The following is a 57,188-nucleotide window of genomic DNA, read 5'->3' on the forward strand; positions in this document are numbered from 1 at the left end:
TGAACCGTATCAGTTACTACTAAGGTTTCCCCATCATTTCCAATTTGCAGGTCCTATTTTCAGTTGTGTATAATATTTCTGAATGCTTCATTTGGACAAATTTTTCCATGTCTAGTGTCTGCTTTAGGCTGCTTTGTTTGTGGAAAAATTCAGCCAAAATGATTCATTGGTTTCCAAGTAAGAGGTTAGTTAAAAATACATTGTTTTTCACACAGTAAAAATGTTCTGATCCCTTTTCCCTGAAGTCACTGAAGTATCCCTCTTGTTTGAAACCTGGGATTGGGTTTAACAAGAAGGCTGAAAGGAAAGGGATGCTCAGGTAGGACAGGTGGGCCTAGAGCATATTCTAATGTATAGGTACTAAATCAGCAAGCCTGACAGTCTCTCCTCACTGGGGTCCTGACAGCAGATGTCTGACAAATCTGCTGCTGGGTCATTCATCCTTTTCCCCTCTTCCATATCGGTCACTTCTGGGCGAGTGTTGTTCAGCTGTCTGCAAGAACCAGGGAGCTTTGGACTGTGTGCTTGGAATGCTCCCTGGCTGACCAAAAATTGCAGATGCTCCTCTCTCCTTGTCCAGGAGAAACTGAATTGTGGACATTTGGCTGCTGAATTGTCAACACCTGGGAAAAGCAGCTGGTATTTTCATGGGCAGCACCTAGAGGCTTTTGTCTGATTTTCTTGTCTTGCTATTTTTAAGGATGAAATTGCAGGAAAAAAAAAATTAAGAACATCTCCCAGGTTGCAGAGTCAGGCCTTTTCATCTATGGTTTTTACAAGATGTCTGCCTTATCAGTTGTAGAGAATAAATACAGGGAAATATGAACAGCGCTGAGAATGGTCTGGCAGGTTTTAAGAAATTCAGCAGCTGCTTATTCGGAATAGGAAAATATATATTGTTGTTGTCTCATCTCTTTGCACAGAGGGAGTACAGAGCTGTGGTGCTGGTGGGGAATCCTCATAATCCATCAAAGAAATGGGGCACTTCTGGGACACTGCTGGTCTATGCGCTTGTGTGGGCATGCCCTGCACTGCATCAGCACATCCTGTCCTGGCTTCTCACTCAGCTCCATTTCTAATTATTTCCTTCTGCACATGTGTAGGTAGGGGGGTATAAGTGTCAGGAGCTGGAGCAGGACCATGGGTCGTGTCCAGGTACCAGCACCCAGATTGGGAGAGGGTGTGTGTGTCAGCGTGTCACTATCCGACAGTATCACGCTGGTTTAGCTGGTGCACAGGACAAGGGGCTTGCTTGGGAGTTGAGGAGGGTGTGTGTGTGTGTGTGTGTGTGTGTGTGTGTGTGTGTGTGTGTGTGTGTGTGTGTGTGTGTGTGTGTGTGTGTGTGTATTTAAACACCAGCAAATGGAGCAGGGTAGTGGGACTTTGGGGCTTGTCAGTCCGGGGGACAGCAATCAGAGGGATTCACATTACATACATGGAAATATTTCCCATTGATGGGTCTTCATCACGAACTGCTGGAGGAGGGAACAGGGCTAGGCTGTTTTTGCTGTCTGTGCATGTGTAAGTGTCACTGTTGGTGTTGCCTTTTGGGGTCAATCTGTGTATTTGCATGTGTGCATGCCTCATGTTTGTGCATGGGTGCCTGTTGGGGATACACGCTCAGTCTTGCCACTGGCTAGATCTGGGGACATGCAGCAGCAGCAGCTTCACCCCTCTTGGGATGCCAGATACAGCAAACCCAAATAGTTATGGTATTTTTAAATGTAGAGTAAGCACCCTGTGTGCTAATGGGAAGGTGAAATGGACAAATAAAATAGGCAGATAAAGCTGATAAAAGTATTTTAGTAGTTCCCATTAGGTGACAACTGAAATGTTACAGTATTTTAACCCCTCCCTCTCCCACAGCCCATCAGTTTTTTAAACAGTGATGGGTGTTTGGGGCGCTGCTGGCTGCCAGGGAAGCAAGACCAGGATGGCTGCAGAACTCGAGTAATTCTCCCTTGGTACCACAAGATGGCAGGACCTTAGTTTTAAATATTTCTGCCTTATTGATTCTTCTTTCTTCTTTTTAAAATTTTATTTATTTATTTTTTTAATTTCCTGTCATTTTTGGGTCGCCTGATACTCTAAGATACTGATATTTACATTATTAAACTTAGAAACTGATTATAAATGATGCTTTCTTAGTTATGAGGTTTTGTCTGCATAGTAGCTTTTCTTTAGCTCTGGAGGGGTTTAAACACTTTAAAAAATGGTAAAGTAAGTATAGCTTGTTGTAGGTTAGTGCACCTGTCTGATTCTGGATTTGTACCATTTTTTCCCTTTTTGGGAGTAGGCACATATCTTTATACTGGTAGAAATTACAGATGTAACAGTTTGCACATAAAATGCCCCAGCTTTTTTCCCTGGGCAACACCTTAGTTAAATGACTTGTTTGACGAAGGCAGATGCTTAGCTGTTGTTGGGGGGTTTTCTACTTTTGTAAAGGTATTTTCTGAAGTACACTGGTACTGCCTGAGTTCAGCTCTTCCCCTCTCACCTCTGCACCTGCACATGATGCTACCTCAGCAGGCAATAAGCCAGATGGGGGCTGAGGATGGGGTTCTAATGCCTGAGTGTACATTGGGCCTTCCCTCATTCCTTCACTGCCAGTGAGTTCTTCCCCTTGCCTGGGAGGGCAAACAGCAGCCTTTAGGGCTGGCATAAAAGACTGCTTAACACCAGCTCTTTGTTTTTTCCATGGTATGAAGTGTCCCTTTTATTGAAAAGCTTTGAGCTGATACCATGTGCAGATCTCTCAGAGGACAGCAGAGAGTGCTGTTCAATAAGCAGTTATTTTTTCTATCTGGTTCGCTCTTTTTCAAGTTTTAAAGCAAAATTGAATAGGAAACCATGAAAGGAGGGGAAAGAAGTATTTTATTCCTTCTGCTTATAGGAAAGAGCCCTCCCTCCTCCATAAATTAAGCAGTGTACTAAATATAAGCTGGATGTGATCAAAAAAAGACATGAAGAGCCTCACAAGTTTGGCAAGTCCATTTCTCCTGCCTGGGTACCTCAGCTGTCCATTGCTTCAAGGCTAGCAGGTGGGCAGGGAGGTAGGTCCACAGCATATTGTGGGGAAACTGGCAATTACCTGCTACCATTCCAGAAGTCAACACTTTAAAATTCCTCCTCTGTTGTTATCCCACTCTGCAGGCAGGAGCAGCAGAGAATACTTCAAGTATTCATCAGGGCCAAAGAAGCAAGATAACAATTTCCTTGTGCCAGACAGAGTAAAATATGTGGCCTTCTTTTTTTTTTTTTTTTAAGACAAAAGAAAAATTAAAACCTTAGTAGTAACACCGTGATTAGCAGAGATGTTGTATTACATGTTTTAAGGTAGCAGAGGAACAGAAAAATTCTAGATAGGTTTGGAATAGGAATAGTGGGAGAGAAGCCAGAGAAAGGAAATTATAGTGGTAAACCAGCTGGGAACTGAATCCAAAGAAATGAAGATAACCCCTAGTCCAGCAACTACTAACGGAAAGAGAACAGCCCTACTTTTCCTGTTGTTGCAATATTTGAAAACTGAGAGTTTTCACTGAAAATTAAACCGTGACGAGGATGCTGTATAGATGGATCTATTTTACTCACTTTGTTGGGGTTGAGGCTGACTAGAGAATCTAGTATGAATATTTTTCTAATATGAAATCTTCTCCTCACCTTGCAATTTCCAAAATTTTTAGCGTGTTGGAATGTCATACAAGCAACTTTTACAACAAAATAGAGACACACTCTTAAAAAACCTGGTCTCGTTTAAAAAAACCCTACCAAACAAACAACCCAGAAAAGAACCATTTCTAAGAATCAGTTTTGGCAGACAGATATTAGGCCTTTAACACAGACATTTACAGAAAGAAGAAGTCCTTGGAAAAGGTGAATTTTATCTTTCTATTTACAAGGGAAAGCTCTTGTCTGGTTACCAGACTATCTACTGCTGATTCAGGAATGTCCTTCAAAGTGGAGAGTTTCTGCCATATCTAAGATTACCTGTCCCAGATAAAAAATTGCTAGGACTTCAGATAGGAGATGAACAACAAGATGGACAGATTTCATAACCTGAAAGTCTTGGCTAACTGTCTTTTCCAGCCTTCTATAATTTCAGTTTGCCTAATTGTCCCCAAAAAATTCCCTTTAATAATTTCTTCACTTCTGCACCAATATACTCTCTGTATATTTCTGGCAGTTCTCTGTCTCCCTGTGGTATCCATTTTCACAGACTTATCCATCATCACCCTTTCTTGAGTGGTTTGGAGGCATATTTCTTGTGATGGCATGGATAGACTACTGAACTTGGGACTCCTAAGCTTGGTTCCAGACATTAGCTATGAACTCAATTGTTCTTTCCATCCATCATGCTTTTCAAAAATACCTGCAGGTTTCATATTTAGGGATCTTTTCTCTCCTCGCTTTAGCTCAGTTCTTCCACACCCTAGCTAAAAAGCACTAACCTTTGGGGGTATGTTCAGTTGGACACATCTATCTTTAATTTTTTTCCCCATGGTCTGATTCCTGAGATGCCTTTCTCAACTTTCTGACCTACTTTTCTCTGTCTTGCTGGCCTTGGAAGACTAACTCCTCTACTGCTGAAGGAGGTTCCTATAGCTCTATAATGGATTTGTTTCACCTTACACCAGCAGCAAATCTAACCTGTCAAATCTAAAAATGCATCCAGGTTCAGTATTTCACTTATAGTCTCCCAGAGAGGCACAATCCAGGAATAGCTTCTCTCAGATTTATTACATGATGCCACAAATAATGGCCAACACTTGAGCAGCTTCTGAGCTTTGCTCAGAATGGTGCAGACTTGTTACTTGTTACTTGTTACTTATTACTCGTTACTTATCTAAAATACATAGATATATATACATTTACTGTATTCCCCAGAAATGCTTTGCAAGGTTTTGCACAGGTTATGAAGAGGTTTTCAAACCTTATCCCCTTAAACATCTTGAGATATCTTCTAAAGACAAGCTAGTCATGCAGTCTTAAGACAACCTGTGAGAAAGAAAAATATACTGCACAACATCCTCTTTGAGACCTAAGGGCATAAACTCTCCATGAAACCAACAGGAGACCCACACAAATGCTATTTGTCTTAACAAAGTAGGCGTTTTTAACATATTTTCTCTCGTACTGATAATGTGTGCTTAAAGGCATTTGAGATTTTCACATTATTTTTATTCCTTCATAATTCAAAGTGTTTCATAGGGTCGTACCAAGCCGTAAGAAACTTTTATTCTCTAGTCCACAGGTTAGAGCAGGGGAAGGAGTTATCAGCTTGGATTTTGCCAAGTTTTCTCTCAAGAGATTAGAATTTTTTTAGTGAAAAAATACTGTTATGTTTCTTAAAAATCGCTGCAAAGAGGGAAGTTTAAATCATGATTAAATAATGGCAATGTGCTCAGGAAACACTTGCTCAAGCCTCTCAAACTAAAAGACACAGTAATTTTTCTTTTTTTTTTTGGTATTTCCCAACAGAGTTATAAACTACAACTGGTCTGGTCTGGTGTCTCTAGTGAGAGAACCACATTCAGATCCCAGATGGTTTCTTGCTTGCTAGGATGCAAGGAGCTTGGAAGCATTTACAAGGTGATGTATATGCAACCCATGGGAGGCATCCATAGGAAAGGAAAGAGCAGTCTCACAGAAAGCAATTTACTTTGCCAATAACTCTCTGAGTCCCCAGGAGTATTTACACAATCTGTTTGTGTTTCTCAAGAAGAGCTTTCTGTCCCTCAGAGCTCACCTCCACACCACAGTGTTAGCTGCCATTGGTAGTGAAATTGCAATATGTTGTCCTTGAGCAAATGTGAAGCCCCAGACTTCCTGTTACATGAGTCTGTTGCATGCAGAGTAAAAAGACATGTGCTTAAAGTAAATATTTTGGTAGTATGCTCAGAAGCAGACTGTAAGTCACATTTTTAGTCATAAATTTTCTAATGTTTACCTGGTATCTTACGGTTTTCCTGTGAAATAGAGTCACCACAAAACTAAAAATTCAGTCTCAGTAAATAGTCTACTTTGCTTGATTTGATGTACCAACATTAAATGCTCTCATACCTTTTGCCTAGGTGAGTACCCTAAGCACCAGGCCTTAGGTTTTGCTAGATGGGGCAACTGCACCTGCACCATCAGCAGTTTGCAGGGGTTGAAGTAGGGAAACTTCATGGCTGTTCCCTTTGTTCAGCCTGTGTCTGCCTCAGTGCACCTGCAGAACACTGCTGTGGGGATGGCAAATGCTCCTGGGGGCACCTATGACCTATGGAAACCTCTTTGGGGGTGGAGGAAGCAGGCTGGAGGAGCTCTCTGTGTCACAGCTGTCATTTTCTTCTCCCAGCTTTTCCCTCTGCTAAAAGGTTGAGGATAAGTTTTCTCTCTCTCTCTTTCACCCTTATGGAAGACATAGATGTACCAAAAATGAGAAATAAGAGGCAAAGGGCAGAAGGAATAAAAATTCTTAAACATCCCAATAGTAATAATTGGTCTAAAAATAGTCACTTTCTTCTTGATGGGAGGAAAGAGGAGAATGAGGCCAGTATTTCTGCTGGATTTTATTTATTACATTTGTGCCCCTCTAGCATCTGAGATAATACAGCCAAAAAGCCTCTTTTAAACAAGCCAGACCTCCTCAGTGAAAGGAATTAAGCCCAATACAGTTGCACTCCCACCAGCTGGGGCTGTGCCTCTCACCCTTGTGCTGGTCCACACTTGCACCCAGCCTAGATGTCACTGTATTCAGCCATGGATGGGCTGACATGGGATTGTATGATGGGCCTCCAGGATGGGATATGAGATCAGAGAATGACATCCTCCTCTACAGGGACAAATATCAGAGCTACATAAACTCCAATGCTCCCTTCTCAGACTTCCTGTGTCCTGTTTTTACCACACCGGCAAAATCCCAAAAGGTTGTTGATTTAGGTAAGAGGAATATTTGAGGAGAGCCACATGTTCATTAAATGGAAGCTCTGTAATGGATAAATAATAGACCCAAAAGGGATTAAATACTATAAATTGTGTATCTATAAACAGTCTGCAGGTGACAGGCAGCTGGACCATTTTGTGGGGGAAATGATTAAATCAGAGTGGGATTTTCAGCATTTATTCCAGAATGCAACCCACTAAGTATTTAATCCCACTAAAATATTTATGTATTTAGATTCTCACTAGAAACTTTTAACACATTTCTTCACAGAGAGAAAATAATGAATAATTGTTAAAAAAGGTATTATGCTTAGTAATTTTTGTGCTCATCATCTACAAGTCATAGATTTTCCAGTATATACACATCTTCTCCTGCACCATGGTTTGCTTGATAATAGTATTTACTGTATATGCTTTTAACTATAATTATTCTGAATGCCTTGGGTAGAAACACAAAGCAAGAACATATGTTTTACTAGAACTCAATAATGAGAGAAAACCACAGAGATCTGTGTCTGAGAGCTTTTTCATGTGCAGTGTGACTAGGTGTGTGCTTTCTACATGTTTTTTCTTCAGTGACATAGAGTTAGCTCATGGCATGTCTCACTTTTATCCTTTGAATTTTCAACAATTTCAGACTGGTTTTTTTATTTGTTTTCTGGTTTTAAGTTTCTTTAATAATGTGCTCACATCTGTCTTGGATCCTTTTATTTGGAAATATCCCAAAACTCTATAACCAGTTTCTCTTTTTATTTACCTGTGAAGCAGAATTTTCCTTTCCATTCCTCCAGAAGCCATAAAACACTTGTGGATTAAACAAAAATGAGTATTTAGTGTATATGACAGGTCTTCCTGATATGCTGTCAGCTATGTCTCACAGACATCCTTTCTGAGCTGGCTTTGCTTTACATCATCTTGTGGCATACTGCATGGCAAAAACAAACACCCATCTGTTCACATGTTCTTAGGATCGGTGCCCACAGAAAGGAAATCCCTGTAGATAAGAAACTGCATCAAATCAGAGAACAGACAGAATGGAAAATAACCCTAGATCTGCTTTATATTTGTTGCAAACCAAGTCAACCTAGGATGGATGCCAGTGGTAGCAAATGAGACATAACACTGCATGTGAAAGGGCTCCCCTGTCCGACACAAAAGCTCTTCTCTCATTTCATTCCCTGTTATTTTTCCCCTTGCTTCCTGAAGAAAAGCTGTTCAAACATGCCCATCTTAGAAATGGGTTTAAGCATAAGAAAGGCTGAGGTCCCTGCCGACTGCTGTTACAATAAGATGCATCCTAGGCTCCATGATATCTTAGATGGAGGATACCCTTCACTTTTCACATTCAGAACAGATCTGTACAAACAATCACTCAGAAGATGTTTTTGCCTATATTTCACCAAGACTGCTCTTTGTTTTTTGTGTTTCTCAACCAGTTGTATTTGGGAACACAAAACAGAAGAGCATAGTTCTTCTGCTGGCAGGAAGAAGACACCTACATAGATATATTTCTTTATTGAAACATAAAAGAGTTTTGAATTGAATATTATATTGAATATTTCAGGAGTTTAATCCCAAAAAATCCATCTGCTGTTTGGCATACGCCTTCTCCTTACCTTATCCAGGACCAAAGGGAAGAATGACAGAATATATCACTGTCCAGGTATATTTAGAGCAAGCAGCTGCCCAACAATGGTAAAGAAATTTCCCACATGGGAGTTTTTCCTAGCCAAGTACGGATACAGCATCAGAAGGATAAAGCAGGCCCTGTGAACTTTTACCTTCATGGCTCATTTTAAACTCCCTTTATGCATAAGTTCTGTAATGAGATTGTTATAGCTCCTAGAAAATTAATCTATCCTTGATTAATTCTCTCATCTCTGCTTGAGGCATTAGCTGCTTCAGTGCCTCTCTCCTGTCAATTATCATATGCATTGTCATTTTGGCTACATGCAGAGGTGCCCTATCAGCTGTGTGATGTTTTCCTTTTCACTTCTCAAATTCAGCGAAGACGGTTCCCAAATCCTCTCCTCGTCTTCCTTCTTATGTGATTTTTTTTTCACAAAACAGCCTGCCCTCCTTTAGAGGAAGAACTTTACAGAGAGCTGGTATAAGTTAGCAGTCAATGAACAAAAATGGGCAGAAAACCATTTTATCTCAGCTCAGGTTCTCGATCTGCTCTGGACTCACCACAGTGCACAGGAGTGCTCAATGACATAAAATGTACATAACAAAGCCTGCGTGTAACTAAGTCTACAGAGGTTAACTGTAGAGCAGGTGTTGCAGCGAACAGGGAAGCACTCTCAGCATCCAGACTAACTTATTTTTACAGCCACATTCCAGAAAAGTTTATGCATTACTGAAAAAGTTATAGCTTACTGTAACTGCAGCATGGCTACAAAAATGAATTTTTTTTTTAAATGTTCAAAGCCCTTTTCTACCGTGTGCCATAATTTCACTGGGGAGCAATAAACTGTGTCTCTTTCAGGAATCTTCCCTACCCAACACCATCTAAATCAAAAAGTTGTGATTTCCAAATATAAAAAAAAACATTGTACAGAAAAACTACTTCTTAATCAGCTATTTGGCCAGTTGTGCTGCTCAGTGTGTGCTAACAATAGCTCCTGGCAGGCTTGGTTCTCTGTGCATGCCAGAGCCTAAATGTGAGATAGATATATATTGCTCCTGCTGTCCAGATCAAATCTAGAAAGGGAGTGCCTACTTCTCACCAAAGATTTACTCACTGAGCAAGTATCTTAAGAGAGAAGAAACACCCTGAATTGCCTGGGATCAGGAAAAAGAAATGCCAACCAAGCCAAAGGATTTGTACAGGATTCACTATGGGGAGACTTGAAGTTCTGCCTGTCTTTTCATCCCTTTAACACCCATAGCTCCCAAGTCTCAGGAGCAGAGATGCTTTTGCAGTGTGTTGCTCCCAGGAATGTCCTCCCTGAATGAATCCTTCCCGTAGCTTTATGGCATGTGTCAGTCAGACATACCCAAATATATGTTTGCAAGACCTGTCCATACGGCAGTAATTTCATTACCTGCAGATGTCAAGAACCAAGGCAAAATAATACAGCACGGACCAGGCTGAATGTGGTTAACTAGGTTGCTTTTAGTTTATTAATTTTACCCATATACATAGATGACTTTGAAAGCACCACGTGAAAGAGTCAGAACAAAATATAAGAAAACGGTACAGGAAAAGATTTCACTATTCAATGTGTCAGTGTACCTACTGTATTTCATACATATTTTACATTGAAAACCAAAAACCCCACAGTTTCCAGAGGATGTATACATTTTGTTTTGATCCGGCAAATTTAGTTTATTAATACGTAAAAAAATAAATCTACAATAGCAACAGTGCAAACACATCAGAACTTGCATGGCATACAGAACACAGATGAATAAAAATTATTATACAGAGGGCCCAGTGTTTCCTATGGTACTGGCTGTGATGTGTACAACAAACAACAGGGTGAGGAATAAACTGCAACTTAAGCAGGAAGATGAGCTGCATATTACTGGCTCTGTCTTGTATGGTCTCTCTATTTCAGGAGGTAAAGCTGTCATGCCTTGGATCTGAAATTAAAATAACAAAAAATTATCAGAGTTTTGTCACATAAGATCAGTAAACTCTTTTCGTTCTCAAGATAATTGGCAGCTTGCCTGAGAATCTATTGATAGTTTTGTACTTGGACTGTGACTCTCACTGTGGAAACATCAAGCTCAGTAAAAATATGAATATATTGCATGCCAAATGATCAACCAGTGTGCATATTCAACGTCCTCATCTCGAGAGCAGCAGTACACACTGGCATCCTCTCCAGTAAAGCAAGGTTACACTTTGGTTTGTTGGTTTGAATGACCTTATTTTGCTTTGTGGGATTGTTTGGATGGTTTGGTTGTTGTTTTCATCCTTCTGTCAAATAAAAATGAAAGCTGGCAGTGGCAGTGTCACTCTGCTATAGGGATACAGGATGATATTTGAATGCATTCATTTCTGCATGAAAGGCTCACACTTGCACGTCCAAAGCAGTTGTGTACACATTATTCCACGGAATCACAGAATGGTTGGAAGGGATCTCTGGAGGTCATCTGGTCCCATGTCCTTGCTGAAGCAAGGTCACATGCAGCAGTGTCATATTGCTATATATATTGAGTATTTTTCACTCTTCCCATAGAACTCAGTGCAATTTTATGGAATTGGATGTAACTACATGTTTGTTATTGTTTTGCCATGAAATTAGAGACATTTGTGTACACTGCTCAGCTTGCTGTTCCTAAACTTACTCCTCACGCGTCAAAGAAAATAAGCTCTGCAGAAAGTAAGCTCCTGGGCACATTTTTGAAAGTTTGAATGCCCACCTGTACAGCATATGCTTGTTTTGGGGATTTTATCTATGTTGCTGTTATTCTGTACTGTGGAAAGAAACCCCAACTAAATATTGACTTAATCTTAGCAAACACAACACAAAAGTAAAACTGAAATAGGGACCAACTCTATAGAAGGATGATGGTATTTTCAACTCAGTTGTCTGCTTCAATTCTTTTCAGTCTTGTAACAACTCAGGGATTGTTTGACCATTCAGGTTAAATCTGTTCTTGATTTTGATGAGGATGATTGTTTAAGTGTAATATCACTAATACTGGAAGGGAAAGGAAAGAGTTCTAATCTTAGCTTTGATGAATATGTCCATGTCATTTGAAAAAGGAAACTGTGATTAAGGAAGAACTAAGAACTCCCAGTTCCAGTGAGCTCATTCTTTGACTACATTCTTTAAGTTGTAAGTATTGTTCCTTCATCCTGTAAGATAAAGAGGAACGGCATTTTCCAGAAAGTATACCATTAAATAAACCCGGCCTATCCTCTTGATAAAATTTCTGTGTGCTTTTCATCATCTTAACTTGTCCTCTGACAAATAATCAGTGAAAGAGTGACTATGCAACTGCTACTGGCCAGCAGCTGTAAAGGTCAAGAAGTTTAACCAAAACTGGTGAACAGTGACAGGTACTGTCTGTCTACAACCACTTTTCACAGGAGGTCTACCATGGGACAAATACTAGAAAAACCCAGAAGCTCTTTGATTACTTACAGCACACAGTATTTCTTTGACATCCAATGGGCAGAACAGTCTGACCTATGTTGGAAAAACCCAAGAACGCTGCTGTAGGAGGGGCAATTTCTTCACTACCTGAAAGGACTTGTGTGACATGCTATGAGGCAGCATGGGCTATCTTCCAGGGTGAGGAGAATGAGGCAAAAGTCTTTTACTAGGAAGTACTTAATCAATAGTATCTCATAGCAGCTCTGCTATACTGGACTGAAATCACAATAGGAAATAAGCCAGTACAATGAGACTGTCACCCCTTCTGAGCAGAAAATCTCAAAAAAGTAAGAGCCTTGAATGTGGAGTCTGTAAAGGAGTTCAAAGAGCAATAAATATTTTTAAGTATTCCCTTCAGGGATGATACTACCTGCACTAGCCATTCTCTATAAACACACATCAACATTAAAGACGACAACTTTTCTCAACAGTCCTGGTAAAATACCAGTAGATATTTAGAAAAAATAATAATTTACTGGGGTGTTATTTTTTATCTTATAAGGTTTTTTCATCAAGACAACAAGGAAAGTAAAACTACAGAAGATAAAATCTAACAAAGGTGCACAAAGGAAACAGACTATCCAAATGTATTTTTATGGTCCAATACTATAGACAATTCTAGGACCAATAAAAAAAAGACTTACCGGAAGGTTGTTCATACAACTTTAGGTTGTCTAGATGACCAAGTTAAGAAGGTAGATTCTTTGTTATACAGTCAATAAGCTTTCCCTTAGAAGGTGACTCAGAAATGCAACCTGATTTAGGGGTTTGAATCATCCATTGCAAGACACTAACATAAGTCCCTGACCATGGCAACAGTGAGGTAGAACAGCTTCCTGGCTTGGCCAATTAGTCCGGACACACATGTTTGCTCTCTGATCAGCTCCAGATCCACTGAAGGACCCCATCCTCCCATTACTGATCCCAAGTACTGATTAAAGCTCCAACTTTTCTATTCTTTTTAAGTGCTGCTAAAACTCAAGTTGGGTGAAAACACTGCTAAAACATTCTCATCATTTGTTATTGTATGTAAATGCAATATAGCTGTGTAAATATCCTGAAGAAGTATAACCAGATATTTATTCATATGCAATGAAACACAGTAAATCAAATTAGTTTTATAGCATTCTTGCCTCCTTTTCAACACACGGACTTACCGACCATTCTGCATTATCTGTTTTTGAACATCTCACATTGACAGGTAGTTTAAGCACAAGTTGATTATAGGACAGACCCTCTGATCTGGACCATTTGAATTTATTCATTGCATCCATAAAAGACAGGTTTTTATATTGCTTAGGACTCTTGATAATGAAAGGCCAAGTCCTAAAGAAAAATAAACAATTAGATTTAAAAAAAGATAGATACATACATACTATCAAGTTGAAACTGACGAGGAAAAGCTTTTGGAGAATCTCCTTAGAAAAATAAATGCACTACTACTATGTATATTATGCCTAGTTCACATTCTCAGCTAAGTTCTCTTCTACTGAAAACTGATGCAGTTTCATTGATTTTGACAGACTTATGAAAGGCTGTCAGCATGTTAGTACTTGCTGCCAGATGCTTTTAGAAATGAAGGACTTCAAGAGTTACATTGTTGTTCTCTGATCTACAAACTGAATGCACAGGCAATATAAAACAGATCTTCTGCTGTAACTTCTCAAAATAACAAAGCCAAAAGAAAACCACACCCTCTTCTAGGCTTGGCAGGCCAGGCTGCCAAGAAACATTTGCCATCAGAAAGCTGCTTCCAGATGGTTTTGCTGAGCTCAGGTCAAAGCTGAGCCTAGCACAGGAATTGCTCTGATTTGCACTAGTTGGCAGCAGATAATACCTGGTGTTGTGGACATTGCCTTGGCATGTTCCTGCGGGCTGGCTGCAAGGGCTCATTTTGGAGGGGTGGTTTAGAGACCTGCTGCTCTTCTCTGAAAAACCTATTTGCCCAAGTGTGGGAATCATCCCCATGAACAAATGGGGGCTATCTCATTTCCCACCAGCCAAAGACATGGAAAGGGAAGGAATGAGATTCCATTTAGTAAAGAAAACTAAAGAATAGTAACAAAGGAAAACTAAAACAAAAAAACAAAAAAAAAACAAAAAAAACCAAAAAACCAAACCCAAACCTTTTCCACTGTTTCTGCTTTCTCCTTGTTTGACTTTGCTGGGATGAATGGAAACAACATGGTGGAGGGATCAAGCTTTTATGGACACAAAGTCAATACAGCTTGCAGAAGAATAAAAGTATCTAAAACTTTATCAAGCAACCTAATTAATACTGCGTTTGGAGCATGAGTTATCTTCTCAAAATAGTTTTGACAGATCTGCGTTATCTTGCAGTAGGCTGTCTCCCACTTGCTTTGGGTAAATTGCCTGTGCCAGAGTTCTGCTCCCCTCAGCATCTAGGCATAGAGGACGTCATTTTAATCAACTACCTATTTTGGTACTTGGGCCACTACTGTGGCCCAATCACTTTCATCTCTGCTCCTCATGATTTAAGCCATTGTCTCTGTTACCAGACAGAGGAAAAATATTTTAAAGTGAGCCACAATGCCTTGATCCTGCTCCTAGTTTGCCTTCATGTGTAAGTCAAGAGAGACTTTGCTAGAGTCAGTGAAGCAATTCCAGTGTTAGACTGACACAAGAGAAATGTGTATCAGGTCACATATCCTTAGGCTGACAGAGCTTAAAGAATTGTGGATTAGGTCATAAATACTAGAGGCATTATTAATCTCCTCTTCTAATTACTATTCCATTTGCGGCAGACAGTCTGCATACTTACTCTATTCAGAACATCATTATTTCCCCAGGCCAAATGTGCATTTTTTCCTTAAGTACAGTTATCATGAATGAACACTCAAGAGAGCATACATTTGTTAGAATATTTTCTTTCTAAGCTCAGAAAGACTCTTTTAGACAGGACTAATTTAGAAATTCTGTTCTCCCTGTATTAAAAGAGGTTGTAAATGGAAATAGTGTGGAAAATTATGTAGACATTGATTGCACTGTGACTTCCTTCAAATTCTTCTTTGAATATAAATTTCAGAACTAAGACCTCTAAGCCTGTACGTCAAATTATTTTCCAACAATAGTTTATAGGGTTTGTTAATATAAACTCTTTAACCAAAGACAACTTTTAAATTTTGTGGTGACACAATATCAGTCTATCAATTTGATTTTAAAATCTTACTATTACTTTAGTTTTGTGTAACAAACAAAGAAGTGTAATTCTTTCACACAAAAAGTGCAGTCTGCTTTTTATTGTTTGATTATTTTTCTGCACTTCATTTATTTGGGAACTTTGCTCTTTTGACTGTTCTCTCTCTTTACAATCTGCTGTTGAGACACTTTAATTTTAAGCACTATAAGGAGCGTATTTTTGTTAAAAGAATTGCTGACAACAAATCTACCCAGGGAAATTCAATAACCATGCTCACAAACCCCTTTTCAAAATTATCTCTTTATATATGAAACATTGACATGTTTTAATAAATTGATAGATTTAGAACAGTGGTACATAGACTTTTTACAGATGATTGTGGTGAAAAAAAAAAAAAACCCATGTGAACAATATTTTTTCCTTAAAAGAAAAACTGCAAAAAAAGAGATGTGAAATAATTTGGCAAGAGAAATACATAGCAGCAGAGCATATTGACCAAAAAAAAAGTGGCATGAGTGGCCATTTTGCACTTCCAGAAAGAAAGAAAAGTTGTATAAAAATGATCCAAGAATCCCACAGACAGAAACAGAGGTGATACACATATTCATAAACGTTTTACATACCTGACTGGTCTATAGATTTCCTTAACGCCAATGAACTGGAGCTGTTCCATTATATCTGGAATACTTGCACAGCGGGTCAGGTTGATTCTTGGGTAATAGAGCAGATATGACAGGCACATTTCATTCCTGGTGCTCAGACCACCCTGAAAATCAGATTTTTCTTTAATCAGGTAGCACTGGAAGCCCACACATTAAATCACTGATTAGCATTTATATGCTAATGAAAGGTGTATCAGGAGGTCCAATTCAACAAGTTTATCTTTTACAGGAGGTTATCAAGTAGCAAGAGTTTATTACATGATTAATTACAATACGCTGGAAGCTCAAGCAATGGCTTCCAAGTTAAAAGACATCAGAAAGAACAACAGTGAATAAAATAAGGCTCATATTATATTGAAGTGTACTGTCTGAGAAGTTCGGGTTTGCTTTCAGTTGTCCCCAAGGTACTTAGATCTACCACATTTCAGAAAAGGGCTTCAAAGTGGAACAGAAGAAGAAAAATCCTTGTAGGATAATTAATCTGTTTAATAAGAAATTAAGTGAGCTTTACCTAGTAAAATGGAGGCTGGGATGGAATATGAATCTATCTGGACTCTGCTTGTAAGTACATATGCAGATAAAGAGTGAAAAGGAAAATAATTATTTATGTTAACAGGTAATGTTGACTCAAGAAAAAATGAGCATGCATTATAAAATCACTAATTAGAATATAATTTCTAGCTAGCAGAAGAAATAGACTCTTAGACAGTCTTCCATTGAGAACTGTGGGGCAAACAACTAACTTAAAATTACTCTTGGTAAACATGGACAAGATTATAAACTGCATGTTCCTAAATCCTGTGTGGGGAAAGTTCCACAAGTCTCACAGAACCACAGGAATAGGCATGGAGAAAACAAAACACATGAGCCAAAAGTTAGTGTGGTCACCACACAGGAAAACAGGACAAAAACTCAAAAGCCCTCATTCTTGGTCTTTTGCTTTTCATTGTATAACTACTGCATGTGCCTAGATTCAGGAAGAGGTATCCCTGTGCTCTCTGGATGCCAGGAACTGCAAAACAGAAACCCCTCAGGTCTCACTTCCCAGAGCTCTGGATTCAGCCCCTCCCCAGGAAGTGGGATCAGACCCTGGCACTGGCAGCTATATCCCTCCCACAGACATAGTGGGTTTGGCATCACTCTATGTGTTCCTAGCCAACTGGCACAGTCCAGCTCATGCCCGAGTAACCAAATTTACTTCACCTCCAAAACCCAGTGGCTGCATTGTAATGGCCAGTGCCTGGCCTCTGTTAACCTATCCCAGCTGCTTCTGGGACACTGTGCACTGCCGTGTGCCAAACCAGAGCAGGGCACCCTTGATAGGGAGGGGTGGTTTCTCAACACCTCTTCCCAACCCAAAGGACTTCATTCTGCCTGGATTCTATGTTAGGCACAAAACTAAATAGTGGAGAAACATCCTGGTCACAGCTTATCTAAAAATCAAAACATAAGAACTGGCAATTACAACTTTGGGGAAAAATGCGTAACAAGATCATAAAAATAATTCATTAGAGTACACAGAATTTGCATGTTAATACCTGTTGTGAAGAAAACACTCCTTATACTAGAAAAGCTTGACTTTTGAGGAGTTTTTATGAGCTGACTTACTTATTTTTATAAACTAGTCATATGAAAGCTTTATGCAAGAGATCAAACTAAGATCACAGTAGTTCAGATGACTTTAAAACCTAAGAATCTGTGAAAGGAAAGACAATAAATAATTATATGCACACAGGCATTAGCAAGTAAATTCACTCATTTTTAATAGTGTTCTATGAAAAAGATTTTAGTCCCCAATATTATCTGTGTATTTGTTTTGATCCACTAAAATATTGCTTACCCATGTCATGCGAATTCGGTCCACAGTACTGTAGTGGCATTCTGTGATTAAATTATCCCCCTGAAACACAAAATTTAGAAAGTTCACGGTTCTGAAGTTTATCAACACCAGCTTCAGGTAACCACAGATGACAGCAAGCACTTAAGAAATAAATATCAGAGCAGTGGATATGACTTTTTGAAAGAGTGAAGGATTAGGTAATTGCCATATGTTCAGGCCTTGGCAGTTAGCATTCATATTACACCAGATCCTCAGGGATCCCCCATGGATTTAAAACAGAGTCTTGTTAAGAGTGTTGTCTGGCTTTCATTTAAAATAGCAATGAAGGTACCCAGTTATCATCCCATTTTCTGGAAAATTATGTAGTAGACAATGTATACAAATGATTCTTGCTCCAAAACTCCTCCAGTGCTACTTTACCCAGGCTAATTTACCCTGCCAACTTCAACAGAAATATTTGGCAAACGAGGAAAAGAAGGCTTTCCACATCACAAAAACAACTATTTCTCTGCCAAGCCTGGGAGTAGAGGAGTGGCAGGCAAAGACTTCACTACATTGACAGATATGTATGGGAAAGGCTGAATACTTCCCTTCTCAAGTACATACAATTAACTTTTTGGTGTCTTGAGAAACTGATCTACCTATTTGGTAATACTTTCACTCCCTGTACCTAATCAAGTACAAATCCGAAAATCACCAGATAATCAAGTGGAATTTTTTTTGTATCATCATCTTCCCTTATCAACCACTGTACTTCCCTAAAAAAAAACAGATCACCCTTCAAAGGCTGAGAATTTCTCCTTTCCTACAGGCTGTTTCTCCAGCCCAATGCTAGCACAATCTGTACTCCAGACTGCTGGAAGAAGGTGCGTCAGCCTCATGTCAGCCAAGTGGAGACAGAGGTTTCTGAAGTAGCATGAACTGGCACACTGTCACTGCTTCCAGTGGGAATATGCTGTTCCCACCACTGAGGTCTCCAGCTCTGTCTTACAGACTGGATAACATTCACTAAAATTGTTCCTTCCGTGAGACTAGATCTGTTGCTTCCAAATGGAGGAGAGAGTGCTACTGTGTGAAGAAAGAAAGTAACCTGACTCCACAAGCTGAAAGAAGGATATAACCTTGGGAGAGCTTATAGAAACAGAGAATAACAAGAACTTATATGAGAAATTATACTATTAGTTAATTGATTAAACTGTTCTCTGAATTACACCAGATGATGACTGTAAAGCTGCACTGGTAATTTTGCATAAGATGAAAACAATGAAAGGCATAAAAAACTGTTCTCTTCTGAGAAAGAATTCCATCTTCTAATTGAGCTGGCTCTTTTTTCAAGTTTCTGTTACTATCAAATACTGTTTATAGTTTTTCTGTTGTCTATTTCCTTGTGTTCTTGAATTTCAAGAGGCCTTTTTGCTATAACCTGCATGGATTTTCCTAAAAATATTACAGGCTTTCTCTGCAAACCTGTCATCTTCTGCCAGCCCTCTTCCTAAACCCTTCAACCTTCTTTCCTGAAGGAGGTAACACCGGTTTGTCTTTGAAGTCCCTAGACTACAAGCAATTTGACTTCAAAGAGTAAATTCTGCACTTGAACATCCAGATTTTGCTATAGAAATTAAACTATAAAGTTAGCATTTTAGCTTCTTGTCTTTAAAGTACAAATATCAAAGTCTCACAGTGTGGGAGAAGAGATATAAGAGAGAAAGGGGCTTGAAGAAAGCCCCTGAAGTTTAAACCATGGGGCTCCTGACCCTACTTGAAGTTCAGTCATTTCAATGGTCTTTTCAGATCCCTCTCCCTTAGTGGTTCCAATTATGAACAAATCCCATTTTTCAACATTTTGCATCTGGCAATTAAATAACATGCTTCTTTACATGCACCAGGACAAGCTGCTCTGCTGGCCAGATCTGGAGCACCCAGACTTTGCAGCACTAAAATTTCTGTCATCATGCCAGAACTTAAAAAAGATGCTGGATGGAACTAACAAAAGAAGAGTGAATAATTTTTAAATGAGTGACTCACACAAAATAATACAGACTCATTTCATGCAATACCTATGCATAGCTACTGTTTTATAATATAATTGTAGCTGGAATATTCCTACAAGTTATGTTACATTATTTTCAGGAATACTGTAGGATGTTGTATGATACAGAATTTTATGATTTCTTCTTTCAAAGGGTTTTGGTTACTAGTGAAACATCAGGTGGAATGTGATCATGGAGTTTTACTTCCAACAACAAAAAGTGTGAAACAAACAGAAGACTTGGCAGATTTTTAAACGTTTGTAAGGCTGGGTACTTGCTGTGTGCAAATACTGAAGATCTGCTACTTGGTTCCCACAGCCCTGTAAAACCACGAGGTGGCATTTCCATTACTCTTCTTGCTGGATGCACCAAGATGGTACAGCCAGGCACATATGGGATTTTCTAATCTGCTTTGTTCAAACCTTTGTGGTAGTAAAGTTCAAATCAAGTTATTGTGGATATCAAACATACCCAAAGAATAGCTTGATTTGATGGACCAAGCCAGTTCATGTGGACACTCCTGAGACACATTAGTGACTCTGAGATAAGTGGAAAAATTAATAGAACATCCAAGAATTCTATGATGCTATACCAAGAAATTATGTAGCAATTTAATCCTAAAGATGAGAAAACGCTGGGCACATGATCTCTTAAACACTTTCAGGAAAAGAATTAAGAGTGTCGTACTGGCAAGATGGTTCTTTCTTCTTTCAGGTACTGAAACTCCTGGAAGTTGAAGTCAAACTCGTCATCATAAGCAAGCAGCTTCTGCTCCTCGCCGTTGTGGAAGTGGCGCATCCTGATGGCTCTGCCAGCAAGGTGAGCATGGAGAAGTACCGCAAACACTTGAATCCCAGCAGGTCTCTCAGCACCTAGAGCCTGGCCAAGAGAAACCAACACCATCAGTGTTCCCAAATGCAAAGTAATGTAATGTAATGCCATGTGCAAACAGAGTGCAAGTACATTAATTAATGTAGTTTGCATTCACTCAGTTTACTGAAAAATGCAGTCTGGGGCAAAACCAAAACTGTAACTGAAATTCAGGGTTTATGTACAAAAAAGGCTAGGTTTTTTCTGTGGTTATTTTTTATAACAAAAACATGTTTTTACTCCTAATGCACACATTTTTTAAAATGAAAATCAACTGGACTGCAAATAATTCTCAATAGTTTTAAGACTTTCAAGGGAATCGTACTAAAACTTGCACATTAATTTACTGCTAATGGCTGGTAACTAATGAATGGGGGTGTTTGTTGTGAAAAGGAATTTCTATGCAGTTATGAATGATGCCATCATCAATATTGTGCTGAAAGATGCACTTAAAATTGAGAGGCTGTAGTTGTAACATCCTCTACTTTCCATCTTTAAGTGAACTGGTAGTGAAATACTGAAAGTTTATATTTAAAACTTTTTCCAGGTCAAAAATATTTGCAAATTAACTTTTCCAAATTGACACAAATCTGACATCATTCCCATTCTAGCTGAGATCTACTGTTCTAAACTTTGAGTATGCTCAAATTTTATTCTTGTTCAGTGCTCTAGGTAGAAATAATCCGTTATTACAATACCTTTTAAGAGCAGCCCTAGGGTCAGAAACCTCATGATAATAGGTTACTCAAGTGTTTTAAGGATGAAAAATGCCAGGACAATACACAATATTTAACACCACCAAGAACAAATCTAAATTCTGTATCTAATGTAGCCTTCATTGTAAACCATGTTATTAATTCAACCTTTATAAATGACAAAGTATATGAAGATCTCCCATGATGCAGTCACCACAGATTTTAGACAATGCTTCCATTACCTGCAGAGATATTTAAGTTATTTTAATGAAACCAAGTACTTAATAAATGCATAATTTTGTACCATGGACCATTCAACAAAACTTATTCAGGTCTTCAGTTTCTGTGGTTGGTCTACTATCACCTTTCAGGCTTTCACTTCATCATTAGGAGCCTTTCACACATCCAGGTCTGAATTAGTCTCAACTTTTTTTTCTGGGCTAGCTATTCCAAGTTATTAATAGCTTTGCCATGGAAAGTAATGTATGCTTACATATTGAACACAAAATTAAAACATTGCAAGTCCTGTGTCATTTGTTATTACTCAAATAATTAAAACAGCCTGAGTAGTGAGCATGCCAAATACCCAGTTCAAAACCACAACACTTTGGAGGACAACATGGACCACCAGACTCCTTTGCTCACATCTTTTAACTGTAGCTCTCAATCTTCCCAAGAAGTTCAAGTGACTCTCCCAATTATTTCTATGAATGAAAACCAATGGATTCAGTCAAGGGACATACCTCTTCCAGACATTCCAGTGTGCAGTGACCCTCTGACACAAATTCAGGCATGCCTGGTGGGATATTGTGGAAGAGGCTGACCCAAAGACCAGCTTCAATAACCCCAGCATCATATTTCCTTAAAACTGGAGTGTAAATCAGCCTCAAACCAGAGTTATCTATCATGCCTGCAACAAAAGAACACAGTCAGCCATGGCTGAAAATCAGTGTTTAAAAGAAGAAAAAAACCCAAACCTAATTGCTTCGTGTTTTTCATGCTATGTCCTAAGTTTTCTGAAGGAAAATCAAGGAATCAACCTCAATAACCTTGAAATGAGTCAAGCCATATGCAGGAAGTGGTTTTTTCTCTTTAAAGTTTTCAAGCCACGTGCTGTCTTCTAGTTGAAAATTTTATCTATTTCTTCATCTTGAGTCCTACCATTAATTATATTTTTCCTTTGTTTTGGATTGCCTGCTACATTACAGTGTATCTGAGATGACGCATCCCTTTTAAAATCTCTCCAATTAAGAAGGCATCAATTAAACATGAAAATTGCCCTGCTAAATCCCAGAACTGTAGACAATACCCCCACTTTGAGGGAAGTAGACAAGAGAATTGCAGAGTACTTTAATGTTGCTCTGACTCAAGCACTTCTCTTGATTTCAAAAATTAGTTTAAATAACCAAAGCCTGCTGTTTGGAGGCTGTGTTTTTAAGAGTCAAAATAATACAAATCTATTTTGTTCACCCACATATGTTTAGCCATATGTGTTTGTTTACGTATCTATTAATAATTTCTGTTGCCTTTATCATCTAAATGCTTAGAATTACTTGTCTTGTATTAGTCATTTTTATTAGTCAAGATATACAGAAAAAAAGGATTAATTTGTGTTTGTACAAGAACTACATTTTGTTAGTTTTCTGTTTATTTCTTTGTATTTTGGCATAGTAACTGAAATAATTTCAATTTTGAAAATTAAAAATGCAAAAACCATATCAAATATCTCAGAGAAGGTAATATGCTTCCTAGTGACCTATATTAGTCTTCTGAAAAACAAAACAGACATAGCAGTGCCTGAAGCCAAATTTTATATCAATATGATATCAGCAGTCTATTTTAAGATAAGCAAATTGCAGAGGGACACTACCCAGTCACTAAAATACCTAAGATGGAGTAGTGCATATGATTTTTAAGGAACAAAGGATAAGAACTGTGCCTAGTCAGTTAAGAATGGTAATCAGCTATGAGACGTTCTGCAACATACAAATCACATTTAAGGTGATATATCCTGTTCCACAACATCCCAACTTTAGCATTTGGGAATCCACACTCATTCCCTTCCTGGAGGTATTTGTACAACCTCATCAACTTGAATTTTTCCTTTGTGGTATTCCTGCTTCAAGCTTGTTGCTAGCATCTAAATGTCAGACACTCTTATGGTATGTCAGTTTCTGGTAAACAATCCCAAAAGAGGCCAACTTTCAAATGAGAAATGAATGTTAAGGACTACAAAACCAGAAAAAGTGAAAACCATCCATGTTAAACTAAAAAATGTTTGAACTCTTCCTAGCTGGGAGCCAAGGCTCACTACCAACCTGAGTCACTTAGGAAAACATTAGCCCAGGTCACGATGTGAGGGAAACAGTGCAGCCTTTCACCACAAGACCCAAACTGGGAAAATGCAGGTGCCAAAACACACAGATGAAGGTGACCCAGTGGCAGGTTTGCTGTTGTGTCAGAACTCATTTTTCCCCACCTGAAGCAGATGGAGAACCCAGGTCTACTCTCTCACACTCCTGGCACAATCCTATACTGTGTGTTTTGCCAGGAAGGGGGAGAAGTATGACCTGGATTACAAACACCCTGCTCTGCCTATGCTGTCTGAATTTTCCCAGGTCTTTTGGGAAGACTATCATACAGCACAGTCAATTCAAACAAAATGATGAATTTAGGGACACAGCCAAATCAGACACAGTTTTTCAGCATGTGACTTCTTGGGCTTTCATGCAACATTTTATGAAAAAGCATACAATATCAAGGATGCAAATGAAGTTTATTGCATCCCATGCAAATCTGCATGCTGAAAGGACAGAGTCTGCCACTAAATAAAAAAGAAATTAAGATAGTTCATTTAAAAGATGAAAATGGGAAATGACAGTAGGGCAGAGCACCATAACCCACACAGCAAATTTTATTTTAACACATGGGGATGTAAAGAAAGGCCAGTATACTATGCTGCATTGGATTTTACTCAGTTCATATATAGCAATCACTACAATATTCTCAGGTACAGTAGCTTAATAAACTTCTGTTTCAGAACAAAATATATCTTTCCCAAAGGCATCTTCAAAGTTCTCCTGATTTTCCTGGGATCCTTGGTTTCTTCCTTTTATTTCTTCTAAATATAAATTAAATTCAGAAAGAACAATTTTAAAACACAATTATAAATGAAAAGCCTATCTTTGAAGATAAACTGACTTTACCCAGTGAATGGTCTAGAAACCTGAGTCTATACTTCTACTTCAGAAACTGCCCACAGTTCAGGTAGACCTTTTTTTAAAAAAATACTAAAAAAAAAAATTGAAAGGGCAATGAGAAAAACACTGTGAACCAGGAACTATTGATCAGGGAAAAATAACCCTCAGCTTTTTATTTGCTCTGTTTGCCATGCAGTGCAGGGATGAGGACTTGTGTGTAGTGCATTTTCCAGCCCAGCATGTTTTAAAGTGTGTGAGGCTACAAACCTTCTGTGTATGATGGATTGTCATAATGCACCTCCATGAGGACAAACAGAGGGTCAGCTGCTGTGCCAATGGATAAGCCAACATGAGGAGGGTAGGTGAAGCCCTGGAAATCAATACACAGGGAAATCATTACAGAGTTAACGTATTTTTTGCCACAGTTAGGAGTTAGTTTCTCTTTATAAGTACATTGACTCCTTTTTCAATGATATGATCATATTAATGAAAAAATTTACAAATATAACTTCTTTTACAGCTTTCTGAACTTGGCATTGTGATAAAATATACTTATTATATACTCAATAAACTTAAAAACTATGTCAATATAAAATAGTAGATCCCATGTTTCCCAGAGGACAAGGCTCTGAGCAAAAGAGTATAATCTCACCTCTGACCTTACTTCTACTACTTCTGAGTAGGAAGCTGGATTAGAGACTTCCTGAGGTCCCTTCCAACCAGCATTATCCTGTGATCTTATGATTATTTATTCTGTATTTATTGTTTGAGCAGAAAAGGAAAATTCAATTTTAAACGTATAAACATAACATCATCAAGCATTTAGTCTGACAATAAAACCCTTATGAAGAAGTGAATCAACATTTTAAATGTTCCCAGTTTCTAAAAGCAGTAATTTCCAGGGAATACTGTGGTTGCATGTAGTTAACTTGCTTTTTGTGCACAAATAACTGTATTCTAAGTAAAATGGTTTGACCAATAAAGCTGATCTTCATGGCTACATTTCCATTAGCAAGCCAATAGTGCAAAAGAAGTAGCTCTGCACAGTGAAACAGCTTGTGCTGGACCCACCCAGATGCTGCTCCTTTGGACAAGTTCTGGTCAGGTCCCATGCACTGAACCCCATTTATTGCTAAAGGTGCTGGGTTCACCCCTGCACATTTAGTTTAACTCCATCCCAGAAAGGCTTGTGCAAGTTCTCAAACCACTCATGATGATAAACAAAGCTTTGCAAGTGGTGATAACTGGGAGATTTACTTCAAAAGCTCACTCATGATTTAAACCAAAACACCAGTATCTCGTAAGTGAACTCATTTACCAAATTCACTTTAATTGGAATGAATGTGCACCATTTTATAGTATATAGCTAATATTTTAATATGCAGTTTGACATTCTAACTTTCTGAAATGTGCAATTCGTGATTCCAGCTTCCTGATGCTTGATGGACGCTAATGAATTAATTGTAGTATATGGCCAAAAATATTATCACCTTCATTCTACACAAGGGTAAACTGAAGTTAGTGAACTGGGTACTTGGGCAAACCTGGATGTAACCCAGATCTGTCAGATTCCTCTGCACAGATCTTTAACAGCAGGATCACCCTTGCAAAAGCCTCCATGAGGCTTGTCAAATCATAACTTATTTATACAAGTTTTTAATTTCACTTAGATTAAGACAGTTGAAAGTACAAATACTAGGTCAGAGCATAGCTGACGGCAAAAATGCACAAAGCATACACCAGGGAAAGTATTCATAGTGGATTAAACTTCTTTTCATGGGTCCGTGTAACAACTCTTGCTTCCTCACACTGCAGCGTTTACAGATGGTTTTGGACTGCAGCTGGCAAGCGAAGGTTCCAGAAACTATCATCACCCCAGTCCCTCTCTGTGCCCAAACCATCATTTGGGTGGTCACACAGTGAATCAAGGGTGTAAAGAGCTGGGATTCTTTTGGCAGTCATGCTGTGTTATGTCAGCTGAAAGCATTAACTGCTGCCTAAATTAACATGAAATAAACTGAAAACACATCCTGGGGTGAGCATGGCATCACAGCCTATATTTTCTGTAGATATGACCCACTGCCATCAGCAAAGTGGTCCTTATGTTGGCTCTGCACTGACACAGGATCTCTCCTACACTGAAATGATGTTTCTTTGGACTGGGCAGGAACCTGAATGGGGCAACACTGAAACCAGGTCCTGGTGAGGCACAAAATTAGTGAAATTTATGTATAACTTCATTTGGAGAGTCATGCCTCTGTGTCTTGTATGAAGTCACCTAGAGACACTGCTTTTCTTTCTGTCATCCTCCAGGTAGCAGATACTGGTCATTGCTGAAGGTATTTCCACAGATGGGACAAGCTGATACAGGGACAGATTTCCATGCTCCAAAGCTATCTTTCTCCCCTAAGGCATCAACTCCACTCCCCCTATATTATTTTCATTACTTTTGGCTTGGCACTCAGGATGATCATTTTATTGCATTCTTGAAAGGCCAATAGGAGGTTCAGGATTTACTGGTGAGGCATTCAGGGATTGTAATCCCATACCCGTAAAAACAGACAGATTAAGTAATCAGTAATATACTAGGAAGAAATTTCATGGTGATACATCACCCCATTGATGAACCATGCTAGACAGACGTTCATCCTACCTCTCCTCCAATGGCCCAAGCAAAAATGACAGTCTCACATGTGAGGAAAGAGTCTGGCATGTTGGGGTGGTAACACTCATGCCCATAGTCCAGCACACTGTCATTCAAATTGCTGCTGCACTGGTAGAGCAGGATATGGTGCACCAGGTTCTCGTGGCCTTTCTGGATCAATGGCTCAACCTATCAATGGTAAAATGAAAAGAAAAAAGAAAACATATCTCAACGTGACTATTTCAATGCAGGTATGAAGATAGGACTAAAAGTTCTATGGTATTTTTATTTTAAAAGAGGAGACTCAATGTTAGATTGTAGTTGAGATGTAACTTCAGCGCTCTGCAAACTGAAGGAATGAAGTTTCCAAAATTTTCATTTTGCCCAAGTGCATCAATGTGGGGCAGGAAAAAAATTCTGCATCTGGGCAAAACCTCTGTTACAATCTTGCTTGCTCTCTCTTCTCCCATCCTAGCCTTGCATGGTCACTTGTCTTTCTCACTGCCCAATCTTGTTTAGCCACATTCCAAGGAATGGATATATCTAAGGAAGGGGATATAAACCAGCTGAAAGTCTGTTCAGCTGAACCAGCTTGGTGCCTGAACTACTCAGAGTTTTTCATCCCTGCTTCTGCCTCTTTTGTGCTATTTCAAATTACAGCTGCCCATAGATTCTATAAATCTAGGGTGAGCCTAGAGGTATACCTCACATTCCTCAGCAGCTCAAAACGGACTTCCAAATTTTTTTGACATCTAGAAGAAATTAGAATTATTTTTTTTTTTAATCTGCTCAGTTGTAAAGACTTTATTAAGATGAAGTCATCCTTGAGAGATTGGGTGCTCCAGCCTTTTTATGGCAGTGATGAGCTGGAGGGCTCTCAGTGGTGCTCCAGTGCCCCCAGTATAATTAGACCACAGAACTTAAGAGTAGGCTAAAATTATTTAATTCCCATGTAAGTGTTTGCCCTCTGTTTGGATGGATGATGTTAAATCATCTCTGTCAGAGATTATGTCCCTGGGGCAAACATGAATACTTCTGAAAAGAATTATTTTGCATTTCAGAAAGATCATATTTCACAAAATATCATCATATAGAAGACATTATTAAAATTAAGAGAGTTTTTCCCTTGCTTTTTCTCTCAAAAATTTCATCCCATTCTATCATATCTACCTTCAAGTTCAATAGGATAAAGATTAATATTTTCACGAGAAAATTAAAGCTTTGGCAATGTAACTCTTAAGACACAGGGTGCCATGCAGTATTGCCTTTCAGCATTAGGAAAGAGGTTACTTTAAATAGGAAAAGAATGTATATACATCCTAAATTTGCATCCATTTTCTTTTGCAAGCACATTCATGTGCTACCAGAGGATCAGAACAGGGTAAGCAGGAGCAGTTTATTACATTATTAAAGTACTGTCAACACAATATCTCTCTCTGCATTTCGTTCACACCGCTAAATCAATTACAAAAGAAGGGCAGGAGAAAGCTGCCAGACCTGTGCACATCAAGGCCACCTCTGTTGACATGAATCTGCCAAGTACATTTAAGTTGGGCTCTCGGGGAGTCCAGATGCTGCTGAGTAGCTGCATGTGCACCAAGAAGTGCTCAACCCACTTCACAGCACTTAGAAATCAGTGGAAGGATGCCAATTTGATCAGATGCACCAAAGTTTTGTTCTGGAGGCAAGACTGAAGAGTCCATAGGGGATGTTCCCTATAGTTCTCAGTAACCCCTGTTTCAGTTAGCATTACCATTATTGTGAATTACTGCACTACAGAAGTAAAAGGTATTTTTGAAGAAGACGAGTCAGTTTTCCCATGAAATAAGAATTTATTCCCAAATATATCACACTGAATGACAAAGATTCAGAAATTCGTTTCACCTTGATGTTGCTTCTTCCCTCTGCTCCATCATATATCTGCATATTTACCCAAGTGCTGCAGAACCCAAACACACTCATAACATGGCAGCTTATACATTAAATACCAGGATAGACCTCAAGAATTTTGAAGCTCCACATACTGTATGGTTAGTCAAGGAAATGCTTATGGGAATATTATCCCTATATCTACCAAGAAAGAAGAGAACTTTTATCCCAACACGTGATAGTTCTGCCTGCTGCTACAAGATCCCAGCACCTGCTGTGCTTACAGTCACTACTTCAAAACCAGCTTCCCCTCAAAACAATGGGACATCACCAAAATTAGAAACTCACATCCTGTCACTGGTTTTTAGCATCAGTTACCTAAACAGTTACAGCACTTGAAAGAGCAGTTTTGTTCAGCTTTCTTAAGTGAAGAAAAGAAAAACAAAACCTAGAACAAATCCATAAACATCTTTCCAATGCATCTTGTAGGAAAACTTACATTTTTCAGATGCAGAAAAAAATAATGAAGAGCAGATGTGAAGTTATGCTTTTCACACATTTTTACTACAACTTGGCTAAAGAAAAATTTCTCTTCCTCCTTTTAAACAGCATATAAATAAAAAAAGAAAGAAAATATTAGAGTGGTCAAAATTCTATTTAAAAAATCTTAGGAAAATCTCATTAATCCTGAATTGTTCATAAAGGTATGGAAATATTTTAACGGCCAGCTCCCTAAAGCTCACAGCATTATTTCTAAATGAAGCAAGAGAAGGAAGAGTGACACTGAACCATGCCGAAAATCAAATCCCTCCTGGTGGGAGAGGGAATTTTAAAAGCCCTTGCAAGGAGTTCGTGAGAACAAACAGAGACTCTTCCTGGATTTTCACTGCTGCCAGATAGTTGTTTATTAAGACTTATGAGAGGAGCAGAGCCACTAGCATGACCCAGGCATAACATAGAGCACAGAAAGCAGGAGAGAAGTGTGTGTTTATCAAGATTTACACAGCCTTTTAAAGATAATTTAACCAATGGTTACTAGAAACATATATTATTTTTACTTTCCTACCAATTAATCAGTAACACGGGCAGGAACTGCAGAATTCTTTGTCCAGTCATCCCAAATTACTTTTATTGCAGAATATGGAGTAGTAGAAGAAGAAGAAGAAGGTTTGGAGAACAACAATCCTCCATTTTGATGTTTTTTGCTCTTATCTATTTACGACAAAGAGAAGCCTAAAACCTCTAAATTTTTCACCCTGTGACAATCTTACATAGTAGTCTATCACCTAATTCACACCACTGTATTTTCTAGTTCTTGTCTGATTGTAGGCAGTTTTTTCCAAGGTTGGAGGTTAAAACAGTGTTGTTCAGGGGGGTAAGAACCCTTCAAAACAGGCAGAGAAATATCCTCAGCACTCTGGGTTCCTACAGAAGAGGATCAGAGCCCTTAGACACTACTCTGATCTGAAGAATAATTAACTGTTCTTACTTAGCAGAATAACTTTGGCAGAAAAGAAAATTTTAAAATATGGTCCCATACTCTACTCTGTTGTAATGATTGACTGGAGCAGGGGTTTAAATCTGCCATTCTACATCCCAGGTGAGTGCTGCCCTATTTACTCAGCTATTAGTTATTTTAGCTTATAGAATAGATTGGTTATTTAGGCTGCCTCACACTTCATCTCTCACTTTCCACAAAGAACAACTGTACAGATTACCTTGCTTCAAGCCAAAAAGAAATTCCCAAACTTCATTTTTTCCTCAAATAAACAAAAATCTTTTTTTCTGGCCATCCTTACAGGTGATGATGAACAACAACCGAGTTTCTCAAATGAGGGGCCAGATTCAGAAAATCATTATTGCGTTTAGAAGTGCACAAGAGTAGGTGTAAAATTAGCTGTTAAAGCAAGTATCTGTAATTGTCTAGATCAGGGTGGCCTGATTACTAGAGTACTTGCAGCCTCAATGAATGATGACATAATTTTCAGAGCTCTACTCTTCCTGGTCTCCAGTCACAATGACAGTGGACCAGCCCTGAGGAGTCACCACGACCATTTTATTAATTTGTGCTACTTTTAGGATACTTATGGAAAGAAAATAATTTGAAGTGGCACACTAGAGCAAAGGAGTGAAATACACAAAAAAAAAGTGATAAAAACGGGCATGGTACGTAATAGTCATTAAACTCTACAGATTTAATTGAACAGCTAATTTTTGTTTAGATTCTCTCATACACAGCATTTTTTGCTCTGGTCTCTTATTACAAGGGGACTCTAAAATGACATTTTGAACCAAGCAATAAGATAAGCAATAATTGAGTAATTTAGATGGGTTGCAGTGAACATGGGAATCTACATTTTATTTTCAATAATTATGAAGAAACCTGTGACTTCGAAATGCATTTCCTTTCTTTGTCCTCACCAATTCCTACCAACCTCTTGTTAGCCGAAGAAGTCAAGAAAGAAGCTGAAAGGAGACTAAAAAGGAATATGCATATAACTACCTATTTTCCCCATTTCTCATTCTTTGAGGCTCATCTGTGGAATTTTCACTGTTGCTGACATGCAAGGAAGACCCAGATGTCACGGTTCATCTCTTTGCCATGTTGTGAATAAGCCTGCAGAGATACTGCACCACCAGGCACCTCGGTGACTTCTTCCCCTGCAGGCAAAGTGCATTTTCTGCTTGACATTTCCTAACTGCCAGAGGCGTGGAGAACAAAAGCCCTACATCCACCCTACATCAAAATGCCCAAGGTGTTTGGGATTGCAAAACATAAGTGCATGCAACAAGGCACAACCTCTCTGTTTTTCATGAGATCTGCAGGAAGAACATCAAGGTTTATTATTCATGATCATTTGCTTTATGCATCCTCCTCTCCACCCTTCTTGATAGCTTGGCCAAAAAGTCTTTCAAACTGAGCAAACTGACATACATGAACCTATCTGGCTCCTACTAACAGAGGTAAAAAGTAATAGATGTACTATAAACCCCCAGCACTTCAAACCAGGGCTCTCAAGGAAGGAGATATTTAAAATACACTGCATTCAAATGTAAATGAAGGCACTGCCTTCTGCAACCAAAAGTATGGGTTACAGTCATGGTGCTTGGTTGGTACTCATCAGGCAGGCTGAGAGGTTTTGCAGAGCTCCTTTCATGGTACAGAATCTCTTAGGACTTGTGAAAATGCTGGCTTTCAAAAAACACAAAATATAACATTTTCTAGTCATTATAATGTTAAACCAGATAAGATGTATGCTGTTCAACTCTCATTTTAACAGAAGCCCTATTTTAGTCAACAGGCTGACATCACACGAACAAGGAAAATGTTTATATCTGCCAGGGCTGGCTTACTCATCGTCAATTTTTATTCCTCTCTTCTTTGTTTCTTTACCTATTGCACAAACCGAACATTGTCACATGCTTTGGGTTTTCTTTCCTTAAAAAAACAAGCCAAAATTTTAACATAACAGTGTCTTGCATCTCAAGCTGATGATAAGCAGGGTTAAGATACTGATGTGTGATGTATTAAACAGGAGGAAAATGCAAACAGCTCGAGTGGTCCAAGAAGTTAGATTTCCTAGTAGTTAAAAACACCTCCAGAAACCTGGAAGTCTTTCTTTCTTATTCCTGTTTTTCTACCTTTTTATTTGCTCTGATTTCTTTGATGTTAATAATCATGTTTTGTTCTTTATGCCTGCTTGTGCAAATTATGAAAGTTAGTCAAATATATCCATAGTCCATCATAGTGTCCCTGTTTAGAAAATGTGGTCCACCAAATGTCAGACAACAAAAACCTGACTTTATTTTTATGCATGGAAATGCCAACAGTTTCTGATCTGTTTGCAGCGATGTTTCTACACTAAAATGTAAATCATGATTTTGTTTTCTGGCTCAAACAGGTAGTTCCGACTTAATCTTGCATTTCAAACACACGGTGGCATGGTGGTATATTGCCATGTAAATGCTTCTGAATAAGGCCACAGCCTTACACAACACTTCATGTTGGTAGACAGTGGTGACACAGGGAAGAAAACATAATTCCAAAGTCTCAAAATGGAGAGTAAAAAATTTGATTTTTATACTAGCACTGCTGCATGTAGGAGAGTTTCTAGTCTGCGGTTGGTTAATTCATTTATATGAGCTTGCCATGTCTCTGATTAACTCAGAGCAAAAAGTGATGGCTGTGAAGCTGAGTACTGGCTGAGTTCACTTGAGAATTTTTGCAGCAGAAGACCAAGTTATAGGGTCTCTGCTTTCTGTACTCCTCATCAGGAAGAACCTTTACATTTTTACAGATTACTTTGGCCTTTGAACTTCTTTTGAAAATGTGTACCATGCACACATATTAAAAATTTATCTAACTTAGAAAACTTTTTCGAAGGTTGACGTGATTTCTTCTCATTAGGATTCATCAAGATGTTTTTTGAGTTTTTGTAAAGTGTAATTGTGAAATGATCAAATATTTATCTAAAACATCTCCTTTAGGATTTTAGATTTTTCTTCAGAAAAGCAAATACTTAGAATATTTGGCTTTATAAAGTTGGGTCTTTTTCAGAAAAAAAATCCATCTATTTCAGAAAAAACTCTCAGTAATATGGTTTTATTTTCTTAAAAATATTCTGAAAGAAAACCACCAGTCATTTGCTGCCTAACACTGCTTCTTGCACACAACCCAGAGCTGTGCTGAGCATAAACTCAAGAGCTGGAAACATGCCTCTAAGCTGGGGTAGATGTTGAAGTCCACGACACCAGCGCAGACCAGGATTTTAACACTAACAGCCTAACAGCTATCTCATGTTAGTAGAGTAGCCTGCCCACACCAGTGTCACATCTGGGATGCTAATCTGCTGCAGACTTTCAGCCCAGAGTTAAGGCATTCTGGGGTCAGGCAGGGACCACCCTCCCCATGCCTCCACCCTTACCCTGTCTGTCAGAAAGCATTAAATTAATGCCACAGAATAGTTAGAGCTGAAAGAGACACTTCCAGTGCTCAACTGGCTGCAGTCTAGCACGGACTAGCTGCTGTATTCTTTCCTCCGATCATTTGCACGTACACAGCTAAGTGCCTGTTTTCCTCACTGCGCAATCCTACATTCAGTCATCACCTCTAACAAATCCCTTTAAATCATTCTCTATTCCAAATGCCTCTGAGTTTATACTGTGCTACTTACAAAGGTGTATATTTTGGTGAGTTAATTGCAGGAAGCAGAGCAAAGTCACTGCTTCTGGCTCCCTCATGGTCATCAGGGATGATTACATCTGAGATACAACAGGGAGCATTACTGCCTAACTTGAATAGTCCTTCAAATGTAAAAATGTTAACCCAAATTATTCTCATACACATTTTTCACATCTTCCAGCTGGAGAAAAATATAACCTGAGCATTTAGCAACAGTGCTTGATTTTTGTATTTAAATAAAAAAAGAGATGTTGACAAGAAAAAGGGCCAGGCTACAGAAACCATCCCCAGCCCTAATCTCATAATGGGATTAGGTAAGGTTTCCTTAGAGGATGGAAATTTTCCAGACTGAACCTTCCATCCAGTTTAAGGCATTGAAGTTCACATGATTTGTACCTAATATGTGTGGAGGGTTTGTTTTGGGTTTTTTTTCCCAAAGTCATATTCAAATACTGGACATAATTTTAATTTGAAAAAACAGTGTTGTCTGATTGATTGATTGATTGATTGAAACCTTATTGTTGGCATTTGGTCTTAACTGGTTTTGGGTATACTTTCAAATGCGGAACAAAAATTCTAACATCACTGAGGAGGAAAGGTCCTTACCGTGTGAACGGAAAATCTTATTCAAAGAACAGATACTTCCTGCTCTTGGTGTAAAGAAAGGATTGGTTTACTCTGTGACTGCATTGTTCAATGAAGGCTCTTATTTAGGTTTTATTAGTATACAGCATTAAGAAGGAATTACCAGACCTCTGTTTTAAGCTGCAGAATTTTTATTGGAAAAGAATATGTACTTTCAGGTAAAAGTTAACTGTTGCTGTGCTTTTAGCTTGGAGAAGGCTATATATCTAAATTTACATAAATCCTTCTGTCCCCATATAGTCCTACTAATAAGTAAACTGTATATCCAGAATTTCTGCAGGTCACTCTGCTGAACAACTTAAATATTCTAATTAAGGAAGAGGAATCAAAAAACATAATAATCAATATGCCCAAACATTTAAAAATGAGAATTAGAGATGGGTTAAGGACTTCTTGTCCTCTCTGCCATCAAGTCCATTTTTAAGTTCTTATTCCTAATTAATTACCTGGAACTCTGCCACTCATAAGGAGTTTCAGACTTTAAAGACTTACAGTAATTTAGACTAAATCCAAAAGAAGTATACCTCAAAGAAACACCCATAAAACAAGAAGTATACCTCAAAGAAATACCAATAAAACATTGTTTCTGCCTGACGTATGCCTGAAGATTTAAGATAATGCATTTAGCAACAGCTAAAAAGTATAACCCTGAGGAGCAATCTCATAAAAAGCTCAGGTCAAGCAAAAACATGTTTCACTTGGTTAGGCTTCCTGGCAATACACTTATTGTACTCCTAAGCAGCAGAGCCACTGGCAAAGTGGTTGCGGTCTTCAGGATGGCCACAGTCTCTCAGCACGGTTGACACACTTCAAGCAGAATTAATTGGCAATTAATCATGAGCATCATTACTTCCTTGTGGAAACAATATCATAATATAGTAATATGTAACCAAGTATGTTTCAGGTCTAAGGCCAAAATGGGTAGCCAATAAAGAGTTTATATTTATTCAAGAGGGACATATAATTTGAATTGTATAAATAATACAGTCGGTGAAGGTACCCCCATTTGTCCATGGAATCACCATTCTTGCACAGCAATGTATATTTCTTTGAGGCAGCAATGGAAGAGGTTTTAATTCTATTGTAGAACTGCAAAACAATCCCCTTGATCATGCAGATAAATAACATTACACTTTTTCTCCTGCTTCGGAGTGAAGACACCACTTTGCCTGAAGACAGAACACGTGAGAATTGACAGTGTGTCCCTTTCTTGTTTTACACATGCAGAAGTACAGTATCAGGAAACATGTTTTCTGAAAATGACATGCCGACTTCTGTGAAGGGCTACCAAAGTGGAACACACATGGGAAAGACCTCAGGCATTTGGATGCCGAGCTCCTAGAGGAGCCACCAACCTGCACAACTTGGCACCTACAGTTTGAAGGAAAAGCAGGGGGTAAAATAAGCACAAGGCTCATGATTTTGACATGACAGCCTCCAGAGCAACTCTCTGGAATTATTGCTCATAATCCTCTAAAAAATTTATATTTACAAGGTTAACATACAAACATAAGAGAGCTTACAAAATAAGTGCAGTTAAGTAACGATCACATTAATACTATTTCCACCTTTTCTCACACAGAGTCAGATTCTGGTACCCTTCTGTAGGACTTCAACACCCATCAATACATACAGGAAGTCACACAACAAGAGCTATTTTCAGATTACAGGGTTCTTTTAAAGTCTGCATTAAAATTATACTATAGCAATTCTATAGAAACCAAAACCATGATTGGCACTCATAAAACAGAAAGACAGTTTCAGTCCCAGCAGCTAAAGACATAGTAATGGAGAGGTCACTGTAATGAGGGGTTGCAGAAAGCAGACCAAAGAGCATTAACTTGTAGTTTATAAAAATTTGGTTAAATATTTAGCTTTTCTTAGGTAGGGGTTTTGGGTTTGGGGCTGTATTTCATTCCAAGATGTAAATTATTTCCACGCCAGCTAAAACATCAGTCTTGGTGAAAAGAGAAATTATTCACTATCTACCTGTGGTTCATTTGTCATCTGTGTGGATTTTAATGTCATGTATGTGTAGTTGGTTGGTCCTGGCTAGATGCCAGGCATCCACTAAAAGCCAGTCTATCACTTCTCTGCACAAGCGGGCAGGGGAGAGAAAATATAACAAAGATTCATGAGTTAAGGACTGGGAGAGATCACTCACTGAATACCACTGCAGGCAAAACAGACTCAGTTTGGGGATCTGAACTGAATTTATTACTAACAAAATCAGAGCAGTATACCACCTTTTCCCTGCCCCTCCCTCTTTCCCAAGCTCTATGTCCTACCCCAGCAATGGAGGAAGATGGGAAATGGGGGTTATTGTCTGCTCATCACACCTTGTTTCTCCCACTGCTCAGGGAGAGGAATCTTTCCCCTGCTCCATTGTGGGGTCCCTCCCATGAGAGACAGTTTTCCATGAGCTTCTCCAATGTGGGTCCATCCCATGGACAACAGCTCTCCACAAACTGCTCCAAAGTGGGTCACTCTTCCACAGGGTGCAGTCCTTCAGGCACAGCCTGCTCCAATGTGGGTCCCCCACAGGGTCATAAGTCCTGCCAGGAAACCTGCTTCAGAATGGGCTCCTCTTTGCATGGGCCTGCAGGTCCCTGCCAGGACCCTGCTCCAGCACAGACATCCCATGGGTTCACAGACTCTTCTCAGGCATCCACCTGCTCCAGCATGGGCTCCTCCACAGGCTGTGGGTGGATCTCTACCTCCTTGTGATCCTCCATGGGATGCAGGGGCACAGCTGCTTCACATTGGCTGCAGGGGAACCTCCGGTGCCTGGAGCAGGTCCTCCCCCTCCTTCTCCACTGACCTTGGGGTCTGAATAGTTGTTCCTCTTGCATGTTCTCACTCTGCTCTTCACTGGCCACAGTTACATCTGCACAACAACTCTTTTATTTCTCGTTTTTAAATCTGTTATCACAGAGGCATTGCCACCATTTCTGATTGGCCCAGCCTTGGCCAGTGGCACATCCATCCTGTAGCCACCTGGGATTGGCTCTGCCAGACACGGGGAAGCTTCTGGCAGCTTCTCACAGAAGCCACCCCTGTAGCCCCCTGCCACCAAAACATAGCCATGCAAACCCAATGCAGTCTGCTATGTGTGGACATGGCAGAGAGGCCTTGTCTGACCATTGTCTGTCTATTTTTCCACTGTTATTAGTGTGGAGTTGACAAATCTGTGCTCTGTTCATAGCTGTGACTACTGTGCATTGCAAGTGGAAGCAAAGATGAAGAGAGACAGAATATAATTTTCTGAAAACTACCCCCAGCAGCTGTGGTTGCAGAGTAAAAGACTGGTACTGAAGGGAAATACTTCAATTAGATCAGAGTAGAAATTTCTGCTCCATTTACAGACCATTGGAGCAATTAAGTTTGCCCTATAAAAAATTTGCTTAAGATGCTGCTACAATGTGATTTGTCTGAATTAGAAGGTTGATCTTCAGAAACAATGCCAAGATGCTAGTAGGCCCAAGCTAGGTTTGTTCTGTGACCCATCTACACAAGACCCATCAAGACAGAGTTTGCTACTGACGAGCCTGCTGTTCTGGTATTTGCACAAAGGATGCTTTACAATTGCTCATCTAAGGCCCAGTGCTGCTCTGAAGTGTTTTGCTGCCTGCTACGATAAGAAGTGTTGGATGTTTGGCTGTGGCCAATTTTCTTATCTTTTCAGTGCATCACCTAGTCATGGGCTTACTTTAAAATCATATACAAAACTAAGGATGAGGAAGAAAAAAATAAAGACATGGCACCAGACAAAATGGGGCTAATGAATAACAATTATCACCCCACAAATCCTCTCAGAATTGGGAAGTAAAACTCAGAGATCTTCAAAAAACTGTGCTTTCCCCTGTTCCATGCTTACTTTTAGTTACATTTTAAGTTAAGGCTCTTGTCATCTTACTTTTATTTAACCAGAAAATCACACAGCACACGTTTTCCTACCACATGCTGGCATGGTCAATACATTGCCATAATGGATAGATGTTGCTTCTATTTAGAAAGCAAAAATCGAAGAAAATGGATCAAATTAGCTACACATCCAACTTTGCTGATGACAGAAATGAAGTAGGTTATTTTTGCATACAAAGTATGAAATAAATAATGCAGCAATAACTGCATAAATTAAGAATTCTTATAGTTAAGATACACAAGTGAAATGAAAGAAAACTACTGCAAAATAAAAGTGTGTAAGAAATATAAAGTTGGGTAGGACAGTAAAATCTGTGGTCATGTATAATTTAATCTTTGATCACAGAATGAAATATTATCTTAAGCAATTTTTCATATGCAATAATCTAGCAGAATATGAGAGAATAATATTTTTCTGTTATTTCTTCAGACAGCACTTGGGAAACTTTTAATTTTCAGCCTGTTCAGTTCCATGAATCTTTAGCACTGCAAAGCCTAATGGGCCAATTCAGGCTTGCACTGAAGAGCCAGCCCTGCAGATCAAAGGGCAGATAGCTTACAAGCTCTGCAGCATAAGATGATTGTTTGGCTGCCAGTCTAATTTACTGAGGCTGAAATTGCTTTGTAGGGGAATGCACGGGAAAATATAGAACATTTGTTTATGTCAGGCTGCATGATGCAATTTGCTAGAGTTATCAAATTAAGCAAAATGTAAAAGTTCAGGCCAGGGAGTAACAAGAAGTTACTGTCTGGTATCACTCAAGTTAAAAATTGGTGCCCTCATTTAGGTACTGCAGGCTACAAGCTGCCCTTCTGGCTTCCAATCAATCAGTCTCTTAAACTGGAGTCTCTTTGTATTTTCACACTGGGGTCTTTGGTATTACTAAAGCATTCCACTGTCAAAAAGCAGAGTTACCCTTGGCAACAAGTTTTTTGGAGTTTTTACTTCCTTATCAGTTTGCCCTGAAACAGAACATGAAGATTAACTGGCAGCTGCTGGTGTGTTCTCATACAGGCGTTTCTTTAATTGAAAAGAGGCTCCCTCTTCTAAGGAGATAAGCAATGGAAAACTTTAGTGCTGATACAAAAATATGCCTAATGTAACATGCCTTCTCAGCTAATGCTAAATAATTAAGTTTTTTTATGGTTATATGGTTGGCCTGTTTCACTAGTCACATCGTAAGCTTAGTGCCAAAAAAATTACACAGAGCTGTGCTTGAGAAAAGATCATTTTTCCTAAAGGCAAACTGAAAAAAAAATATTATTTTGCAATTTTTGCTTTTATCACAATCTCTTCTCTCCCGTGACCTTTTTGGTTGGGGTATATCTCCCCTGATTCATTCATCTGAGAGTTATTTATCTAATACAGGCTGGTGGTCTGGGTTCTCTCATCCATCAGTGGAGAGAGAAATTGAACCATACATGGGATGCTTGAGCTCATACATTTCTGACAACTCCTTTGGGATGATACAAACAGCTAGTTTTGCCACTGTGAAGTCAATTAAGCAGCTGGCTCAGACCCATAGATAAGTCAAGTTAGATGAGAGGAAGCCCATCTCTATGGCTGAAAATTTACTGTCTTTAATATGTTGCCTGAGTATCTATGAGTTGTACTGAAGAGATACTGAATTTTGACCACACAGCATCCCCAGCATGGGATTTCTTCCACATTTCAGCAGAGCTAAACCTTCTCACTTCATTCTCATAAGCAGGTTCAAATAATGCACATGGAAGGATTGCTTTATACAAGAACCAAACTTCTAAGAGCTTACAAAATGCAGCTGCTATCCTCCTTTCCAATTCCAAATGCCCTCTAAAACTGGATGTCCTATTTAAAAAGTTCTCTTACAGAATTAGAAGTATTTTATGTTCTTGGGCACAGCCACATCACAGCATTTCTGCTGGTATTTTTCTGTCTATACTAGTTTTGAAACAACCTATAAAGTCTAGAACTAAGGAAAAATGAGTAGTTCTTAGAGAAAAGACACGCAGATACAGCTAAGTGATCCTACTACACAGTTTTGGGGTTTATTTTACATAAAATGTTTTTTCTACTCTTGGAGTAAAATTCAATATTTGGCATGTTTTTGACTAGGGAATTATTACTAATGAAGCCTGGGGAAATACTTTTCTTGAGGAAAACACAGTGTATTTAAAAGAAATTAAGAAAACATAGAGGGAAAATTTACAGCGTTGGAACTAGCACAGGCATGCTATACACTGAAGCCGAAAAGCTTCACACAAATAGATTATGGCATGTCTGGCATGTAGGATATACATACCAGGCTTTCAGCAGTATATACTGTAAATTTGCAGTTTACACACAGCATTAAGCAATTTGTTGGGTTGAGAGGGAGATCACAGGTCCAGGAAATTCACAGAAAATCTAGAGACAGTAGAAGAAACACTGTATCTTAAGGTTTTTTAATTGAAGCAAGAAAAACGGTCAAGCACATAGGAGACCTGAGGTAAATGTGAAGACAGAGTAATGAATCCTTAGCAGATGCAGTTATTTGAATAAGCAATACAGTTATATTGAAGTGACAGAAGACATGGAGTATAGAAACCTAAACTAAAGATAGTAATAAAAAAGAGCTGCATCTGTAGAACCACAAGTAGAAAAAGTAGTTAAGAACAAGCTTTGAATATAAAGCAAGAGCTGTATTTTTCTGAAACACTGGGAAGTATTTCTCATAAATGTAAAACACATTTTCACTTTCTTGCTGCTGGTAAACATCTGCATGGTGCCCGCTCATAGTGAGGAAAAATTAAATTCAGCAAATAGGCAGAAAAAAACTAACTATCAGCAAGTAGACTTACAATTTCTCAAAATAGAGAGACATATGTCAGCACAGACATATCCACACACAGTGACAATCATGAAAGTCAGACTTTTCAACAGCACAAAAATGAGAGGATTTCAAAAAGCCGGTCTGCTGCCCCTGAATGATTTTTTTTTTAATTGAATGAGCAAAAAGGAAGAGACAAGCCAGATAATTTGCAAAGGCAAGGATGCTGCAGAGACCTGTTTTCAGGGTGTGCTCCCCGGGATGATCACCTCTGTCTCTGTCAGCCCTGCTCCCAGCCCTGGTGCAGTGGTGTCTCTGCCTATGTGGGCTCTCCACACCCAGGGACCTGCCCTCAGCATGGCTTTAGCAGGGAGACAGCAACATTTTCATGCAGAGATAGGAGCGTGGACATGCCTGTGTGTCTGTTCTACCAGTGGATCGCACTCTCCCTCCTTCTGAGAGGTCCTGCTGGAGTGGAAGTCCTTCCTGAGGTGCAGTTGGTGAAACCAGAGAACTTTCTTTAGGAATGTGATTAAAAGGCATATTCGGGATCAGTCAGAATAATGACATTTACATACAGAAAACTGCAAAAATCCTAGCAAGACATAGTCTTAAACTCATTGCCAGAAATTCTGGGCTAGAAAGTGGAATGCTTTTTTCTAAGAAACCTACTTCTGAGAAAGCTCCTGGCTAACTTCTGTATGTGAGAAAAGTGAAAATCCCCCGGGTAGTGAGCCTGAGGCACATACCGGAGCCTGAAGCTCAGAGCAGCAGAACAGGCCAATGCACACTTAGCTGCAGGAGGAGTTTGCAGACGGGCAGCTCTGTGCTCTCCCACGTGAAGAGCAGCCAAGGTCCACCACTCTGGGACCACTGTGGGGCTATCCTGCAAATAGCTGATTTGAATGCCTGCTATTACCTCCAAGCAATCCCTTTCATTTGTTCTGAATATATTATTTTCGAAATTTACCTATTACACTCATAATTGGTTCTGCTAGCAGAAAATGCACTGGGGGGAAAATCTGTACAAGTTTAACAAATTTTCAGGGAGCCATGATTCAACCAGGTAGGCAGCTTAAAGCTGAGGAGTGATATAAACCATTAGAGCCACAAAACCAGCTCAGTGCCTGGTTTTGGTTGTGATCTGGGTCACTATTGTCACTATTATGCCTAGCTATTGAGAAATTGTCTTATTCTGTTGTATGTCTTAGCAGGCGTGTTATTATGAGTTGTTGCTCCAGAAGTTCCTGGAGGCATTAGAAACAGAAGGCATTGCAGGAACGTGTAGGAAGACACAATCTCTTCCCTGAGGAAAATGTTGCAAGAAATATGAAACAAAAGAATATTTAACAGAGAAGTCCTAAACCTGGTTAGGTGTCCCCTTATTGCAGTGAAGATCTTTTCTCCATTGGTAAATGCAGCAAAAGGAGAAATTACTTATCCATGCCCTTATTCTACCCATGAGATGAACACAAGCTTACAGTCTTATCTCTTGCACAGTTTACATGCTGTGTAGAGCAGCTTGATCAATGAAAATATGCTGTTTCCCATAACCTGTGATTCCTGGAAAGTAACATGAATATTGTGTAAAGAGATAGAAAAGACCTAAGGTCTTACATAATCTATCTTCAACTAATACTGAGATCTCTTGTGCTAGTTATTATTTCTTCATCTTGTGCTAACAGAAGAAACTAAAACTATGGCAGGTGAATCCTAAGACCCAAGTGTTATCAGTTATCCAGCTGTTGCACCATTAAATTGTATTTACAAAATATATTTGTAAATACCTTAAATATATTCTGGCTTAAAACTTAGTATTTTTAAAATAATGCATCTTCAATAGAAATTAAAAAACCCTTTTAAATTCAGAACTTGAATTCAGAATCTGGTATTTGTTAACCAGAGACAATTAAAAGTCTTGGCCTCTACCTTAAATGCCAGGTCTAACTTTTTCAGTTTCCCTCATTAAAACATCATGCTTTCCTGATGAAACTGATATTTTAAAAAGTACTTTATTATGAAGTGCTCAGAGCAATTTTCAAGAAGGAATGAAAGACAGAGAACAGTGGAACAGTAAGAAAAAAAAATTCAATTGTGGCTGTAGCACCTACTTGAGACCCCAGATCGGCAGCAGATTTACACATCTGCACAGCTAAGCACACACTGATGATAGCCCACACTGTCCAGCAAGTGCCAAACTGCGCAGTTCAGTCCTCCACAAAATCACACAGGAGCAAGAAATGGCCAAAGCCAGCTCACATGTACACTACTGAAGTAGACTAAATTATGCCACAGACAAATTTGCACCATGTCTACACCTTTTTTTTTCCTGTCTGTAAAAATGAGATGTGTAGGTTTGTGTGAAAACTGTGCTGCAGAAGGAATCCAGAATCAACATCTATGTAAGTATTTAACTAACACAGACAGTTTGATCAGGCCAAAGAGTTCATCCGCCCTCCCCTTTGTGAAATTCAATCTTTGTTTGCACAGCTAATATCTTCCCCAGTAGCCATAAGCCCCATCCTTTGTGCATCAGTAGGCTTTAGGAAATGTTTAATCAGTTTGCAAGAGCACATAGATACAATTCCGCAACAACCCTCTATGTGGCATCTAAAAAAGTCATTTATAGGAAAATATAAATTTTGCCCCTGAAAAGAAAGGCTAAGGAAGTGTTCCTACTTAAATCTACTCTCTTTCTGTATTCATTTTTTTCTCTCTAAATATTTTTTAAGCAATATGAAATTTTCTTGCTCTTCTGAAGATGGAAAATCACTGAGAATTGTACTCTAATTTTTAACTTTATAAAAAAATATTCTGATTTGAAAATGCAACTTCTAAAATTTTAGTATTCTTTATATATTATTGTAAAAATTAAGAATATAAAACTATTCTGAAAAATCAGTTAGTGTATTTCTGAGCTAAAATCTTGTTTTAGCTTCAACCAACCACAATTTTTTTGAAGACTGAGCAACTGTATGTGCAGTCATGCAAAGCATTTAGAAAATAAATTCAGAAATTATAAATAATGAATAATTCTAGGGAATTTTTAGCAGAACAGCAAGTATCTACAACTTCCACCAAATTTAACATGGAAAGCTTGATTCTGATACTACCATTTTGAAGCTCTCTCACTTGAAAGCAGAAAACTGGGGATCTTGACATACATACTGTAATACAAGCAAATTCTCCGTTTCATACAGATCTGTGAAAATAGCTGTCATAAATTTCAAATGTGATTAAAGATCAAGTACCCGAAGGCAGAAATTTGGGCCTTGCAATTGTTCATTCTGATTAAGTGCAGAAACCCACAATATTTTAGAGTAATTATAGGTATTTATCATACAGACACTGGAGAGCACGTTAAATTTCTCTGAATTAATTTCAAGTTTCAGTCTTACTGAATGCACTGAAGAAATATGACTGACAATTGCAACAAAAGAGAAGAAACAGAATTCTACACTTAATGCTTTTTTGGGTTCAGAGAAAGATACAAATGAGGGCCAGAACTATCTCTATCATATCTAATATGCTATCTTCAGCATATTAGAAAAATAAGAATTTGTTGTTTTATGAGGTCTTCAGTATATTGCTTTCAGGAAGAAATGAGAGAACCATCTTTCCCTCAGCACTCTTAAGCTTTCAATTCCAAACTGAAAGGAAAGTTAGAAAATGTGTTATAGGAAAACATGTTTGTGCATGTGGGTTTTCAAGTCGCCTAGGATCCTGCTTGTATGAATGTTTACTCACGTATTTTCATTATTTTTTAAATAAGCTGTAATGTTCATCTCTTTTTTAAATACTCTTTGGCTTTTACACTGCTGAAAATACTGATGTGTGTTCGTAGCTGATGAAACCTGGCTTCACAGTGGCCATCACAAGAAAGGTGATTGGAATCAAATAAGGACCTGGCCCTTCATTTGAACAAACATCACCATTTAATTATTTTTTTATTTAAAATAAACATCTGTTAAAAGAAATTCATTAAATTCCTATATAAAAGTAGAAGCTTGATGTGCTTTTAGACAATTTTACTTAGTCCTTGCCAGAAATACTTACAGACAGAAATAATTTTCAACCCCCTTTTCTTAAGGGAGACAGGATGAAGGAGAAGAGAAAAAAACTGAAAGAAAGGGGGTATGTCACTGTGCATACAGGTTGTCAGGGCACACCTGAGCCAGGTCCTGGGCACACATAAACACACACTTGATACATGTTTGTGAAGACAGACAAGAGGTCTTGTTTTCCCTCCAGTAAGCAGTGGAAAAAACTTCAAAATGCAATAACTGATTTGAAATGTAATTATTATCTAAGTTCTTCTAAATTTGCTAAGTCTGAATCACTCACCTTTGTCACATGATGCTTTTCATGCTGTACGGGAATCTTAAACATTTGGCACCAATATGTTGTGTCCTTGTCTGGTACAGGCACCTGTCTTAATAAAAAGGGCAAGAACACAGTATTATCATACAATTACAGAATGGTTTGGGTTGGAAGGGACCTTAGAGATTGTCCAGTTCCAATCCCTTGCCTTGGGCAGGGACATATTCCACTAGACCAGGTTGCTCAAAGCCCCATCCAACCAGACCTTGAAAACTTCCAGGGATGAGGCACCCACAGCTTCTCTGGGCAGCATGTTCCGATGCCTCAACCTCACAGTGAAGAATTTCATCCTCATATTTAATCTATACACAAAAGTCACACTACCTGTTGTGTAAGCCCAAGGCTTTGGTTACCACCTTATTCCCGTCTCCACAGAAACCCAAAACACGGAGTAACTTACGTCTTTGTTTGTCAGGTCAAAGTATGGCAAAGAGGCAGATAAGACTTCCTCTCTCTCAGGGTTCAGCAAACGCAGGCTCTTTGTACCACGATTAGATCCATGGTAATTTTGACCTGCTTCTCCCAAGTCTTTGTGGTGGTAGGCCCATATTACCCGCACTGTGCTCTCCTGAAAAAACAAAGCAAAATGTCCACAAGGGATATGAGCAACACCTTCCTCACACAGCTCACAGGATTCCTACAATAGCTGTGGTATAAGTGTATTTAAACAATGACAGTGTATTCCAGAGGAGCAGTCATCTACTTACATAATTTGGCCTTTGAAATAAATAATGTTTTATACTCAAAGGGTTAATTGGAAATACACAGAAATTAAATTGTTCTCTGGTAGATTCCTTCCCTAATGTTGTGAATTGAAATCATATCTTCAAAGGGCAGAACAGACTCATAAAAAGTAACCAACTAAATTCATTAGAAACATTTTTCTACAGATGTAATTTATTTGATCAGCAACCAGAATGCTTCCCCCCCAAAAATTTCCCAGGCTTAGGCCTGTGAAGATGTGAATAGCTTCAGTGAAACGCTGTCCTTAGATACTATGGAAAATTATCATTCAATTACAGAACAGATTTACATCTTAAAAATCAATCTACAGCCACTGCACAGATCACTTCTCTGTAAACCATTCTCAGATTGCAATAATGACCCATGAGACAAAGTGCTATAATAAATCCTGAAGTGTCCCAAAATGCTAAATTATACTGAGAATTTGGAGCAGGTGTGCAAAGCAGAGGTTCATTGACTGCCTGGAAAACTGGTGGTTTACACAGCTGTGGTTGGCTTCCTGCATTTTCAGCCCCTCATGTTGCTCTTATTGCATATATTGTAAAAACACAGATAATGAATATAGTGTTTTACTCCTATAGTAACGCTTCCAAAAGAAGTAGTAAACAAGCCAAAGCATAGAAAGCCTTGCAAATCTCTCCAACCTATCTGTCACTTCCAATACAGAAGTCATCAGCTTCATTTAATTTAAAATTATGCTTAGGAAATAGCACAGCACTCCCTGGGGCAACAGAAGAATTTACCATTAAAATTATTTTACCATGGAAGGTTTTACCATAAAATCTTTTAACTTTTAATTTTGAATAAAGAAATAAAACAAACAGATTCTTTAAATGTATCTTCTTCAATTTTTTTAGAAAATCTGTTTCTAACATCAACTACTAAGATCAAGTTAGTGCAGAATCTTAAAAGTATTTCTCAATTTGGCCTCTCTTGAATGATTGTGACAGTGGCATATAGGACTTGATGGCCCAGAAGTATCTGTTTCAATTCTGTGTACACTTGTTAGAAATTACAGAACATAATGTATTAAAGTAGAAGGACAAAGAAAGCTGAAATTTAAACATAATAGTTTAATAAAGCTATCACAATTATTTTACCCAGTTAATTTCAGCAAAAGGATATTTTGGAAAGTGATTTTCTCTAATTGTCTCCTTGTACTAAAAAGAGGTTTTAATTACCAGCTTAATTACCACATATACATTTATCCTGTATCGATTACTTCATCTGTCTACGTATAATCAGAGACTATTACCGTTATGCTCTTGTCATTTGTGTCACAAGTGTGCAGCTCTCTGCTAAAAGCCAATATTGTATGTGTACTGTTTTCCATGGCATATTCCAGATGGTAATCCTGTTGAGGGTCCTTTTTTAGTACTCTGTTTTCATCTGTAAAATAATCCTGTTACAAAAGAAAGGTGACCCATTATTAAAATCTAATATTAAAAATGAAACTCTATGTCCACTACTGAAGCCCTTTAACACACGTAAAATTTTGTAGTATCAGTTTTGAACCAAATGATAAATTTGAGGCAGCACTGAACTATTTTTTATCTCCAAGAAAGCAACTGTCCATGATAAAGAGCTTAAAGAATGCCTTAAGTAACTTTAGCAACACACTGCTTGTATGTAACTGCAGAAAAAAAGCTGGACCCAGCAACCAAGAAACCTTATTTATCATAACTGGGATGCCATGAACTCCAGAAGAAATTATAGAGAGAACGAAATTCACTTAATATTTGCATCAATAATACTGTTGCTCCCTTACTCCCACAACTTTTCCTACGTTTTTTTCTTTCCCACAAGAAACAAATCTCTTGAATGAGCATTGACTGGAACCAGAAAGCCTACAGCTTAACTAGCACGAAAAGCACTCATTTCATACAAAAGCTGCTGGGATTAGGTTAAGGTTTTGGAAGAGGCAAGGGAGCTGTTTGTAAGAGAGATGCTCCCTATCCGGGGTTCTGCAGAGGCCCGCACAAAGGAGTATCTCGGCAGCAATGTCGGGTCATTAACCTCCTCACCCCGGATTCCTACAGCCCCCTGCAGCTGGGACGTGTCCCGCCCTCTCCTCCCACCCGGCCACCTGGGAAGGGCCTCAGATGCACCTCCTCTGGTCACCCTCCTCTGAGTTTTAGGCTGTTTCTGCCTGGTTTGGGATGGGCAGGGGTCCTTTAACTAACCAATGGATTTCTCATACTGAGTAGGCTATGGGGAGACACCATTCATTGTGTGGTGTCCTTTGCAAAATAATGCAGCACTGGCTGGTCCCAGCAGGCACTTATTTTTTGGAGTTGTTTGGACCTCTGTTCACTTTTGGAGAGATTTCCAGCTTTCCACTTTTGTTAAGGCTGAGGTAACCAATCTGAAAAACTGTAAAATGTTATGCCCAAGTATTTTGATACCAGTAAGAAATAACTGAAACTTCATTAATTCACTAAAGGGTCATTTAAAAGCTGTAATCTTAAACTTAATTCCACCCTAGAAACCTGTGTGTGGGCAAGACACCAGAGAGTTCTTCTTTTCCTATCACCACATCTTATAAATACAAATGATTAAGTATTTACATGAGAGAATAGGCACAATGGAAAAATAATCACTAAAAAGAGCAAAAAGGGGGCCTGGGACCTGAAAGAAAGTGAACTGATGAGTTGTATTTGTTTAGAGAAATAACTTTGGATTTGCTGTTTTCCAGGCAGAAATAATAGACTTGTTTTGGGATGGTTCTTTGAAGATGGGTACTTTATGGGATCAAAACGCTTCACTTTAGCCCTGCATTAGAACTTGGAAAGAGGCAGTGTATTGTCCATACATAATACCCTTCCTGCTCTGAAAACACTCTTCTGTGGAATCCCTGCTTCCATCTCTAAGTTAGTAAGGGTTCGTCTGGATGAGAAATGTAACCTTCTGAACATCAGTTTTTATTGAAGTGTGGTATCTTTGCTAACATCCTACCTTACATTGAAGGAAGACATTCTTAGTAAAAGCGCCCACACATTGAAATATTGTGGAATACCAATTCAAGAGCAGCTTTTACTCATGTGAACAGACTGAAAATCTCTGCCTGCAACCAGTGTGAAGGGAAGCTGAGAAATGTGAAGAAAAGCTAGTTGTGCAACTTCAAATGCTTTGTGGTGAACTTCACCATTTCATCACAAGTGTAGAGGACACAGCTCTAACCAGAAAAAATCCTCCTGTGATATACTCCTGATTTCCATGAGCCTGAGGCAAGAATGCAAAAACAATGCAAAGAAGTTCTGTAATGAAGGTATAAGCTCAGATATGCCTTGATAACGTGGCTGTCAGTGTAATTATCTCACTTGCCCAGATGACAGTCAGTCAGGTCACAGCTCTGGCTCACCACGAGGGGCTCATTTTGTGGCTGCTGGCAAATGCCTTGGGGATGGTGGCCCCAAAGCCCAGGCCCCCAGAGAGGACCAGGCTGCTCCCCGTGGGATGAGAGCTGTGTTGGGCACTCACATTGCTGCCTGCTCAGGCACTGGCTGCCCACCCCTGCTGTCAAAAATGAACAGAACCTCGCTGATGTCAACGATTGCACCTGAAATTATTTTGTGGCTAGATGTGGTTATTACTATTTTCAGTTCCTTTGTTGAAAATTTTCCAGATGTTCATAATAAAAATAAAATCAAATCATGTAACAACAAAAAAAAAATGCCTGAACAACTCAAAATTTGATTGCTCAACCTCTCACACAAAAATGGTTTGTTTCCCAGTTTTAAAACAAAATAATGCCACATTGTCCAGGAACCATATAAATCTGTTCATCGAGAATATTTTCAGTTAAACTATGCAGACTTTGCTCAATTTACTCATCAGAGCTTAAAAGCCTTTAAGACGTGTTTGTGTACAAAACAGAATGAACAAAAGGTTTCAAAAATGATGACGCAGCCACAATCTGTGATGTCACATCTTTTTCAACTGCAATTTGGAAAAATCTGCAACCTGGAAAAGTAAAAAAATGTTAGTTTTAGATAGATCTATGTAGATATATGCCTGTGCCTTTATATATATCCTATGCTTCCTTTCAGAGTAGAAAACTAAAATTAAAGTCCTGCTGCCGAAAGTCCTGGTGCAAATGCAATCAAAACCACCACATTTGGACTGCCTACACTCCACTTAAGCTCTTTCGTCTAGTCAGAGGAGAAAGATGGATACTTCTGAAGGCCTTTGAAAAGTGGCAGTACAGAGGATGGATCTACCAGGGGCCAGAGAGGGTAAGCTGGGCATTTGAGCTTCAGCTAAACTAAGGAAATATAAATTTAATTTGAAACTCTCTCAGGCCCACACTACTGTAACGCAGAACTCAACCAAATTCACAAGTTTCACTTACTTAATTCTGTAAAGAAAGGAGTGGGATGCTTTAATCCACAGCATTACAGTGCTTTGATATCTACCACAGATAGTTCTAAAATGGGCTTCGTACTAGAACAGTTTATTCTTCCCAACAGGCAGGAAAAGGCTCTAACATGGTATAATCTTTTTTTTTACACAGATCTGGTTTTGCTACCCCACACAGTTAGCTAGAAAACCTGTGTCTTTTGTAGGGTAGATTATACTGATACAGGTCCCCTGAATTTCATGGAGTTCCAACAGAGATCTACAATAATTGTCAAGTCCTTTAAACTGGATTTCTGAAATGCTCGCATGTGTGTGGATAAATCCACAACAGCAATTTATGCAGTGATTCAGTTCTTGCATCCAGATTTTTCAGTTTCTTATACAGACAAAAATATATATATTATATGTTTAATGAAGAGAAAGTTTTCAAACTACACATCAGCTTTACAGAAGTACAAGAATTAGTGAAAGAGAAGGGTGAAGTGACTATTTTTCTAGTATGAATATCTCTGGTTATTTAAAGACTAAGTGTTTAAAAAACATTTCAGAAATGTTATTGGTCATTCTACATGATAACAAAGATGTCTATTTCAGGATTTGCTTATGTAAATTGTTTACATGTGAAACATTTAAATTTTCTGCACTCCCTTTGATAATGTTGCATAAAATGGCATATTGTATTCTGAACTAAGTTGTGCAATCCATCAAATAATTAAGTATCTCCTTCCTCATATTACCTAAAAGTTGAAACAACATATGGAAAATGAAAAATCTTCCTGACATTGCAAGATAGTTTATGCTCCTTTCCAGATGTGAAGCAGATCGTGTTATCCTATTTTTCAGACACCATTAGCTTCTCTCCTTCTTAAAAAAAATATTTTGTGGTTTATATGGTTTCTGATTTCTGCTCCACAAACAGGAGAGTAATTTCTTAGGGATGTGAAAAGACGCTGGTTTCTCCTTCGAGAATGCAAGCACAGCTGCAGAGGGAAGCCTGACCCCAAAAGCCCTACCAGCTGTCATCACAGACTGAAACAGGTGTTTATGGGACTCCCTCCCCAGATCTTTACAATGTACAAGATTGTTTTGTTTATGATATCCATTTCCAGTCCTAAATTATATATATCACCTTTCAACCTCAAGGAGCATAACATAATTCTCAGACTGTGGCCCCATGCAGCAATCGCCTTGTGCGCTCGGCTTGTGAGAAACTCAGCCACTCCAAATTATATGTGCTGCCCTTCTCTAACTGGGCCATCACTGCTGTTTCAGCAGCAGACTAATACTTAAAAGTGAAAAAGGGACAAGCCAGGAAGCGAAAATGACAGAAAAACAAGCTGTGTTTCAACTTGTCCTCACTGATACTCTGTAGCCAACCCATGGAGTTTCAAGCATCCCTGAATTACCAAGCTGATGCCAATGACCAGGACCAAAAACAAGCTTTGCAGAAAGGATCATGAAGCTGTAACAAAGATGAAAGTTGGCGCAGGAGAGGATCTATCTTAGTATAAATAGGGTGGATAAACTGCTATGGTAAGGAAAAGAACTGAACGAAACATTTGTTTGAAATAAGCACCGAGTTAAGCCTTTCTAGATTTCCAAAAAAATAACTGTGGTTAACATTTCTCTTTTTTTATTGTTGCATTCAATTTAAATGGAATCCTTTTGCTCAAGGTTCCAGTACACACTAGATGTTACCACCTAAAAGAAGCTGGTTTTACACTGTATTTGGCAAGAACCAAACAGAGCACGAGTTTACAAATAAGCAAACCAAACTGTTTTGCAACCTCAAATAAATTTCAGCTTGAGTTTCAGGCGAAGATCTTACTATGCTCTTATGCTGGGGAAAAGCAGAGCCCACCCACAGCAACCTAACACAAAGCAGGAACCTGAAAGCATCGATGCACAGTATCGATGAAGAATGCTCTCAAGAACACCTTGAGAGCATTCCAGTTGACTGAACCAACCTTGAGATTAGCTGCAAATGGAAAAATAACTGTTCAAAGGGTACAGCAACAGCAATCAAGTAGTTGCAATAAGTTCCTAAAGTAACTGGGATCAGTAAGTTCACATCTTCTGTCCCATGAGCTGTCTGTTTGTAATTAATTTACTGGTTTGAGGGAGGGAAGGGGGAGGGCATGGTGTGTTGGGGTTTTTTCAGGGTTTTTTATTGTTTGCTTCTGATTGCTGGGGTGGGTGGCATTTTGGGTTTTTTTGGGGGGGGTTTGATTTGTTTTGTTTTGCTTTTTTGCCCAAACAGCAGATTAGCATGAAGTGTTTCAGTCCTTGTTAGGAAGCCTGGATCTCACTCACGCAGGCAGTTCTGAGAAGCTCTACAATTAAACTGGCTGACATATGTGAGTGAGTGTGGATTATTTACTTCAGGTGCACTACCAGCTCTGACAAGGACAGAAAATTTCTATCTCTGATAAATAGCTGTGGATGTGTCTATACTTGAATGCAGACATACACATGTACACAAAGATGCACATTTCCATTTGTGTATTTACAGAAACAGATCATGCCTGTGTATGTGTGTGTACATGTTCACGCATTTTCTTTAGAAAAAGAAGGCTTGTATTCTTTATACGTGAAACAAAATTATTTAATTAGGAATATGCCTTTTCTCATTCAGACTGGGTCACTTGAATACACTTCAGTGTATTTCTTACATCTAGTTAAACACTGCCTGGGGGGGCTTCCCAGTACCCTACAGCTGGCAATGGCATCACTTTGTTTCTGTGACATTCCTGAGGCATAAAACATATCACTTTGTCTGCACACAAATGAAAACACTGAAGTGTGGAGACCTGTCTAACTTAGCACAAGAAGGTGTAAGAGGCACTGGTGGCTAGAGGTTGAAATAGGACATCACATACTGGCACGGATAATTTGACATTGCAGTGGAGTCCCAAGGGCCTATACGAGTCTTTACATCGAGAATAAATGTTAATTTAAGAGTTTATATTCCAGTTATATCAGAAGATAGGATTTTTAGATTAAAGGCTGTCCTAACACAAAGAGACTAGATAAAACACGTAGCAAAGTGTTTTAAGGGAAAGAAAATCAGTAAGGAGGAGATATTGCATGATACAATCTTACAACTGCACTTTATCACAAGAAACATTCCTTACACAGGAGCCACATTTATCCAGTACAAGTTTTCTGGGTTTAATTACTTTAATTACTTCAATTATGAGGAAGATTAAAAACACTTAGGGGATTTTCAAGCACAACTATTAGTGATACTTGTTCCCAAAATTCCTGGATCTGCTTTAGAAAATCTCCCTTCTTCCCTCTCCTGCTTCTGTGATACTTGTTTATATTGGGAATTAAATCATTCCCCCTTTTTAAGCCTTTGCTTGACTCAAGGTGGCTACAATTCCATATTTCTGGGGAGATGTGAGAAAAATTCATTTTCTTGGCGCTTCCAAAATCCAAAGGAGAAGAAAAAATATGACAAAGAAAAAGAGCAAAAAAGAAATACAATTCCAACCAAACTCTTGAAAACAGTCCCCCCAAGGCCTGCAAATTACAAGAGCTTCAGAATTCTTCTCATCTTTTGTTCACAAACTGTTGCTTCCTTGTCCTAACTATTGTACCTCTGAAAGGGAACTACAAAGCACCCAGCCAGTGGAGATGTACACTGGAGTGTCTCTTTATGCCCCACACTGAAGCCAAGAGGGAGACATTAGTCATCTGGAGATTTTGCCCCAATGCCCAAAGGCATGAAATACCTCCAACAAAACACTGACTGAGATATGTCAGTGTGGCACTTGCTTTGCATCTCTCTCGGTGCCTTTCAAGTTGTTTTCTAAACACTTCTTTTGTTGCTGTTGGCATGAGTGCACTTAAAAGCAGCGTATCGTGAAGTACTGAAAATGCTCACTGTTTTCTGTCCTTTAAAATCTCTTCCAAGTACTTCCCTGTGAGCAATTAAGCTAACTCTATGGGATACATTTGATAACAGATATTCTTTAGTTTGGGTGACAGTTAACAAGCAAGGCTCTAATGAATAATAAAGTACTTTTTAGTGACACACAGTCCCTATTCACCCTGAGTAGGGTCTATTTTTGTGCAAGTTCAACAGAAGATTCTAACAATGCAACCCTCTTGTATAACTTGCACAAAATAGGCATTCATCAAGGAGGATTACTCTCCCCAAAATGGGGCTCTCAGCAGCTACGTGCTGTGGGTGGGGATGCACAATTCCAGACAGGGGTGGAGACCAAGGAAAAGGCATGGGTCTAGCAAGAAAATGCATGCTGTGTCAATTCATAAGCACAAAAGAGATGAATTAGGGAAAAAAGAAAAAAAAAAGAAAAAAAAAAGAAAGGAGAAAAAAAACCAAAACAAAAAACTAGATGCAAGATCTAGGGCTGCGCCAAGATCTTGTATGAAGAGTAAGACATGCTGCAAATGAGCATGGCAATATTTCAAGGTAACATTTTGCTAAGTATGAACTCTCCTAAGTCCAGCTCCTCCCTAGAGAGACGAAAGCAGCTTCCAGCTTTCCAGTACCAACCCCCATTGGTATCTTCTTGTTCTCAAACATGCTCACACAAATGCCACATAATCTGCTGCTCTGACACCACAGGCTCTCAGTAATGTGTGAGAATAGTTTGTTCACTGATCTCCTTTTTCTCCTTCTGCTCAATGGAGGTGCCTCCCTCATGACAAAACATGAAAGTTATGCATGTATGTATCCACATATCCATGCTACGTCCTCTACATCCTCCCAAAATATGTTTAGGTTCCCATTTCAAATATCAAATTTCTGAAATGTTAGGACAGTAAATGTATAATTCTCTGATCATTCCAAGGCTCTTCAAAAAACTACTCTGGTACACCATGAAGGTTTGTTCTTCTCTCATGCCATTGTAACACTTTTAATCTTGATATATTTAGACAAAACTAAGCTGCAGACTTCCAAATTGTTTTAGCCTTTCCTTACGTCAGACACCCTTTCAGATTAAATACAACTCAAACATGGAAAAGCAAACCAAAATGAGCAGCTCATTCCACCCAAATCTGGGATACACCTGAGAACTGAGAAAGCAAAATCCAGCCCTAGCTATCCAGGACTTTGAGTCACCAGGTTTTTTCAAGAAAAACACTGCCTGCTGATGGTGGGAATAGCATTTATTTGCTCTGAGTGGACGAGGAATAAATGCCAGAGGGAACATTTTCTTCTCTGAATACTGCCTGGCAGTTTTCCTCTACCTCAATATATGGATCTTCCACAGACTGAGAAGTATGTGCTTTTACCCTCACTGGCAGCTGTAGTCTAACTACATTTATACATTTATTCCCAGAAGAGAACTCTTACCTCTGAGAACATTTTCTATTTTTAAAAAAGGAGAGAGAATTTGGGGGAGGGGGGAAAGGCAAAATTGACCCAAGGGACTAGAAATTTCAATGCCCACTTGAAAGGCTATAAAGGTGTTTCAGAACATCTGAACGTCAGGCCACTAACAAGCATCTCAAAACTTTCAAAGAACCCAAAAAATGACCCCTCTAAGAGTTTAGACCACGATGCACACTTTCCAACGGATGGTCATGGAATAAAAACATATTTCTAAAACCAAAAAGAAAAGTAAGTTCATTCATTATAGGGTGTACATATTTCATGGAGTGCAGCTAGGCATAAAACCACATACTTTCAAGGTTGCTATCTATGAAAAAAATCTTTTTCAGTAGTAAATAATCTAAATTATGATGATATACTCTTAACACAGAATGTATTTTTAAAATATTAACTGTATTTGTTTGTCCAGTAAAGGGAAGAATTGGATATTATTGAAACAGCATCTCAGAACAAGTTGTTCATTTTATAGCAATCTTTGCTGCCTGACCAGAAAAAGCCTTTGGACAAATTTTGTTTATCATCTTTGTTTCTGGCCTTTCCTTGTTGGTGCAAGTACAGAAATATTTTAACTGAGCAACTTTTAAAAAACCTCAGTTCAGTTTAGAAAGAAACCATGCTACCTAGAACTGAAGAAGGAATGGGGGTGGAGCAAGACTAGAGTGGCAAGCAAGCATAGCAGAAGTATTTTTTATGTATCTTACCTATCAAAGGTGCAACAAAATAACTCATAGCTCTTAGCATTACAGTTTATGTGCTAAATTAGTGCTTCAGGAAAAATACCAAAAG

At 38.8% G+C, this 57,188-nt stretch overlaps 1 protein-coding gene across 1 annotated transcript; it reads right to left on the reverse strand.

The window, feature by feature from the left end:
• Positions 1 to 10,025: 10,025 nt before the first annotated feature.
• Positions 10,026 to 48,101, reverse strand: MOXD1 (monooxygenase DBH like 1). The gene is made up of 11 exons (XM_017739749.1): positions 47,931 to 48,101; positions 46,332 to 46,499; positions 45,896 to 45,979; positions 27,152 to 27,331; positions 24,766 to 24,868; positions 22,042 to 22,208; positions 20,421 to 20,612; positions 17,704 to 17,763; positions 15,825 to 15,967; positions 13,199 to 13,367; positions 10,026 to 10,515 (listed from the first exon to the last, which is right to left on the reverse strand). The coding sequence occupies exons 1-11, from the start codon at positions 48,006 to 48,008 to the stop codon at positions 10,351 to 10,353; spliced, it is 1,509 nt and encodes a 502-aa protein (XP_017595238.1). The 5' UTR covers positions 48,009 to 48,101; the 3' UTR covers positions 10,026 to 10,350.
• Between the last annotated feature and the right edge of the window lie 9,087 nt (positions 48,102 to 57,188).

This window comes from Corvus brachyrhynchos, unplaced genomic scaffold (genome assembly GCF_000691975.1).
Source record: "Corvus brachyrhynchos isolate BGI_N302 unplaced genomic scaffold, ASM69197v1 scaffold14, whole genome shotgun sequence".
Lineage (NCBI taxonomy): Eukaryota > Metazoa > Chordata > Aves > Passeriformes > Corvidae > Corvus > Corvus brachyrhynchos.

Coding starts and splice junctions, on each gene's coding strand:
- MOXD1 (XM_017739749.1), bottom strand. CDS start 48,008: ATGGAAAACAGTACACATACAATATTGGCTTTTAGCAGAGAGCTGCAC. Junction 46,500..47,930: donor CAAATGACAAGAGCATAACG/GTAATAGTCTCT, acceptor TTGTTTTTTCAG/GAGAGCACAGTGCGGGTAAT. Junction 10,516..13,198: donor CAGATAATGCAGAATGGTCG/GTAAGTCCGTGT, acceptor TTTTAATTTCAG/ATCCAAGGCATGACAGCTTT.